The 72,089-nt window shown below is 36.5% G+C and overlaps 1 protein-coding gene and 1 long non-coding RNA gene across 3 annotated transcripts; both read right to left on the bottom strand.

The window, feature by feature from the left end:
* Positions 1-13,896: 13,896 nt before the first annotated feature.
* LOC125094379 (cytochrome b-c1 complex subunit 10) lies at positions 13,897-14,372 on the bottom strand. The gene is made up of 2 exons (XM_047719967.1): positions 14,110-14,372; positions 13,897-14,060 (listed from the first exon to the last, which is right to left on the bottom strand). The coding sequence occupies exon 1, from the start codon at positions 14,302-14,304 to the stop codon at positions 14,134-14,136; it is 171 nt and encodes a 56-aa protein (XP_047575923.1). The 5' UTR covers positions 14,305-14,372; the 3' UTR covers positions 13,897-14,060; positions 14,110-14,133.
* A 12,140-nt stretch (positions 14,373-26,512) lies between these two features.
* LOC125094378 (uncharacterized) lies at positions 26,513-36,147 on the bottom strand. Of its 2 annotated transcripts, none has more exons than XR_007125490.1 (4): positions 36,067-36,147; positions 30,649-31,000; positions 27,754-27,849; positions 26,513-27,286 (listed from the first exon to the last, which is right to left on the bottom strand). It is a non-coding gene; the product is annotated as an uncharacterized LOC125094378 (long non-coding RNA). The 2 variants fall into 2 exon arrangements; XR_007125491.1 differs by having other exon boundaries at positions 30,779-31,000.
* Positions 36,148-72,089: the final 35,942 nt, after the last annotated feature.

The raw sequence follows: 72,089 nt of genomic DNA, 5'->3' as shown, positions 1-72,089 counted from the left end.
TCTCTCTCTTTCTCCCTCTTTTTTTCCTTTTTCTTTCTTTTTAGTGTTGACTTCCAATTGCTCAGAAATGTTCCAGGGTGCACTTTGCCTGGATTGTGGTTGATATATTCAACTACACATCCCCTCAACCACCTCTCCCCAAAATGACTAGGAAGAGGAACACCCAACAGAGGAAAAATTCAGAGACTGTGGCCTCTCCATCAGAACTATTGGATATAGACATAAACAGTATGTTGGAAAGGAAATTCAGGGTAACAATTATCCAGGCAATGGCTAGGTTGGAAAAAACCATTAGTGACAATATGGAATCTCTAAGGCAGAAGTGAAAGCCACCCAGGAAGAGGTTAAAAATGCTATCAATGAGATCCAATCTAATCTAAATACTCTAAAAGCTAAGGTAACCAAGGCAGAAGATAGAATTAATGATCTAGAGGACAAACTGATAGAGAAAAAGGATCAGGAGGAGGCCTAGAATAAGAGCTTAGAAACTATGAAGACAGAATTAGGGAAATAAATGATGCCATGAACCATTCCAACATCAGAATTATTGGGATTCTTGAAGGAGAGGAGAAAGAAAGAAGACTAGATGATATAGCTGAACAAATTCTCAATGAAAATTTTCCCACTTTGGAGAATGGAACCAGCATTTGTGTCCTAGAGGCAGAAAGATCACCCGCCAAGATCAACGAATCTAGAAAGACTTCAAGACAATTGATTGTGAGACTTATGAATCATAATTTTAGACAAGAGCTTCTGAGGGAAGCTGGGGGAAAAGATGCCTTATGTACAGAGGAAGGCCCATCAGAATAATGTCAGACCTGTCCACAGAAACCTGGCAAGGCAAAAGGGATGGCAAGACATAATCCAGGGCACTAAATGAGAAGAACAAACACCCAAGAATACTTTATCCAGGAAGGCTGACATTCAAAATGGATGGAAAGATAAAGAGCTTCCAAGACCAGAAAGGTTTAAAAGAGTATGTGACCACCGAGCCAGCATTACAGGAAATATTAAAGGGGGGGAGGTTCTATAAAAGAAGAAAGAACCCAAGAGTGACATAGAACAGAAATTTACAGGGCAATCTAAAGAAACAAGGACTCCACAGGCAACATGATATCAATAAATATGTATCTTTCAATAATTACTCTCAATGTGAACAGCCTAAATGCTCCTATAAAAATGACACAGGGTTGCAGATTGGATAAAATGATAGGACCCATCCATATGCTGTCTACAAGAGACCCATTTGAAACCCAGAGATACATCCAGACTGAAAGTGAATGGATGGGAAAGAATCTTTCATGCCAATGGGCCTCAAAAGAAAGCTGGGGTAGGAAATCTCATATCAGATAAATTAGGTTTTAAACTAAAGACTGTAGTCAGAGATAAAGAAGGGCACTACACCATTCTTAAAGGGTCTATCCACCAAGAAGATCTAGCAATTATAAACATTTATGCCCCCAATACAGGAGTAGCTAACTACATAAGACAACTGTTAAACAAGATAAAGAGTCATATTGATATGATAATAGTAGGGGATCTTAACACACCACTCTCAGTAATAGACAGATCCTCCAAACAGAAAATCAATAAAGAAACAAGAGCATTGAATGACACATTGGACCAGATGGACCTCATAGATGTATACAGAACATTCCATCCTAAAACAACAGAATACTCATTCTTCTTGAGCACACATGGAACTTTCTCCAGAATAGACCACATACTGGGTCATAAATCAGGGTTCAACTGATACCAAAAGATTGAGATTATTCCCTGCATATTCTCAGACCACAATGCTTTGAAACTGGAACTCAACCACCAAAAAAAAAAAAAAAAAAAAAAAAAAAAAAAAAAAAAAAAAAAAAAAGTTTGGAAGGAATTCAAACACTTGGAAGTTAAAGACCACCCTGTTTAAGAATGTTTGGATCAACCAGGACATCAAAGAAGAACTTAAACAATTCATGGAAATCAATGAGAATAAAGACACTTCAGTCCAAAACCTATGGGATACAGCAAAGGTGGTCCTAAAAGGGAAATGGATAGCCATCCAAGCCTCCCTCAAAAAAAATGGAAAAATCCAGAATACATCAACTCTCCTTACACCTTAAAGAACTGGAGAATCAACAACAAATTAAGTCAACCCCACACACATAAGGGAAATAATCAAGATTAGAGCAGGGATCAATGAGATAGAAACTAGTGATATAGTAGAACACATCAATGAAACTAGATGGTGGTTCTTTGAAATAATCAATAAGATTGATAAACCACTGGCCAAACTAATCCAAAAAAAGAGAGAGAGGACCCAAATTAATAAAATTATGAATGAAAAGGGAGAGATCATGACTAATACCAAGGAAATAGAAACAATCATCAGAAATTGTTATCAACGGTTATACACCAATAAGCTAAGCAACCTAGATGAAATGGATGCATTCCTGGAAACTTCCAAAAACTGAATCAGGAAGAAATTGACAAGCTGAATAGACCAATGTCTAGTAATGAGATTGAAGCAGTGATCAAAAACCTCCCAAAAAACAAGAGTCCAGGACCTGATAGATTCCCTAGGGAATTCTACCAAACATTCAAAGAAGAAATAATACCTATTCTCCTGAAGCTGTTTCAAAAGATAGAAACAGAAGGAAAACTTCCAGATTTTTTTTTTTTTTAATGAAGCCAGCATTACCCTGACCCCAAACCAGGCAAAGACACCATCAGAAAGGAGAATTTCAGACCAATATCCTTGATGAATATGGATGCCAAGATTCTCAACAAGATCCTAGCTAATAGGATCCAACAGTACATTAAAAAGATTATCCACCATGACCAGGTGGGATTTATACATGGGATACAAGGGCGGTTCAACATTCACAAATCAGTTAATAGATAGAATGATGGAACAAATCAATAAGAGAAAAGAGAAGAACCACATGGTCCTTTCAATTGATGTAGAAAAAGCATTTGACAATATACAGCATCTGCTCCTGACTCCAAAGAATAGGTATAGAGGGAACATTCCTCAACTTCATAAAACATATCCATGAAAAACCCACAGCAAATATCATCCTCAGTGGGGAAAAACTGACATCCTTCCCTTTGAGATCAGGAACACAACAAGGATATCCACTCTCACCACTGTTGTTCAACTTAGTCCTAGAAGTCCTAGCAACAGCAGTCAGACAACAAAAAGAAATAAAAGGTATTCAAACTGGCAAAGAAGTCAAACTCTCTCTCTTTGCAGATGACATGATAGTTTATATGGAAAACCCAAAAGACTCCATCCCCAAAACTACTAGGACTCATATAGCAATTCACTAATATGGCAGGATAGAAAATCAATGTACAGAAATCCGTTGCTTTCTTATACACTAACAATGAAAATATAGACAAGGAAATTAGAGAATCGATTCCATGTACTATAGCACCAAGAACCATAAAATACTTGGGAATAAATTTCACCAAAGAGGTAAAGGAACTACAGAACACTTATGAAAGAAACTGAAGAAGACACAAAAAGATGGAAGACCATTCCATGCTCATGGATCGGGAGAATAAACATTGTTAAAATGTCTATACAGCCTAGAGCAGTCTACAGTTTAATACCATCCTGATCAAAATTCCACTGACATTTTTCAAAGAGCTGAAACAAACTAAAATTTGAGACCCCGAATTACTAAGGAAATGTTGAAAAAGAAAAACAAAACTGGGGGCATCACATTGCCTGATTTCAAGCTTTACTACAAAGCAGTGATCACCAAGACAGCATGGTAACGGCACAACAACAGACACATAGACCACTGGAACAGAGTAGAGAGCCCAAATATGGACCCTCAACTCTATGGTCAAATAATCTTCAAAAAAGCAGGAAAAAATATACAGTGGAAAAAGACAGTCTCTTCAATAAATAGTGTTGGGAAAAGTGGACAGCTATGTGTAGAAGAATGAAACTCAACCATTCTCTTACACCACACACAAAGATAAACTCGAAATGGATAAAAGACCTCCATGTGAGGCAGGAATCCATCAGAATCATAGAGGAGAACATAAGCAGTAACAACCTCTTCGACATCAGCCACAGCAACTTCTTTCAAGATATGTATCCAAAGACAAAGGAAACATTAGCAAAAATGAACTTTTGGAACTTCATCAAGATAAAAATCTTCTGCACAGCAAAGGAAACAATCAACAAAACAAAGGGGCAACCCAGGGAATGGGAGAAGATATTCACAAATGACACTACAGAAAAAGGGCTGATATCCCAGATCTATAAAGAATTCCTAAAACTTAACACACACAAAACAGATAATCATGTCAAAAAATGAGCAGTAGTCATGAACAGACACTTCTCCAAAGAAGACATACAAATGGCTAACAGACACATGAAAAAATGTTTATCATCATTAGCCATCAGGGATATTCAAATCAAAACCACACTGAGATACCACCTTACAACAGTTAGAATGACCAAAATTAACAATACAGTGAACAACAAGTGTTGGAGAGGATGTGAAGAAAGGGGAACCCTCTTACACTGTTGGTGGGAATGCAAGGTGGTGCAACCACTTAGGAAAACAGAGTGGAGATTCCTTAAGAAATTAAAAATAGAGCTACCCTCTGACCCTGCAATTGCACTACTGGGTATTTACCCCAAAGATACTGATGTAGTGAAAAGAGGGGCCATATGTACCCCAATGTTCATAGTAGCAATTGCCATAGTTGCCAAACGGTGGATAGAACCAAGATGCCCTTCAATAGACAAAGGGATAAAGAAGATATGGTTCATATATACAGTGGAGTATTACGCCTCCATCAAAAAGGATGAACACCCAACTTTTTTATCAATATGGATGGGGCTGTAGGAGATTATGCTGAGTGAAATAAAATTCAAGCAGAGAAGGTTAATTATCATATGGTTTCACTTACTTGTGGAGCATAAGGAATAGCACGGAGGACATTGGGAGATGGGGAGGAGAAGTGAGTTGGGGGAAATCGGAGGAGGAGAAAAACCATGAGAGACTGTGGACTCTGAGAAATAATCTGAGAGTTTTGGAGGGGAGGGGGGTGGGGGGTTGGGTGAGCCTGGTGGTGGGTATTAAGGAGGGCATGTATTGCATGGAGCACTGGGTGAGATGCATAAACAGTGAATTTTGGAACACACACACACACACACAAATAAAATTAAATTTTTAAAAAAGTGACCGCCTATGTAAAAAAAAAAAAAAAGAAAGAAATAGGAAAAAAAAGAAATGATTTGTATTTTATAAAAAATATGTTTACTTAAAAAAGATAACAAAAGACTATATACACTATTCAATCAATTTGTCCTATTAATTATTTTTAAATGAGGTATAATATGTATAAAATGAAATTCATCCTTTTTTGTTGTTGTATAGTAGCAAGAACAGTGAAGGATTTGAGTTCTGAAATTTTATCTTACCTACAAGCTGGTAAATTACCCAGCCATAGTTTCATGGGTGCTGACCCAAGAGACTCTTGGATCAGAAACAAAGAACTATTATTTACAAACAGTAATATTTCCTTCACAAATTCTGTTTGAGCCACAATCTCCACAGCACAATGGAAAGAGGGTTAGATGACATGCATATGTAGGGAGGTGCATTACAGGGAAGAAACCAGCTTAGGGAACCTGCATATTTTATAATTTCAGTAAGCCTTTTTCCCAGAGAGCAACTTTATTTTTGTTATACTGAACTATAAATAAACCTGGCCTCTATTCTGTAGGAAGATATTATCGCTATCTTCTAAGACAATTCATTCTATAAGTATTCTTGAAAAATTGTCAGATAAAGACAGCCAATATTTCTGCTTAAAAAGATGTTCAGAGACATGAGAGACCCATCAGAATTGTCTCTAAACAATATCTACTCCTTGTCACTACACTGTCTTGGCTTCCAGTGAATTTTCCCATGGGTATACCATTTTGTTGGCTACTCTGATGAATCTGAACAATAGAAACTGGGACCAAATCTGTTCAGTTTATCCAGTCAGTACTTAATTAAGGCTATAATCAACATGATTCTAACCAGTGTGATGAGGCTAGCTTGCCATATTGACCTTAAACATGTACTCTAGAGTCCTGAATCCAAAGTGGTAAACAAACCCATAAACCAAATTATCCATGTCTACCTTAGAAAACTAAGTGGCTTTCTCCTAAGGTTTATGAATTGAACTTTCCTCTTGACAGAAGGTATTACTCTAAGTGCAGCAGGATGTATTAACAATTGCACAGCCACTGCCTTCATTCATTGGGAGGAAGTTAGAGAAAAGCTATCATTCATAACAACCCTGGCCAGTGAGCTGAGGATGACCTGAATACCTCGAAGGGCAAGGTCGTGTCACTGATCACTATGACTAAAGTAAACTACAAATTTCATATGATCTTTTCTAATTAAACGACTCCCTTCTTTGAGATAATTGTCTGTAAAAAACAAAATTAATGAGCCATTTAGCTCTCTGGGAAGTTTTCTCAAACATACTTTTCTCTGGCTCTTGTAACAAATTACCACAAATGTGGTCACTTAAAACAACAGAAATTTATTATTTTACCTTTCTGGTGTCCAAAATCAATGTGTGGGCAGGGTAGCACCTCTGCAGCCTCTAGGGAAGGATCTGTTCCTGCCTCTTCCACCTTTGATGGCTCTGGGCTTCCCTTCTCTTGTGCTGAATCATTCCAGTCTCAGCATCTGTGATCATATTGCCGTATCCTCCTCTGTCTGTTAAATCTCCTTCTGCTTCTCTCTTACACAAACATTTGTCATTGGATTTAAGGCCTACCTTGATAATCCAGGATAATCTCCTCATCTCAAAATTCTGAACTAAATTGCATCTGCAAAGATCCTCTGTCCAAATAAGATAATATTCATAGATTGTGAGGATTAGAATGTGAATATGTATTTCAGAGGCCACCATTCAGCTATGTACAACAAGTAACTAAGTGTAGCTTCAACCTTGAGGTATCTCTACAATCATCTGAGCACGACATGATCTACTGTGGTGTTTTGTTAAATAACTCAAGGTCATTCCTAACTAAACATCACCAAGATGCAGTCACTATCTTTCTGGGATGAAGGCAAGTTAATTTCTGGTTTCCTAAAAAGTCCAGTTCTGGGGATGTATGTGATGGCGCTGGTGGGAGAGTGTTGACGGTTGTCAGCGATCTGTGTATCTGACCTACATAGCTCAGGGAGCACAAGTTGATGGCACTTCCAACATGGCCTCTGGCTGGCTGGGAAGCCTTAGAGTTACCAAGTGCATGTTTTTGGAAAAACTGTCTATAGACAGCCAATAAAACCTGTCTTTATCTGTTCACTGACTGGATGATGTTTGTCCATCAACAGATGAGAATAGCTAGAGGAGTGGGGTAAGGCTGACATCCAGAGGTTCTGGCAAGATATTTTGCCAGAGAGTTGAAGGAAATTGGATTATCTTTTGCTATTTCCAGTAGGTTTTTAAGCAAAATTAGGTGGATTATCTAGTAAATAGTGGCCAGAAGCATCTAGGGCAGGGAATGGCAGAATGTATACTCCAATTCCAAGCATCTGTAACAGTTTGGGAGAGCCAAACCAGGGTGTCCTCTTTGCTGAGAAAGCCTCCAGCGATGTTCCTGAAAGAAAGTGTTATTAACGTTTCTATTTTTTTCTTTTTTTATCCTGGTGCCATGATATTTTGCTCTTCACAAAATTGACATGTGCTATTCCAGTAGCTATAACTTCTAACCATCTCCTACTCACAATCCACATCTTTTATCCAAAGGATCTGGGCAAGAGGAACAAGGACATTTTTATAAAACTTATAGGAATTAATACTTATATTCCCCACTTTGGCACACATGGACCACTCTAGAGAAATTCAGTGAACAGTGTACTTAGTCAAATGTTCATTATCTTTATGATCTAGAACTACATTAGTCCAACAAAAGTACAAGTGGCTGAATTAAAATTAAGCCTAAGCCCCTTAAACTGCATGGCATACAAACCAAGACAGTCTTTTTTTGCCATTAGGGGAAATAAATTAAAAAAAAAAAAGAGTCTTGAATTTTCAAATAGGTCAATATAATCTCCTACACCTTTCATATGGATTATCACTCAGAATACAAAAAAGAAGAGAAGATCCTTTTCTTGGCATACACATAGTCAGTGACCAAACTGCTTTACTAAGGTGTGTGGTCCAGAAAGAGGTGAGGGAAATAAGATCAAAAATACTTTTTAAATACTCTATTTATTTATTGATATATTTATTTGAGAAAGGGAGAGTGAGAGAGAGCATGAATGGAAAGGAGGGTCAGAGGGAGAAGAAGAGGGGGAAGCAGACTCCCTGCTGAGCAGGTAGCCCAATGGGGGCTTGATCCCAGGACCCTGAGATCATGACCTGAGGTGAGGGCAGACACTTGACCAATTGAGCCACCCAATAGCCCCAAAGTCAGAGATATTTTGAGTTGATGTTTGATGAGGTTCTTCTAACAATCATTAATACCAGATCACTGTCATTGGTAGGAAGCTTTGGTTCATTAAATTCTCAATTTTTAACCCATTGATGAGTGTCTTTTGTGGAAATAAGCACGCTATTGTCATACTGTGAAGGGTCCTGAAGTTCAAAAATATAACAAAGGTTAATTATAAGGTTCAAAATAGTGGTTATAGGAAGGATAATAATGCCCATTCACCCACCTCCCAATGCCCAAACTCTAATCCTAATAACCTATGAGTATGTTACCTTTTATATGACAAAAGGGACTCTGGGTGGCTCAGTGGGCTAAGCCTCTGCCTTCGGCTTGGGCCATGATCTCAGGGTCCTGGGATCGGGCCCCCCATGGGGCTCTCTGCTCAGCAGGGGGCCGGCTTCCTCCTCTCTCTCTCTCTGCCTGCTTCTCTGTCTACTTGTGATCTCTGTCTGTCAAATAAATAAAATCTTAAAAAAAAAAAAAGGGACTCTGAAGATAATATTAAGTTGAGGCTGTTGAAATGGGCCATTACTTGGATTACCTGAGCAGGCCTAATATCATGTATTCTTATAAGAGTGAGGAGTGGGAGATACTATAGCAGATGAGGAAAAGACAGTGTGACAATGGAAGAGGAGACTGTCGTGATGCAGCCAAGAGTCAATGAATCAAAGATTGCGAACAGCTTGTAGAAGCTGGAAGACACAGGGAAAGATTCTTTCTTGACACTTGCACAAGTAACCAGCCATGCTGACCCCTTGATTTTAGCTTTTAAGACTTTTTGTCAGATTTGTTTTCCTCCAGAACTCAAAGAGAATAAATTTGTGTCATTTCAAGCCATTAAGTTTGTGATGATTTTTTTTTTTTTTTATAGCAGCAATAGAAAACTAATGCAGTGGGGCTTGAGTGAGCTGATCAGTCTGGAATATCACCTTAGCCTGAAAATATGCCAGCAGCAGGGAAATAGTATTAATAGCTCTAAAAGTTGATGATAGTGATCAATGGTTCAATATAATCAATTTCCTAGGAGAAATTTAGAGGCTGCACCCTATGAAATATGTTATTTTTTTACAATGAAACAAATGAGTTCATTTCAGAAAGAAGTCACAGTCTGGCATGCAGTGGCATCAAAAAAATTTCTTTCTGTAGGCAGTTTGTGATGTTGGATGTGTTGCAATGTCTGGTCCAATGACGGATTTAGGAGGCAAGGATGAAAATCCGGAGAGTGGAGACTTAAACTGTGGCTTGATTTCAATCAGGTTGATCAAAAAAATAAGCCCTTCTATGGCATCTACATGAGTCACCCAGGCAGTTCAACTGGTAGCTATGATTGATTTCCCCAATTTATGGTCTTGAGGAGGATGTCAGTCTATGGTCATCAAGTGGCACCGTGTGGCAGACAAAATAGCGACAGCATTGGAAACAGTGAAGCATCAGTAAAAAAAATAACAAAGTTCATCATTTAGTGTATTGACCAAAGCTGTGAGAACATCTTTGAGTTCCATTCATGAAACAGAGTTATCATGTTTATTCTGATGATGCATAGCTATCAGTGAAGCTGAATTTCTACAGCAACCCAGCGGATATCATTGGGTTTCAGTTTAGGTAAATAGTCAGTGGAAAGGCCCAGGCATTTAGGGAAAACTCTGTGAATCAAGACCCTATTAAAAAGTAGATTCACCCAGGCAGCAGAGGATTAACTGTTTTGTGCAAGCCGAAAATATAACCATGCCTACGTTCTGCCATTATTGATTATGAGGTTTTCATTTGACAAATGAGGCTTTTTCCTACCCTATTACTAATTGAGACCAAACTGACCCCCCTCCAATGGGCTCTATTAGGCTACCATGTCATAAGACTCATGTGGATCCATTGTTCAGTTTCTGTCAGGACCCAGTAGCAAAATAATAGCAGCTTTTTAAAATAGATATTCCTGGTGACTGTGTCAAGGAGGCAACTAGTCCAAAACCGAAGAAGCACTTCCAGGTAGAGCCTCCATTTCCTGAGAGTCCATTTGGTAAAAACCAGTACTAACTGTTTTTACTCACAATACTTACATTCCCAAATACATATATATTTTTTCCTTATATTAACAATCCATTATCCTAGTTTCTGAACATCTGCCAGATGTCCTACAGTTTAGTCATTTTTGACACTAACTACCCAGGGTTACCATCTGATCCCACAAGTTAAGGGTTTAGTCCTCAAGACTACTCCCACTTCACATGCCAGATGTAGGTTCCAGAATACTAAGACTATTGACCAACCAGCTAAACACAGGGAGTTCACATAGTCCCCTCCTCGTATTTAATACTTGGTTAAAATGGCTCACAGAACTTAGGAAAGCACTTTACTTACATTTACTGGCTTAATATAGAGGATACAGATGAACAAACAGACAGGTGAAGAGGTACATAGGGTGAGGTCTGGAAGGGTCCTTAGAGCAGTTCTGTCCCAAGGAGTTAGGTGTGCCACTCTCCTGGCATGTAGATGCATTCACCAACACAGTTCTTCCAACCTTATTGCTTAGACAATAATATGGATGTCTTATTATATAGGCATGATTGATTATTAACTTAATCTTTACCCCCTTTCTCCTCTTCAGAGGTTGGGGACAGTAAGGCTAAAAGTTCTAATCAAGAATCATTTGGCAGCTAGCTCCCATCCTGAAGCTCTCTAGGGTCCTATCAGGCGTCACCTCATTACAATAAGATAGTCTCCTACTATGCAGGAAATTCCAAGGGGTTTAGGAGCTCTGTTTCAGAAATAAAAGGCACACACCCCTCACTCAGGAAATTAAAAGGACTTTAGGAGCTTTTTGTCAGGATCCAGAGGCAAAGATAAAATACATATTTCATATTATGCAATCATTGCTCACAGGATTTGCAGTTCAAAGTATCCTTTTGGGCTGTGGAGCCACCAAAGGTAGCAGCATGTCTTACATTGTAGTTCTTCCCAACTGGGCGCACACCTTCTGGAATGTACAGGATAGGGAAATCCACACTTATAATTCAACAGTTCCTACTATACATCCATGTATAAAGGTAGCAATAGTAGTACATTAAATCGTCCTAACAGCGTTCAATTAACTTTCTTTTCCCCATTGTGACTTCTCCTCATGGTAGGCAGAATGATGGCTTCCCAAAGAGGCCAGTGTCCTAAACCCTGAAATCTGTGAATGTTATGTTACATGGCAGGGGGAAGTTAAGGTAGCAGATGAAATTAGGGTTGTTGGGGCTGGGTGGCTCAGTGGGTTAAGCCGCTGCCTTCGGCTCAGGTCATGATCTCAGGGTCCTGGGATCGAGCCCCGCATCGGGCTCTCTGCTCAGCAGGGAGCCTGCTTCCTCCTCTCTCTGCCTGCCTCTCTGCCTGCTTATGATCTCTGTCTGTCAAATAAATAAATAAATAAAATCTTAAAAAAAAAAAAAAGAAAGAAATTAGGGTTGTTAATAAATCAGCTGATCTTAAAAAAGGAAGCATATTTGGCTGGGCCCAATGTAATCATAAAAGTTGCTAAATGGGGAAGAAGGAGACAGAAGAATTAGTGTCAGATGATGTGGTATGAGAAAGACTCAGATACTGCTGGCTTTGAAAATTGAAGAGGACTAAAAGCTAAGAGATGCAGGCACCATGTAAAATCTGAAAAAGGCAAGAAGTGAATTCTTGCCTAGAGCCTTTGGAAAGGGATTTTTCCTTGCTTTGCCAACACCTTGATTTTCACTCAGAGCATATCAGAGTTCTGACTTCCAGGACTGTAAGATGGTAACTTTGTGTTTTTAAGGCATTGCACTTGTGGTAATTTGTTACAGCAACAAGAGAAAACTAATCTATTGCCTAAATCCTATCAGTTTAAGTTAAGAGCCCTTTCTCCCGCATGGGACCAGAAAGTGTGTTGACTTGAAGGACTCTCTCTAAAAAATCATAAAAGTTTGAGCCCTGTCTTCATTTTAGGAAATGTTCTCTCAAAAAATGCATTAGTTCTTTTGTCAAATATCATTTTTCAACATCTGTGAGCCAGGAACTGTGGTGAGAAGTGGGAATATTAAAAAAAAAAAAAAAATCGCCCTTAAGTAAGTTGGAGTTTGCCAAAACATAGTTTTATATAAATTTTGATAATATATGCTATTTTTTTTATCAATCTGGTCTTTCTGATTTCCCACTAGCCCACTTTTATCTATACAGCAGTTTTAGAATTGTGTTTACTTCCTATTGCAGATTAATTAATCTCTGAATTAAAATGTTATTATGCATTAATTACAGTAGAATTCTAAGTTTAAATTAAAGCAATAGATTCTATCTTAAGATAATAATTTATCTTTTATATTAATAGATTGCTCCAACTTTTTTAAGCCATTTTATGACCCCTTTTGGTCATCCTAACAAAATTAAATAGAAGAGGCATTAAAGAGTCCTAATGCGATCCCTAAAAATAAGACCACTTGGTTCATGTTCTACAGTAATTGAACAGAATAAGATAAAAATCTAAGACTTGTGTCCATGCACCAGTTTTCATGACTCTGTGAACACATTCTTTATATTAGTCTTTCTTTGCAAAATTGTTCATATAATTCACCTGAAGATCTTGAAAAAAATGCAGATTCTTACGTAGTAGACCTGGATTGGAACCTGTGGTACTGAATCTCTAATTAGCTCCTTGGTGCTATTGGCGCCACTCATCTCTTGACCACACTTTGCGAGGTGAGCTGCCATATCAAAGTCTATTTCCTATACGTGGTTTTCAGCTGAAGTTACACTTTGTTAAAATTTATCATCATTGTGGAATTCTCTAGGGAAATGAAGTGTCTCAGTTTGTTTTACCTTTTCCTCGGTGATGTACATTTTTCACACCTTACAAGGTCAGAAATGAAGCGAGAGTTCCTAATACAGATCTTTCGTAATCAGAACCATATTTTTATTTTTTTATTTATTTATTTTTTAAGATTTTATTTATTTATCTGACAGAGAGAGATCACAAGTAGGCAGAGAGGCAGGCAGAGAGAGAGAGAGAGGGAAGCAGGCTCCCTGCTGAGCAGAGAGCCCGATGCGGGCCTCGATCCCAGGACCCTGAGATCATGACCTGAGCCGAAGGCAGCGGCTTAACCCACTGAGCCACCCAGGCGCCCCAGAACCATATTTTTAGTTGGCAGTGAATTTTACCTCCAAAATTTTTATAATCAGGTAAAATTACTAATAATACATTTATTGAAAAGGATGAAACTAGAAAATATTTTATCTTCTCAACACTTACTCTGCCTTCTTGCTTACCCAATATCATCTTCCCACTTTAAAATCTAGATTATGTACTATTTACATTTTAAAATACAGTCTAGGTATTGACTGTCCATGAGGCTATAGACCTCTTTTCAGCTTAGAGAGGTCACCACAGTAGGTTTTTGTTTGTTTGTTTGTTTAGATTCTGTATTTTTTTTTTTTTCCAGGTTTCAGAGCAAGTTTAATGCTGTGTGCATTCAAACAAGGAAACTACCGTCAGAAACAGCCCTCAGTCACGCTGTCACTTTCCTCAAGGCCCGTGCTGAGGGCGTGGGCTGGTCCGGACACTGCAGGGGCTCCCAGGGAAGGAGACAGCAGCAGCAGATGGCTGGAGGGGGGACAAGGCAGGGTGAGCACCACTCCTGGCTCCTGTTCTCCGGAGGAGTCCGAGGGGGGTCGGTTTAATCATCCTTCTTAAACTTGCCGTTGATGTAGGGCACCCAGTCCAGAATCAGCCGCCAGTCCGTGGCCCACACCAGCCCCACGGTGCCCACGGCGCCCCACATGCCTGCCGTGGGCATCCAGTATTTGGCCAGCTCGCGGTAGCGCGGGCCCAGGAACCTGCTCAGCATTGCCGCACCGTCCGCAGCTCAGGGTGACCCCGACTGTCGCCCCGCTGCATTACGCAGGCGCGGCGGCCGCAGCGCGCAGGCTCCTGGGGAGGCTCCGCCCGTGGCGAGCAGCCCACTGGGCGACAGGCGTCTGCGGTTGCTGCGCGCGCCTAGATTCTGTATTAATGGAACCATAAGATCTTTTTGATCTGGTTAGAAATAAAATAAGTTGAACAAATGTAAATTAATGTTTATATTTCTAGGGAAATTTTTTGATAGTATTGAATATTAAATTTATGTGCCTTTTGTCATAGACTAAATTGTGCCCCCCCCCCAATTCATGTGTTGAATAACTAACCACAAGTGTTACTATATTTGGAGATAGGACTTTGAAGAAGGTAATTAACATTAAAAAAGTTATAAGGGTGGGACTTTAATCTGATAGGACTGATGTCCTTATAAGAAAATGAAGAAATATACAAGAAACTTCTCTGTCTTTCTGTGCACACAAAAGAAAGGCTACATGAGAACCCAAAGAGAAGTTGCTGTCTGCAAACCGAAGAGAGAGATATCACCAGAAACCAGCTGTACTGGCACCCCATCCTCAGACTTCCAGCATCTGGAACTGTGAGAAAATAAATTTCTGTTCTTTAAACCACCAAGTTTGTGGCATTTTGCTATGGCAGCCCAAGGAAACTAATACTTTTTTCAATTAAAGTATAATTATGTTCACATTTAGAAGCAGGCTTTTCACTGGAGCCAGAATTCCTGAGTTCGAGTTTTGCTTTTATCTTTATTAGCTGTTGGATCTTGAACAAGTGACTTAGAGCTTCCATGTCCCCATTTTCTTATCTGTGAAATGGGCATAATTATAGTTCCTACCCTTTAAAGTTTTGGTGAAGATTAAATGACATGTGGTAGCTAAAGACCTTGGAGTAGTCCTAGGAATAAAATCATGAGTCATGATGAAGGTGGTGGTCCTGGTGGTTATACACACTGACTGGAGAATCACAAGCTCTAAAAAGTAATTTTAGGCAGTTGAATAGCTAATATAAAACAGTTAAGCTGGTAGATATTTGTGTTCGTGGCAAGGTTGCTGACAGAGTCTGCTTTATCTCCAAATCCTCAGTAGCATCTAAATCTTTCTAGTGAAAACCAAGTATTGATATCCTTAACATATAGTTCACGCCTAGCTCACATCTGCTAGTGAAACAGGAGTTCCATATTTTGAGAGGATATTAGCAGCTACAGAAGCACAACACTAAATGAGCACAGTTCAGTTTCGTAGAATAATTTCACATAATTACTGAATTTAAAGACTCAGCCTGCAAACTTTTTGATATATTTTCCCCTGAACTTACAGTGCTTTGAGACCCACCATCCCACTTTTGGCATGTGTTAAGGTACTGGTGACCTTATAGCCGTGCCAGCATTGCTCTTGGCTCTTACACTTCTGCAGCATTCCAAGTTTACAAACTGCAAAAGACAAACAACAAAAATGACATTTCACCAATCTGACCCGTTTCTTCAAAATAGACCAAGAGAGTCAACTGCAGGTTTATCAGAAGAAATAATTCCCTGAACTCTGTCCCTCTCGAGACATGGACTGGCATTTCTTTGCAGGTGGAAAAGATCGGAGTCAGACAATGGTATTATTTAACTGACAAGAAAAACAAATCTTTCTAGGTGCCTAGCAGGTTACTCCTAAACTCTTCCCCACACCAACACACATCCATACTATACACACAAAGGAAAATTGTAAGTCATATGTTTTCAAGCGATAAAAGAATCAGAAAAAAAAAAAAAAGAAAAGGAAACCTTTTATAAATATATGGGGCACATCATTTTGGTTCATAATACAAGGCTTTATATGCTATATGAGTAAAATAAACAAAAAAAACCCAGACAGACAATGGGCCAAAAATTTTATCATTAGGAAAGAACAGATTATAATTACTTGATTTTCAAGAATTTGGAAACACACATACACAAATCTAAGATAATGTCATTAGTGACATTAGTGACAGTGTCGCTGACAAACAGAAAGTGTTCTTTTTATAAGGCTCTACATAAATTAGAAAAAAATAGTATATTAGGGACCACATGAGAATCGATCCTCTGACAGTTTCTTATTTTCCTCCCAATAAAAGATATATTTACCAAAAGTAAATTGAAACCTTATTGACTTTTTGAAATGCAATACATTTCAAGGTTGACATTTAAACATAGACCCATGGTTTAATAATGTTCTTAAACCAAAATGTAGTTCATTCACAGACACAAAATGCTATAGTCCTGGGATAAAGAAGCCTTCTATGAGTTGATGAACTTATTGTAAGAAAGTTTTAATAGAGGATTAGAAGGAAAGGTACTGTAGACATTCATGTTATCATTATTTTGATTATTTTATATTATTTTTATCTTTCTAGCAGTAAATGTCACAGGTTATTGATTTCATTCAGAACACTAAGAAGTCATCTCAAGTATTCTAATACCAAAAAAATCTCATATGAAATATTTAAATACTTAAGTACTGAATGTTGACAAAAGTAAATAATGTTCTTTTCAGGTTCGGTCTGCTCAGCGGTCTGTGGCCAAGGCTCATAGCAGAGGAAAGTTTCAAGTCCTGAATGAACCATGAAATTTTACAAAAGTACATTATTTTACTCAAAATAACAATTGCTTTTGCTTCCTCGCTTAGTTGATTTCCCAATGGAAAACACAAATGAGACAGTTTAAAAAACAAAAAGACATAGATAATGTTCTATTTATTAACTTGAATAGTGTTTCCCTTATAGGTAGATGTATATGTAGCACATACGTATATAGCACATAGCAATGTGCCTTGTGACATTTTTATTCCAGCAGGGAGAAACAGAAAGACAGTGGCTTAGTGATGAGTGTACTGTATGTAGCCAAAATGCCTGGGATTTAAAATCAGACTTCTTTAGAAATCAGTGCATGGCCACTTAGAAGCTGGGTGATCTTATTTAATCCCTTAAAATCACAAGGTTTATCTTTAGAGTTAGGATAAGCTCACTGTTTTAAGGGAATTATGGAAGGATACTAGGAAAGATACCTTTTAATTTGCCAAGTTTTCTGTTAATAAATCAGTTTCTTTTATCAGTTGAGACTCTGAAACACTAGAAAGCTAAGAGGCAGATCAGAAGTAATTTTTTTTTTTAAACGAAGGTAGTTTTTTCTCCAAACAAAGCTAGTATGGGATGATAAATACAACCACGGAGGCTTGTTTTCTTTTCTTCTGATGATGAAGTCTATTCCCTTAACAGTTTTGGTTACTGATCCTCGATTCCAGACCCTGTGTTTGAGGAGGGTAGACAAAGAGATTGTGTTTCTATGGACACAATCTGGACACACTGCTTCTCTCCTTTGAGATAACCTCCCTCTCTCCTTTATGCCTAGATGATTGACTGTGATGACATCTAATTACAACTTTTTCATTCTCATTTGCATCACTAAGGGGCTGGCTTCTCTATTCACCATCAGAGATATCACAACGTGGCAAGCATGAAAGAATTTCTCATGACATAATGTGGGAAACAAAGACAAAGGAACATTGTGTCCTTTCATTCCATTTCCCTGTTATAACTGACTTAAATTGCCTCATGGGAATGGAATGGCTTAAGCCTGGTTCTATCAGACTTTCTTTGTGACAATTTACCAATTTCAAGTATTCATAGATGACAAAGCATCATCACATGGAAAATAACATGAAAAAAACATGGAAAATATGAAATCCCCTAGACCACTAGAGATAGGTTTGTTCAAAGATTCCTGGCCATGTCTGTATCTGTATATGCATCTATATCCATCTATATCATCTGTATATATCTATATTAATATTTATCTATCATGACCTCTATCATATGCATATCCACACACACACACACACACACACACACACACACACACATATATATACACATTCATATATGCACACACACATAGATAAATAGATGATAGCAAGAGAGATTGAGATTCCAGGTTTGGAGTGTAAATTAATGAAAAAGTAGGTGTATTAATGTTCTCCAGAAAAATAGAACTATTAGGAAGTGTATGTATGGCAAAAGATATTTATTATAAAGAATGGACTCATGTGACTATGGACACTGGCTAGTTGAAAATCTTCATTGTAGATTGGCAGACTGGAGACCCAGGACAGCTGATCATGTAGATCAAGTACAAAAACAGACTGCTGGAGAATTCCCTCTTGCTCAGGGAATGCGCCTTTTAGATAACCAAAACAAAAGAAAGCCTACAATTCAAAGTGCAATGCTAAGTTTAGCATACATTTCCCATCATCTTCATCATCTTTGTCTGTATCATCAGGATTTATGAATACATATGTAGATTATTCTATTTTATTCTTTTAAAATTTTCAGTGAACTAGTTATCCTCTCTTGAATATTGCAAATAAAAGCAAACAACAATACTAAAACATGAAGGAAGCTTAAATGCATATTGCTAAGTGAAAGAAGCCAATCTGGGAAAAGAAAGCCAATCTGAAAGACTACATGCTTTATGATTCCAACTATATGGGTGGTTGGAAAAAGTAAAACTGTGGAGACAGCAAAATGATCAGTGATGGCCCGGTTTGGGGCAGAGACCTAGAAGGGTTGAAGAGGTAAAACAGAAGGCTTTTAGGGCTGTGACAGTACTCTCTGTGATACTAAAATGATGCATATGAGCCATTGAATATTTATCCAGAGCCATAGAATGTACAACACTGAGAGCGAACCCTAGTATAAACTATGCACTTTTGGTGATTATGATGTGTCAATATAGGTTCATGAATTATAGCGCATGTAGCATGATATTGGAAGATAATTGATAATGGAGGATATGCATGTGAGGGGGCACTAAATATATGGGAAATCTCCATACCTTCTTCTTAGTTTTGCTAGGAATCTAAAATTTTTCTAAAATATGAAAGTCTTGAAAGAAATGCTGTACTTCTTTTAAAGCCACAATCACTCTCAAAATCTCCTAAGTAACTTTTTGTTTTTTCATGTCATATATCTGGTATTACTTCTTTTTTGTTTGTTTGTTTTGAGATTGTTATTTATTTATTCAACATACAGAGACACAGTGAGAGAGGGAACACAAATAGGGGGAGTGGGAGAGAGAGAAACAGGCTTCCCGCTGAGCAGAGAGGCCTATGTAGGGCTCCATCTCAGGACCCTGGGGTCATGACCTGAGAGAAAGCAGAGGCTTAACAACTGAGCTACCCAGTGCCCTCTGGTATTACTTCCAAGCACACTCAAATGTCCTTTATTAAAATTTTTCAAGTCAGGGCGCCTGGGTGGCTCAGTGGGTTAAGCCGCTGCCTTCGGCTCAGGTCATGATCTCAGGGTCCTGGGATCGAGTTCCGCATCGGGCTCTCTGCTCAGCAGGGAGCCTGCTTCCCTCTCTCTCTCTCTCTCTCTGCCTGCCTCTCCGTCTACTTGTGATCTCTCTCTGTCAAATAAATAAATAAAATCTTTAAAAAAAAAAATTTTTCAAGTCAAAACAAAACTTGGAACCCACCAACTCACATGATATTCAGTAAATGGAATTTAAAAAAAAGCAGTCATGCACTGATTAGATTTACTATTTAAAATTAAATTATTAAAAAAATACTATAGGCCACTCCATGATAATAGGCATTGTATGTTTTCTAAAGTCAGTATGTGGTTCTTGACTTTATGCTATTTATAGAGTATAGTTCTTTTTAATAGTTGCCACTATCGGGAACATACCAGGAAAGATGTCAAATCAGAAGGGACAACATTATTTGCTACCTTTGAAAACTATGCAAAGGAACTGTCACTGTACTTTTTCATTATAAAATTTAGGAGCTAATTCGGTATTTGGTAAGTACTCAGTAACTGCAGAATTAATTTCCTATAGCACTTTTGAGTCTTTTCTGGTTGGCAGGGTTTATAGTGAGGAGGATAAAAATACAGCACTGATTTTTTCATCCTGTTATATTAGAAAAGGTTGAAGTACTTTGCCTTTGTTATATCTCTCTTGTAAAAATGTGTTACACCCTGGATACTGTGAGAGAATAACTTCACGGATGGCAACAAGAGCGTGGGTAGGAAAAGATTATGTTCAAGGTATTGAACATAAGTGATTGGTGGGCAACACATACATTTTTATAGTGAAATATAGTTCTGTGATAGAAAATTCAATGACTCATACGCTGTATTTATTATTGATTTACAGTTGGTTTAAAAGTTAAACATTGGGTGCCTGGGTGGCTCAGTCAGTTAAGCACCTGCCTTCAGCTCAAGTCATGATCCCAAGGCCCTGGGATGGAGTCTCACATTGGGGTCTCTTCTTAGCAGGGAGTCTGCTTCTCCCTCTGACCTTACCCCCTCTTATGCTCTCTCTCTCTCTGAAATAAAATATTTAAAAAATAAATAAATAAAAAATAAATAAAAGTTAAACATCAAATCAAACATTTTGAGGTGTTTTCTCTCAGAAGAATTTTTTGCTATTGCTTTCCTCCAAATTCCCAGAAATCGAAGTCTTTATAAATAGTCCAATTAACTAATTAGTCCAATTAACTAACTAAAATGGCATTCTATCTAAGAAACTAAAGAAAATGGTTGTTAAAAAAACCTTTGTAAACATTTTGTTCAAAGCCTTCCTTCACTTAACCAGTGTTGCACAGACTTCAACACATTGAAGGTTTGTCTTAATTTTACTAAGTTCCTAAAAGTCACGCAATGTGAATGCTACAAATATTCTATATATAAGAACATAGACTAGTCAACAACATTTTAAAAAATATCTTCTATAATTTTTTTTAAATTATTAAGGTAAAGGATTGAGAAAAGAATTCAAGAGAGTTGGTTTCATATTTTTTGATTATAATCTATGAAGAAAATAAAATTTAGGATTTAAAACTCTATTTTGGGGGCATATGTCACAAAAGAAGTTCTCAGCAAATTTACCAAGTCACCGCAACCTCACACTATCATTTCTTATGAATCATATTTTTTGCAAGTAGCATTCATACCATATGCACATGGATTTTCTATATGCAATCCAAATTATTGAATCGCAAGCCAACGTGTGATCATTCCAAACCATAATTTCATACATAAACAGGTTTGCCACAATCCAGAAGTTAATCACACTCAAATGAATACAGTAGCTAACCAACATATTTGTGATAAAACTCCAATCTGTTAGACACACAAAATTATCTGGAATTGGGTTTTGTTGTTGTTAAAACCATATGGTATTTTTTTTTTTTTTCCAAAGGCACATTTGGAAGACCTCTTGCTGTGGTTTTCTTTTGACAATTTTGATTTAAAATTTTTTTCTTTCCAAATATTCATTTGATTGTCCATTCCAAATAAGTCTACCAAAGAGCTCTTGATCAAAATGAATTAAGTTGTTGTCAGATGTTGTTAGTTGACATGCGTAATAACTGTGTTTATGCATATGATATTTGCTAGGTACCATCTATATGTAGAGCATTTGACCAATCATATGTAGATTTAAGAAATGGTTACCTCCAAGAATTCTGTTTAGGAGCTTCCACCAAGATAGACAGATGAGACAGTGATGATTAAGTTAAGTGGAAAGACTACAAATCCACATGTAATTAAGCAATCAGATTCATAATAAAGAAAATAAAGTCAATAGTATTATTATCGTGACTAATAAATTTTGATAAAGAATGCTTGACAAGATGGGGACTGAGTGTGTCTTTTAAAAAATATATTGTTTTAATATAGGTAAAGGGAGGAATGTTAGCAAATTCAATGGATCCCAAATCTGGATAACATATTCTTTTTTGTTAGGAATAGTGAGGAGTAAGAGAGGATGAGAATAATGGTAGGGCTGGAGGAATAGGTTTGGCTTGAGAAAAGCAGGAATTATGCTTTTTCTGCTTAGAATCAGGTGAGATTTTGGAAAACTTTATGAAGGGATTGAAAGTGTCAGGCATTATAGAATAGATGAAATGGAAACAGCAGAAGTTTAAAAATAGAAAATCTTTTTGTTTGCTTGAAAAATTCATCTTGTAGCGGTGTATACACGCATTGGGCAACAATGGGACATGATTATGACACGGTTAAGACAATAAAAGCCTTAAAAGAGAAGAAAACTGGTAGTTTACAAAGAAATATTTGAGGCATAAGGTGCTAAGTATATGAAGTTATTTGTTAAAATAAACAAAAACAAATAGACATAAAAATAAAAATACCTGTGGTGATGTATTGGATACAGTACTTGAATGAAAGTGTGGATAACATATTATCGAGCTGAATGATTAGCAGAATGGCTTGAAAGTAGTGGACTTCAGTTATTTAGTAGAGAAAACGTGTTATGGATGGAGTAAGATGGGGTGAATGCAGAGAGAAAGCTACTTCAGTTGAGGGGATGAGGGATTATTTACCTGATAACTGAATGGAGAGAAAAGCTGTCATGTTAATGAGGCATAATGAGTATTCACTAGTGACAAACATAAACAACCCTGTGCATGACCTCTACTTCCTTTTGACTTGAGTGGACCTACTCTATTAATTCCTTTGAAATACGTAAGATGATTTTTATATATTTATTTACTTATTAAATTATTCCCCCTAAAAGATTTAATGTGGATTGCTTCATCAAATGTACAAATGTATAAAACAAAGTAGATACAAATAAAAAAATGGTTAGCAAATCAAATAATACCGGGAATGGGGCTAATTTGTAAATTTGTACATCATTGTCTCCTAATTATGTGCGGCTGGTTAGCCAATGTGATTATACTCTTCTAGCAAATTCCCAAAAGGAAGAAACAATCTCATAATTCTTTTACTTCTTTCAGTTAGATTTTTTGAGATTAACTCCATCTACAACTTCGGTCTGCTTTTGTACACTTTAAATAGTATTTTGACAATTTTTATCCAATGTGTATAATTAATATTTTTTTAAAAGATTTTATTTATTTATTTGACAGAGAGAGAGAAAGAGTTAGCACAAGCAGGGGCAACTGCAGGCAGAGAGAGAGGCAGAAGCAGGCTCCCACGAAGCAGGGAGCCCAATGAGGGGCTCAATCCCAAAACCCTGAGATCATGACCTGAGATGAAGGCAGACACTTAGTGGACTGAACCACCCAGGTGCCCCCTCCAATATGTATAATTGATATCTGAAAGCATTTAATGTGACCATATCACTCCTCTACCATGGCTAGAAGTCTCTCAGTGTTATCTTTCCCATCATCACCATTACAAGTAGAGCTGTGCTTTCTTTTTTCTTTTTTTTTTTTTTTTTTGACAGATAGAAATCACAAGTAGGCAGAGAGGCAGGCAGAGAGAGGAGGAAGCAGACTCCCCGCGGAGCAGAGAGCCTGATGCGGGGCTCGATCCCAGGACCCTGAGATCATGACCTGAGCCAAAGGCAGAGGCTTTAACCCGCTGAGCCACCCAGGCGTCCCTGTGCTTTCTATTAAATCAGTGTTTTGTTTGTTTATTGTTGCTTTTGTTTTCTGAAAATATATTTTTACAACCATGCATAATTTGGTACCAACTGTTGCTTTGATGTTAATGATATCCAAGTATCTTTCTTTAATTATGACAGCATTTCGTGCATTTTTGTTATTTATGATATATAGTGTCATCTTATTGCCTGTTAGTTTTTTCATGATACATTAGTGAAATATTTCAGGAAATGGGTTCGTGAAAACTGGCAACTTTTCAGTCTTTATTATTCTACTATTTCTATTCAGATTTGTCCACTTTTTAAAGAATCACTTAATGAACGTATAACTTGGAATATTTTCCTCCTTTGCTTTTGCTCTGTTTTCTAATGTCTTTCCAAATTATTTATTCACAGAATTAAGTTGCATTTTTGTTTCAAAGAATGTTTTCAAGAAATGAACTATCTAAAGTGACGCTCCCATCACTTTATTTTCTTCAAAATATTTCAAGTGAACAGATGATGATTTTCAGAGAATTTCAAAATAAATTAATATTTATTTCCAAATTGCAATGTTTTCAAAATAATATCACTGATACAAATTTTTCTGCTTATTTTTTGACTAATTTTAAAATAGAAACCTTGTATTTCAGCCAATTCTTTCCTACCAAAATTATCTCTTTGGGAAGTACGCAGTTCTTCATGAGTCACAAAAAGTTAAATCTGTCATATATCCAAGTATCAAAATTATGAGGTAAATTGAATTTTAGTATTTGAAGGTTGGTATGATGTGGCATTTTCTATATGTGATTTTAAAGTATGTGCAGATTTATAGTATAGTAAAAGTTCATAATAAAAATTCAACTATTTTTGACAAACAGTAAGATACTTTGGTTTAAATATTTCTATTGAGGGGCGCCTGGGTGGCTCAGTGGGTTAAGCCGCTGCCTTCGGCTCAGGTCATGATCCCAGGTCCTGGGTTCGAGCCCCACATCGGGCTTTCCGCTCAGCGGGGAGCCTGCTTCCTCCTCTCTCTCTGCTTGCCTCTCTGCCTACTTGTGATTTCTCACTGTCAAATAAATAAATAAAATCTTTAAAAAATATATATTTCTATTGATTCACGTCCATGAGGAAAATGAAAACCATACATATATTTCAACAGAAGATATTTAATATATGGGTTAAATCTTCTGCCTCGACTCAGGTCATGGTCAGGGTCCTGGGATGACCCCTGCATTGGGCTCTCTGCTCAGCGGGGAGCCTGCTTCCCCCTCTTTCTCTGCCTGACCCTCTGCCTACTTGTGATCTCTATCTGTCAAATAAATACATAAAATCTTTAAAAAAAAGAAGGTATTTAATATAGAGAGTTTGTTAAAAATCTGATGGAAGCCTACATGAGCAGAAAAACAAAACAGAAATAACCCAGAAATAATACCTACTGAAAAACAGGTCTGGGAGAACAACAAAAACAACAAAAAGAATTTACAACACCACTACCAATAAAAAGAATTTATATTGTCAGATCCTAGAATCCCTGAGAAAGGGAACCACTGACCTGGAACTTAGATCCTGGAGAAGGAAATGTAATTTGTCTATGGCTGGTCCCACTAAGGAAGAATGATGAGACTCATTCTAAGTGTCAAAAGAAGCTTGGGGAGAACTGCCTACATGGGTTGGAGAAAACAGCTACTATTAAGCAATGATATCTAGGACATCAAACAGAGAAGGACGTCCTTCTTCCCTCCTCCTGCATCCCAGTCTCCTTCTATGCCTTCTATTTGGAGCTCAGAGAACATTAATAAATAATCAATACACTGTTTCGGTTACTCAGCATTGGAATATATCATTCTACAACTGTGTTGAACTGACATGACAAGTATAAACAATATGCCTCTGCTAACAAAATAACAATCTTCATATAAATTAAGTCTCTCTCACCTTCTCCACAAGAAGGTAGATGCAGGGACGCCTGGGTGGCTCAGTTGGTTGGACGACTGCTTTTGGCTCAGGTCATGATCCCGGGGTCCCAGGATCGAGTCCCACATCAGGCTTCTAGCTCCATGGGGAGTCTGCTTCTCCCTCTGACCTTCTCCTCGCTCGTGCTCTCTCTCACTGTCTCTCTCTCAAATAAATAAATAAAATCTTAAAAAAAAAAAAAAGAAGGTAGATGCAAATTCCCTGTAGTTATGGTATCCCTATCTTAGCCTCTGTCACAGTATGCATGTTTTCTCTCTTCTTGTTTAGTTACAATCGCACCTAAATATTGTGCACCCATAAAGGCAGTATTTTTTTAAAAGATTTTATTAATTAATTTATCTAACAGAGAGGGAAAGAGCACAAGTAGGAGGAGCAATAGGAAGAGGGAGAGGGAGAAACAGGCTCCTTGGTGAGCAGGGAGCCTGATGCGGGGTTCGATCCCTGGATCCTGGGATTATGACCCGAGATAAAGGCAGACACTTAACCGACTGAGCCACCCAATCACTACCCCCTTTTTAAAAAAATATTTTCCCAAAGGCAGCATTGTAAAATTAAGCAACAATCTTTTCATAAACTAGTAAGGGAAATGGTAGAAGGAAAGAAAAAGTATTATCATTAAGAAACAAAAGATCAATAATTGGCCCAACATTATTTTTAGATAAATACAATTTGAAATATAGCCATAAAAGATCATGAGTGAAACACTGAATGAATGATTAAAGGTAAGAAAGTTGTAGTTCCAAAGTAAGAACTTGTGTCTTATTTTTGAGAATATTTTCTAATTAGTTTTTAATTTGATGAAAACTTTGCACTATTGTAAAGTAACACATTTTCCTATCTGAAATCCATGCTGTTATTGTTTTATTATTTCTTATTAGCCTGTATTTACCATTGCAGAAAGTTGGAGGAGATACATGTAATCTCCCACCCATCCATAAACATGCTATGTTTTTGATGAATAACACCACGTTTTTCTATCTCAGTATTAAACTCTTGGAAGTAGCCACAAAGATGTTCTTTTTTACATCTGCCACTTAATTTACCATAAAAATGTTTCCCTGTTTCCTGTTATTTTTATTTAATATTCTATATAAACTAGCAATGACTGCTATATGTCATAGCCTCCAATAATACATTTAGGAAATTTTCATATATACTCAGCAACATGAATATAATAATGATATAACAGAATACTAAAGATCAAAATATGTAGACTAAAATCACAATAATGTCTCTGTTTTAATTGTATGGACTTCTACGTAATATAATGATATGAGAAGTTACTTACTTAAGCTACTAATGGTGACTTATGCTGCATAGTCATACAAATTTATCTTACTGGTATGGTCCTTTCAGTTTTCTTCCCTCAACAGATAAATAGAAAAAAAAAATTCACACTTTTGAACTCAGTTTAATTTCAAACCACACAACCATGAACTCTTCAATCCCAGGAAGTGATGATCACAGAGGGAGCTCATCCTTTCATCACAGAGTTGAAGAATTATTTTGCTTTGTGCAGTTCTACTGGATACATTGTGACAGATCTTCAATTTCCATTTATTTTCTAATCAGAAAGAGTCATTTCCTTGGCACTGGCATTGGTCTGAGTAGTTCCAGAGGAAAAAACAGAATCAGCAGGGGCAAAGTGTATGATATTTGAAATTTCATTCTTTATTTTATTGAAAAATTAAAATTAAAGTTTATTTATTTATCTATTAGCAGATTCAAAGCCATCTATATATACATATAAAAGTTCAGTGGCTACTATAAGGATGTTTGTGGGCTTTGAAGCTTTTTAGTTGCTGCTAGCTATATTCATGAGCAAGACTGTCAGTGTGCTGTTATACACTGAGTGAGAAAGGAAAGGAGAATAAATAAAAATTCTAAGTAGAAATAAAAAAGTGGATAGAAAGTAAAAAAAATATATATATAAGAAGTAAAGAAAAACTTTTATCTAGTGAAAAGTAACTTATTTTAAATTCAGGATGTCAGGAAGAGTTCATGTTTGAGATTATTCCACGTCTCAGAATATTTTATCTTTTTTTTTTCCCCATATTGTGAGACTTTCACCTGGAAGAATATTGGCATTGGTAACCACTCTTATTCATGTTTATCTTCCCCCTTTCATCTTTCCTTGTGATGACAATAACACTGGTTGTGTTGTTACTAAGTATATGCAAAGCAAATTTATAGGATTATTTCACATAAGTGTCACAATACTAAGAGATAATTACTATTATAAAATTCATTTTTTTATTAATTTATTTACTTGAGAGAGAGGGAGAGCAGGGAAGGGGCAGAGGGAGAGAGAGAGAGAGAATCCTCAAGTAGACTCCCCACTGAGTGGGCAGCCTGATGCAGGGCTCGAACTCAGGACACTGAGACCATGACCTGAGCTGAAACCAAGAGTTGGTCACTCAACTGACTGAGCCACCGAGTTGTCCGATAAATTTCATTTTAGATATCTGAGGATTAATGATGTGAACTAACTAATCCAACATTAGATATGTCTTTAGTCCCAAATGTGCCTGTGAGTCAGAAAAATATGTTCCCTCTAAGCTGCCACAGCCCTTTCCGTAAGCTGTGGGTTAATAAGTAGAGCTTGGGCTCGCTGTTACTTGATTCCTTGACTGGAGACACTGGTACAGGGGATACACTGAACAACTCTGTATGGCAGGTATCCCAGCCAACAACTTGTTATTGGGAGAACTGAAATTCAATGACTCCAAAGCTTGTGTTTGTTACTACTCCATTCTTCAGATTGTTAACCAACTCTAGCCCATACTTCAAATCTCAGATGAGTTGTCTCCCTTCCTCCAGTATCTTTTCCCAAGTGAGCCCTTCTGAATTGGATATCTCTCCCATGAGCTTCCAACATCCTTTATAGATATTTCTGACATAAATTGTCAGGGTGACTATGACTATGAACACATATATTCTTCTCAGTTTCTGTGAACATTTCTATTGTCTCAAAACCCAGCACAGAGACGGTCACATTTTAAACTTTTTATACATATGGGGTGCCTGGGTGGCTCAGTGGGTTAAAGCCTCTGCCTTCGGCTCAGGTCATGATCCCAGATTCCTGGGATCAAGCCCCACATCAGGCTTTCTGCTCCGCGGGGAGCCTGCTTCCTCCTCTCTCTCTGCCTGCCTCTCTGCCTACTTGTTTTCTCTGTCAAATAAATAAATAAAATCTTTAAAAAAATAAACTTTTGATAAATATATGTTGCGTGAAAGGAGTTGCAACACTCCCTTGGAAATCTGCAAATGTATGTCAGGAGCTCCCAGAGCCAGGATATGAATCTGAGTCTGAACGTGTCAAATAACATTAAAAAATAGAGCCATACAAAAGGACAATTCCTTGTACCAGTCTATCCCAATTGAATGTATGATGGAGAACTGACAAAAGCTTGACAAGCCTGTGAAGCAGAATCAGAGGCCTTAAGTTCCCTCTTCTCTCTCACTGTCCCCTCTTTAAATCTTTCTTATGCTCCATTTCAACTTGTTTGTGTTTTACATTTCACTGAAACCAGGGGATATATTTTTATATAAATGAGGCTCAAGTACATATTGACTTTAATATATAAAAACTTTAGACTGTAAACAACCCAAAATACCCTCAAGCCTGCACCTATTTTGCTCTTTCCTATGACATTTAAAAGAAAGATAAGAAAATGGAGAGTCATTTTTTTGAAGTCACTGCTCAGTTGACATTTCTAAATAGCACAGGATTATAACAATATTAGATATAACTTGACTAATCATCTTACATTTGACCTCAGTTTGTGAGCATATTACTAATCACTTATGATCAAATACTACCACTTTATCAGTTTTAAAATACCACTCAATAATAACATTTCCATGAGAAATTAAATGTTCTATACCCATGTTTACTTATGCTTACTTATGCTATGTAAATATATATATGTATATATACATACATTTTGGGGCCCATTATTTCAGAAGTCAAGCTATTATACTTTAAGTGGCTAACATAAATGGAAATATGGGTAAGGATATGTTTTGTTTGGAGCATTTCAATATGTTTGATTCTCATTCTGTGTGTGTATTAACCAAAAGGTTAAAAAAAATCCACCAAAATTTCCGTATCTCATGGGTATTCTACCCTTGAAAATATTTGGTGGATGTGCTTCCCACATAATTAGAAAGGGATCTCAAGTCTTGGTGGAATTACACATAGAGTGGGGGCTTTAACCAACACAGAGAAATGTGTGCTATATCCTAATTTTTTTTTTAAAGATTTTATTTATTTGACAGAGAGAGAGAGGGAGCTCACAAGTAGGCAGAGAGGCAGGCAGAGAAGAGAGGGGGAAGCAGGCTCCCCGATGAGCAGAGAGCCCAATGCGGGGCTCGATCCCAGGACCCTGAGATCACGACCCGAGCCAAAGGCAGAGGCTCAGCTCACTTAGCCACCCAGGAGCCCCTATATCCTAATTTTTAAGTCTTTACCTTTTAACTGACTTCTTCCCAGCAACGTACAGGTAAATGGTATATATATATATTTTTGCAATGAGTAAACTCTTTGTGCACCTCTACAACTGCAAAAAAATATGAATAACAATTACCCAATAATTAGCAAAAATCAAACTAATAGCATAAAAACTGATAGCACAGTACACAAATTTATATAACTCTTACACTGGCATTATGCTTACCACACACTAAGCATTATTTAGATGCCTTTTACACTTTAATTCTCATATCAACCCTATAAAGTAAATTCAATTATTACCCCTATTTTGCACATGAGAAGACTGAGCCACAAAGAGGTATGACTTGCCTAAGGTCACACAATAAGCAGTTGTCTGGATTCACACCCAGGCAGTCTGGCTGCAGAATCTGTGGCCTTGTATTCTCTTCTACCTGTCTGGCTTTGTACCAAAACAAGGTAATACAAATAGAAGAGGAATATTTAGAAGTACCCAGGAGGATGTTACATACCCATCTGAACAATTTCATCAGCGCAGGAACAAAATGGTAAGGATTGCTGAATATATGTAGCCAATTTCTTGTGGCTGAAGCCAGTTCAAGCGTGTGATGTCCATGCAGTGGGCTGCGGTTGCAGACTAACCTGGAAGGTGCAGTGAACTGGTTGGCCAGGTTTGCCAGGTGTTCTGTTTACGTGGCATAAGGAGCTGCTCTCATGAGGAGAGGGAGCGCCTGCCTTTAGTGGAGTAGTTTCCAGCACAGAACTGGAGCCAGCATGCATGGGTTTGAAGCCTGACTCTTCCTTTTTTTGGTTGTTTTTTGTGTGACCTTGAGCAAGTAATGGAATCTTTCTCAGTGTCCTCATCTGTGAAAAGAGGTTAGAAAAGTACTCGGTTTTTAGAATTGTAATAATCAAATGGGTGAATGCTAATCAAGTATTTAGAACCACGCTTGGCTCAAATCAAGTGCTTTATAAACATTTTTAAGTAAAGATGAATCTAGTGGGATCAACCTTGACTCATAGAAGAGTATCGTGCTTGGAAGAAGAAATGATTGTAGTGCCATGTGGTTTGCTGTTGGTGTTAATGTAGAGCATGAAATCAGCCCTAATACCTGGCTTGCTATAATGTAACACAGGCTCCTGGGGGTGAGGGAAGGTTTGGGGAAGGGTATAGGCCTTTGGATGCCTGACCATTCTGCAGTGCGAATGTCCTGGAAGCTTTCTCAGCCCAGGCAGCCACCTGTGATCTAAGAGGTGCATGCTTTGTCTATAGGCTGTGTTTAGGTGACCTCCTAGAGCAAAGGGTCTTTGTCTCTGCACGTTGACCTCCTGGTGTTCTCCTTTCTTGCATGGCAAAGTCTGGAGCAATCTTTACCTGTCAGCACAGGCTTTGTGGGCCATTTAATTCTCATATCAATCCTATAAAGTTGATCACTCAAATCCTTCTCCACCTGCTTCATGAACTCCTATGCCGTTACTGGAGAAAATGTTATGTGCCATTTAAACCCACCAAAACACTGGTAGAATTGGGGTGAGGGGTGAAGGTAACTTTATAAAGTATAAAAGGAAAGATAGATGGGTGCCTGGGTGGCTCAGTGGGTTAAAGCCTCTGCCTTCAGCTCAGGTCATGATTTTAGGGTCCTGGGATCGAGCCCCGAATCGGGCTCTCTGCTCAGTGGGGAGCCTGCTTCCTCCTCTCTCTCTGCCTGCCTCTCTGCCTACTTGTGATCTTTCTCTGTGTGTCAAATAAATAAATAAAATCTTAAAAAAAAAAAAAAGGAAAAATAGATAATCATGGCTTCTGGCCTCAACATACCATGTGTGTCTCTTGCATGCTGAGGCGTAGACTACTGGGGAAGGGCATGGGTGGAACTGAGGAAAGTGTTGGTGCCCTGAGAGCCAGGGCTGTGTAATAGAGCTGTGGCAGCCCCATCACCCCGCCAGCAACAGCGCATGTTTAAAACAAGGCTCTCCTCCGACCATGGGGGCGGTCAGCATCTCAGTGGAAGCAGTAGGATTGCAGCCTGAGGACCACTTGGGAGAGGTTGGGATCCTCATGCTTTTTGTAAGAGATCTAGTGGAGAAACCCCAACATTCTTCAGCACCAATTCTATTGTATACACTCAGGAAGGTGCTAAGTAAATATTGATTAAAAGCAGGGTTCCTCCCTTATGTAGCTTTCAGCCGCATGGGTATGTGGGTATCGGGTTATGCAGTATTTTCATCTAAGATAATCGTCACCACACTCCTTCCCATGAGGTGTGTGTAAGCAGCAATCATATCCTTGTTTAAGTTTCTTATTAAAAACTAATTTCAAACTTAATTTGAGGGTTGTCACCCAAGTACTGGATGATGATATATCGAAGACCTAGTTTTGTAATTTGCTTTTTCTGATTTTCTAGAATTTAGTTCAGTGTATTCCCTGAACTTTAAGCAGGAAAACATTTGAAGAGAGTTGTGTAGGGGAAAGGGAGGGGAGAAAATTTCTAAGCTCAAAGAGATGAAAAAAGGAAGTGAAAAAGAGATAATAAAATGGATGAATGTGAGCTTTATTCCAAAGATTTTAGAAGGTGAAAACAAATGGTTCATGAAAACTCAGCTCCAGAAAATAATCACTGGGTGTTATTTGAAAAGTATACCCTTTGGTCCCCGGATCTTTGGAGTAAAAGCTACTACGCTGTGATAAATATTCTTTATGTGTCCTTATTTATGGGTAAGTGTTCATTATGTGTGTGCTCTCTTAACACTTTTTCTCATATATTAAGTTTGATGGTTTGATGACACTCATAGTCTCAACTAAAATGATAGTGGATCTTTTCTAGGTTTGGAAGAATTCCTCGTCTTCCTATTTCTCGGTATTTTAAGGACCTGTGTGGCTGATGTATTAGTATTCATTCATCATTTTGAATACATTTCCCTTGATATTTTTTTCCTGATGACCAAAGAATTTGAAAAGCAAAGAACATTTGATGAAAAAAATGAAACAAAACAGAAACATCATCCATGATTCCACCATTCCCAGGCAAAAGATATTTTCTATTTTGATATTTTCCTCCTGTTTATTGGTTTTTGGATGACAAACAATAGTACAGGTCTCTCATTTAAAAACAAATAAAATATGATGAAGACAATTGGAATTCAGGTACTAGGATTCGAGGCCAAAAGGCTGGCAGTGATAGCTGCAAATCTGAATCCTGGGTCATAAATGTAACAGAGAAATACATTAAGCAAACTGAAAACATTGAGCAATCAGAGGGCTGCCAGGTCAGGATGGTTGGGGGCTGGTGGTTTGAAAGCTACTCCTCCTGCTAGTTTATCATCTACACTTCAGTGATCTTTATGGAAATGACCAATAATCCAGCCTGGTACAAATAAGTCCACTGAGGTAGTTCTTAATACCCATTCTTATCAAATTGAATCACCATGGAACTAATCTTCTGCAAATTATTTCAGAGAGTTGACATTTTATGTGCACATTAAAGCTTCCTGGAAAGGGCCCATCAATCTGGATAGGGGCACAACTGATTGCTGTCAGGTTTCAACTTGGTATTTATTAAGCAAAGTCTGTGTATATCCTTTAGCACGGAGCGAAACGTGGCCATCCTTAACTGACTGAAGGTAGAAGCAGTAGGAGAAAAGAGAGCAGCTGGGAAAGGAGAGAAAATACAATTGTGTTTCAAAGAACAAATAAGTATATTTAATAATAGTTTCCCAGCATTTTAACTTCAGATACGTGTGTCAACATGGTTTAAAGGATCCATCTGTCAGTAGTGACTGATTTGCTTTGTAACTACTTACTTCAATTAATTACAACTTCTAAAAGCCAGTGGAAGAAATGATTACTGTGTGAACACTAGTACAGAAGCAGAAGTTCTCTAGGTATGTCTGAACATGTAATGAACAATAAATTTATCTAACACCTTTTTTTTTAAGATTTTATTTATTCATTTTACAGACAGAGATCACAAGTAGGCAGAGAGGCAGGCAGAGAGAGAGAGGAGGAAGCAGGCTCCCTGCTGAGCAGAGAGCCCGACGTGGGGCTCGATCCCAGGACCCCGGGACCATGACCCGAGCCGAAGGCAGAGGCTTTAACCCACTGAGCCACCCAGGCGCCCCTATCTAACACCTTTTTTGAGATTTAAATAAAAAACACATTTTTGATGATGTACCATGTCAGAGGTATTATCTTAGGCACTGTGATGAAACAAGAAGATGTATAAGACACAGGAAATTCATTCAGTACTGGAAATTCACAGAAGATAATAAGGTAAAAGGCAGAGTTTATGGGATGGCATACTGGGTGTCAAAACAGAGGTAGAGACACTTTTTAGCATATTATTATTATATACAATAAGATCAACTTATGTCTTATATAGTTTATTTACTTATAGCTTTATAAATTAAAGATACTATCCCATGCATTTCCTTTCTCTTTCCCTTTCTGAATCTTCAAAACAATTCTGAGATATAAGTGAGTTACTACTATTACAACTGTTATTCAGGAAGATACTGAGGTTCACAAAAATGCATACCTCTAGTTTTGTGAAACGTAGCTTTGACTCATTGCATTATAACTTCTGGGCCAAAATTCTTACCACCATCCTATGTTGTTGCCCACGTAATATCATGTGCCTGGAATACTGGAGAATTATCAATTTTAAATAGTAAATGTATTCAAAGAACTCTTTACTAGCTGATGAGATGAAATTTTTTTTCTCATTTTACATCACATTTCATATTATATAGTAAATGTAGTAATTTCCTGAACCTAATGTTTATATCAATATATCCAAACTAACACTGCGTACATGTAGTATTCATCCGTACTTCTCTCCCATTTCAGGATTACTAAGCTAACTATGATCTCCATATCATTAAATTCTAAAGATATTTTCATTCACACTTCAGACAACACTGACTACATTCACCAATTCCCTTCCTTTCTGCAATACTCTCTTTTCCTGGATTTTCCTACCTCTTAGATCACATGGGTCTCACTTGTCTTTTCTTCTCAAATGCCTGGGTTCCTCAAGTGAGTTCTATACAGTTCCCCCCTATACTTCCTCTCCTGGGAAACTCATCATTACTCACAGCTTTAAGTATCAACTATGTACAGATAACTTTCAAATTTAAATCTCCATCAAGGCTCACCTCTCTACACCATACGTATATATTTGTTTAATTCTCTGATAGTTCCTCTTGGACATTTGAGGGATGCTTCAACTCAATACTTCTAAAATTAAATTCATCAACTTCCCCCTTTTCTTCCCAATCATGCTGGCCCAGAGTTCTATATTTCAGACAATAGCAAAACCATTTAACTAACTGTAAAAATGAGAAGCCTAGAAGTCATCCCTCACCATTCTCCTATGCCCCTCATTCAATCCATCACTAAATCTCTCTCTCTCCTTCTCTCTTTTTTTTTTGTTTTTACTAAATATGCTTTAAATCTTTTACTATCTCTCTACATCTATCATAACCACATAGTTCGTACCTGAACTGCTGCAAAGATTTTCTAACTTCCAAAATTTTGACTTGTCCCACCATCTTCCCCTACTATGTCCTCTAGAATGAACTAGAGGTATCTTTTTTAGAATTAAATTACAATTATATGATTATTGGTGAAACTTGCCTTCCTGATTAAAACCTTCAATGACTTTCTTAGGACAGAAAACAAAAATCCTTAATATTACCATGCAAGCCATGTCATGGTCGGTCTCTCACTTACCTTTCTGTCCTCCTTTCCATCACTGTCTTCAGCTCCCATTTCAGTCACAGTGGACTTCCTTCTTTTTCTCCTATGCACCATGATACTTCCTACTACAGAGCAGAGCAGAGCAGAGCAGAGCAGAGGCATTCTCCTCCCTCATCAATTGCTCCTCGTTTTCTTTGTCTGATTCTTCCTAGTCATCCTTGCGATCTCAACTTACTTGTCAGTTCTTTAAGGAAGACATCACCAAATTCTGTAGCCTTATGGTTTTGTAAAGCCTTGTACCTTTCAATTGCAGTGTACTTTCTTTATCAGCATCTTGCTCACATTTTATCAGTAATGCCTAGTATAGTTCTTAGACAATAATAGGTATCCGGTAGTGCTGTTGTTGTTGTTGTTGTTGTTTTTGAATGAATGAATGTATGGATAATACATGCATTCACATATGACCAAATCTAGTGTCCTAACCAATGTATCTATAGTCTCCATTCTATAAAATTAATTTATATGTTTGTGCCATATATGTTTTATATTTATATGTTTGATTTAGGCTCTGATTTGGTAGAGTTTAGGCCTAAAGTTATTATTATTATTATTTTTTGTATTGTATTTACTATCCCCTGGTAAGCCTTTTTTCTAGGTTCTGATATTTTTGCCTTTGACTGGAAATCATTAGTATCAACTGATGGTGGAAAAAATGTACATTTTTCTTGTGTAAGATTAGTTTCACTGAAACTCAACAATTTTGGTTTTTCATTTAACCAGGTTATTTAGAAAATGGAAATGATTAGGAAAGAAGTTTCATAAAGGAAAAATAAAACAAAAAACAAACCTGACTTTTTCCCTGATATAATATGGTACACAACCATAATATTGTCATATTAATATTAATTGCCATATGAATTTTTTATAACTGTGTAGGGACAAAATTAAGACCATCATGATATTTAACATAAATAATTATTTCAGAGTCTTTGATTAACTCTGTTTCTAAGAAAGCAATTTCGAATAAAAGGGTGAATGACAGCAGTCGAGCACATATGATAAAAACAGATAGATACAAACAGATAAAGATACAGATGTATAGTCTAAAAGATATTTGAGAAAATAGAAAGCATATTACATTTCAGAAATTTGTTGTATCCAAATATTTAACCACTCTATTACCTTATCTTTAAATCCAAAAGTTATGTGCTTGCTTAAAAAAAAAATGAATAACTGATTTTAGGAGTAGTAGATCCATTATTTGTACTTGGTGATTTTTTTTTTTTAATAGTCAAATACACATCTTTACAACTGCATTCATTGTTTCATATGTTTTGTCACTGTTTTGCATTTGGAAATATTTTATATATTCTTGTTTTACTTATGATACTGATTTCAAGTATCCAAAAATGCCCCACACGTGATCATTTTGACAGAAAATAAATACTTGCCTTTTCTTTTATTAAAAAAATAGCCAAGAACCTATAAAGGATTTAACAGAAGTTGCATCTAACTAAACAAATGCCTTATAACCAGGCAAATAAGCTTTGTTTGAGAAACTGCCTTTCCTGAATTCACAAATATACTCCATTTTAAGCCATTTTACCTGTCCAAATATTTCATTAAATCTCCAAACATGTCTCAAACTTTTTATGGAATTCCCCCATGCTACCTTCAAAATGGATTTAGCTATTCTGGCAAAGTAATTCCCAAACAAATGGATGTTTTTGCTTGCATTTGTTTCAAGGACAGCTGAAAAAGGATGGCCTCCATAAAGCCATCTGGGAAGAGTACAAGTAAGAATATTTGACTTTACAGAAAACACCTTAGCTTAATACCTTTTCCGGAGAATCCTTATGCCAAGCTCATTAACAAAGACGACATTGCCAAGGTATTTTGGAACTTTGGTAGTTTAGACAATTTACAATCTCCAGCCCAATTTCTTTATTATATATTTTTTTAAAAATGTATCACTGAAAAAATATATTTAACTTTCTCTAATTTATTAGGATAATTAAGAAGAAACAATACAACAGTAAAAGCTGAAAAAAAGTTTATCTTTTTTGCATTAATAACTACTATACACAAATAAAAGCTTGCAGTAAAATGATTGAGTGTAACACAAGTAATGAGCACATTAAGTCTAAATTTTAGTCTTGGATGCTGTTATTCTAATTTCATTAGAGTCAATTTTAATCTAAGCCCCATGCATCTTAAAAGGAATTTGGTTGAGACATTATGTTCTGCTTGTTTAGATTTTAATAAAGGAAAATATTTTTCTAATTATAAATTATTTCAGCACATTTCTAAACAATTAATGTTTAACATGATTGTGGCTCCCATGAATTACTATATTCATTGATAATAAAAAGAATATAAACTTGACTGTTGGCATTATTTTCATATACTCCTGAGAACATGAGCTAACAGGAAAAAGGACCAATGCTATGGGTGTATGAAGCAACTATTTAAATCAATAAGAAATATGTTATCAATCTTACTCCTTAGAAGTTGTCCACACATCCTTTACATGGAATGTAATATCCCTATTTCTGCTTCCAGCCTATAAGTATGATAGACCAGTGAAAAACTTGCTTTCTAATCATACTTATACAGAAAATTAAAAAAACATACGTGAAATATTTATTTATTTTTTGTATTGCCAAAAAAAAAGTTTTTAGGTTTTAAATTTCATTCAAGTTAGTTAACATGCAGTGCTATATTAGTATCAGGTATACAATATAATAATTTAACATTTTCATATATCCCATGTTCATCACAACAAATGTACTCCTTAATCCCCATCACCTGGTTAACCCATCCCCCACCATTGTTCCCTCTAGTAACCCTCAGTTTGGTCTCTGTGGTTAAGAATCTGTTTCTTGGTTTGTTTCTCTCTCTTTTTTCCCATATGCTCATTTGTTTTGTTTCTTAAATTCCACGTATGAGTGAAATCATATGGTATTTCTCTTCCTCTGACTGACTCACTTCACTCAGCGTAAGGTTCTAGTTCCAGCCACACTTTTTTTTTTTTTTTTAATTTATTTGACAGAAACAGCGAGAGAAGAAACACAAGAAGTAGGAGTGGGAGAGGGGGAAGCAGGCTTCCCGCTGAGCAGGGAGCCAGATGCGGGGGTTGATCATAGGACCCTGGTATCATGACTTGAGCCAAACACAGATGCTTAATGACTGAGCCATCCAGGCACCCCGATCCATATCTTTATAAATGGCAAGATTTCATTCTTTTTATGGCTGAATAATGTTCCATTATATAAAAATAAATACACACGCATATGTATGTGTATGTCTGTGTGTGTGTGTGTGTGTGTGTATCTCCCACACCTTTATCCATTCATCAGTTGATGGACATTTGGGCTGTTTTGATAGCTTAGCTATTGTACATAATGCTGCTATCAACATTCCCTTAGAAATAGTATTTTTGTTTTTGTGTAAATAACTAGTAGCTCAATTTCTGGATTAAAGAATAGTTCTATTTTTAATTTTTTGAGGAACCTGCATACTATTCTCCAGATCAGCTGCACCAGTTTGCATTCCTACCAATAGTGCAAGAGGGTTCCCCTTTCTCCACATCCTTACCAAAACCTGTTATTTCTTGTGTGTTGATTTTAGTGGTTCTGATGGGTGTGAGGTGATATCTCATTGTGTTTTTTATTTGTATTTCCCTGATGCTGAGTGATGTTGAACATCTTTCATGTGTCTGTTGGCCATCTGTATGTCTTCTTTTGAAACATGTCTTTTCATGTCCTCTGCCCATTTTTGATTGGATTATTAGGTTTTTGGAATGTTGAGTGTAGAAGTTCCTAATGTGTATAAGTGTGTAAGTTCCTAATGTATTTTGAATAATAACGCTTTATCAGATATGTCATTTGCATATCTTCTCCCATTCCACAGGTTGCCAATCAGTTTTGCTGATTGTTTCCTTTGCTATGCAGAAGATTTTTATTTTGATGAAGTCCCAATAGTTTATTTTTACTCTTCACTTAAACTATTCCAAAAAGTAGAAGAAGGAAAACTTCCAAGTTCACTTTATGAAGTAACCTTACCTTGATACCAAAATCAGATATAGAATCCGCTAGAAAAGAGAATTACAGACCAATATCCCCAGTGAACATGGATGCGAAAATTCTCAATGAAATACCAGCAAACCAAATCCAACAATACATTAAAAGAACCATTCGCCAGGATCAAGTGGGATTTATTCGTGGTTTGCAAGTGTCGTTCAACATTCACAAATCAGCTAACATGATACATTACATATGTAATCTGAATTCTAGAAAACACTGATGAAAGAAATTGAAAAGGACACAAAGAAAAGGAAAGACATTCCATGCTCATGGATTGGAAGAGCAAATATTGTTAAAATGTTTATATTACCTAAATCAATGTAATCCCTATTAAAGCAATCCCTATTAAATACCAACAATATTTTTCACAGATCTAGAACAAACAATCCTAAAATTTGTATGGAAGAACAAAAGACCATGAATAGCTGAAGCAACCTTGAGACAGAAAAACAAAGCTGGGGGAACCACAGTTCTGGACTTCAAGTTATATTACAAAGCTCTGGTGTTTCAAACAGTATGGTACTAGTACAAAAATAGACATAAAGCAATGGGACAGAGAGAAGACCCCAAAATGAATCAATTGATGGTCAATTAATCTTCAATAAAGCAGGAATGAATATCCAATGGGAAAAGCATAGTCTCCTCAACAAATGGTTTTGGGAAAACTTGACAGGAACATACAAAAGAATGAAACTGGACATCTTTATTATACCATACAAAAAAATAAATTCAGAATGGATTGAAAGACCTAAATGTGAGAACTGACACCATAAAAATCCTAAAGGAGAACATAAGCAGTAACTTCTTTGACATTAGCCATTGCGACTTCTTTCTAGATATGTCTCCTAAGGCAATGGAAACACACGTGTGATTTTAAATATTAAATGATATTTTGTCTGTATTGTTGATGTTTCTATCTTGTATTTGACCTTTGTTTGAAATTGAAATTTGCTAATGAATTTTCTTATGTGTGTACTTGCATTTGCCTCTGTGTATATACACTGTTTACTTTAGTTTTCAGTTGACCCTTATTTTAGTGCATATGTATTAATATAATTTTAGATTTATTTTATATTTACACAATTTTAATATTTTATAAAATAATGAAACATGTAGAATTATATAATATAATATATTTTTTATTAATCAAAGCTGTTTACTAGCCAAAACACAGTTATTTATTTATTATAAAAAGATTTTATTTCTTTGAGAGAAAGAGAGAGAGCAAGCATGAGCAGGAGGGGCAGGGAAGGGGCAGAGGGAGAGGGAGAAAAGCAGGCTCCCCATTGAGTGTGGAGCCCTACACAGGGCTTGATCCCAGGACTCAGAGATCATGACCTGAGCAAAAGGCAGATGCTTAACCAACCAAGCCATACAGGCACCCCCCAAACATTGTTATTTATGTGCATGATTTCATTTAACCCAATAAACTAATTCACAGGGTAAAATTTTACAATCAAAAGTGGAAGTTCTGAGAGGTTTTTTGTTTGTTTGTTTGTTTGTTTTTTCCATTTTCTTTCCCCTACATCTAAACAATAAGTGTTGAAGATGGAATTCAAGCACAAGGCATTATACCTAAGTAAATTAATTAAACTTCATGAAAAAATTCCATTTCCTATTATACCTTAAAATAGCTAAGAATGCAATAGTAAGAGAGTATCAAGTTGACTGGGAATCTTCACCAGTGTATGACATGGAAAAAGATTTATTTCAAAACAAAACAAAACAAACAAAAGATTTATTTCAATATTTTCTTGATTTCTACCTCCTCTAAGAGAGGTGTTACACACACACAGAGATATACAGTTTTCATATTCAAATTAGATTTGGAAAATCCCAATACATCTTTAAGATTCACAATGCAAATAAGCATTTTAAAAGATTGTTAGGAGATAATTCTCCATAGGATATTGAATTTCTGAATGTTTTGTGGAGGGAGGCACAGAACGTCTCTTAATCTGACTATCTTTTCAAGTATATTTGTATAGGGAGCAGCCTTGGAAGATGGGAGCAGAGGAAAAGAATGCTTACTGCCTAATATAACAAATCCAAGTCTTCTAAATTTAGGCTTCCTTTGTTGTAATGCAGCCTACTGCATGTGCTGGGTTCCTCTGGGCCAGTTCGCATTGCCTCCATGGGACACGAGCACCAGGGGACCTGAAGCAAATATGCTGATGTTCATGCTGCCTGCTGGGCCATGAGTAACAAGACTCATTTGTCTCTGACCCAGGAGTCTGATGACTTCAGCGAGTGCCTATGAAATTAGCAGGCTAACTTGTAAGTAAGATAAAAGCCCAGACCCTCACAATCTTGAAAATGCTCTGACACGTTCTTCAATGATAATGATTTACATTATTTAAATAAGCATTCCCAAATATCTTTAACCGTGAAATATTTTTTTAAAAGATTTATTTATTTTAGGGAGAGCACATGAGCAGGGGAGGGGCAGAGAGAAAGGGAGACTAGCTGACTCCCTGATGAACAGGGAGCCTGAGCAGCAGAGGGCTCTATCCCAGGACCCAAGTTCATGACCTGAGCCAAAACCAGGAGTTGGTCGCTTAACAGACTGAACCACCCAGGTGTGCTGCAACCATGAAAATATTTTTAACCTGTACCCGTAAAAATATTTTTAACCTGTACTTTAATTCATATTCCACAAACTCACTGTACAATGAACACTGAGACTGTCTTTCTGACACAGTTAAATTGTATACTTTTTGACAGTGATTTTTCAAAATGCCATTGGTTTGATGAAGTTCTCGTATAAATGTACTAAGATTTCTGTTGTTTTCACTAAATTCAGGTTTTCTGTTATTATGTGGTATAAGAATCTTCCAGTATATGTCTCATCTATAGTTGATAGTTTCAGTTTAGCTAACCGTTTATCATAAAAATATATATATAGGGCACCTGGGTGGCTCAGTGGCTTAAGCCTCTGCCTTCGGTTCGGGTCATGATCCCAGGGTCCTGGGATTGAGCCCCACATGAGGCTCTCTGCTCAGCCGGGAGCCTGCTTTCCCCCTTCTCTCTGCCTGTCTCTCTGCCTACTTGTGATCTCTGTCTGTCAAATAAATAAATAAAATCTTATATGTGTATATATATACACATATATATACACACACATATATATGAATATACATACATATATATATATATTCCCATTTCCCCATTTCTGATTACTGGCAGTGTTGTCATGGAAATATAGGCTGAGAGATATATTTAGAAGGTGAAATAATAGGTAAGAAAAACATGTAGTTACCTTGAAGGAAGCAGAGGAATGACTCAAATGAAAGTGCTACTTGATGGTACTTCATACACTAAATTCAGGTTTGGAATTTTTACAAGAAATGTGTTTCACTGAAAAATAGAATGACTTTGGGGTACCTGGGTGGCTCAGTGGATTAAGCCTCTGCCTTTGGCTCAGGTCATGATCTCAGGGTCCTGGGATTGAGCCCCACATCTGGCTCTCTGCTCAGCAGGGAGCCTGCTTCCTCCTCTCTCTCTGCCTACTTTTAATCTCTGTCAAATAAATAAATAAAATCTTTAAAAAAAAAAGAAAAATGCAATGACTTTTCCTTGTGAGATAATATATATTATTATGATTTTTCTTAGAGATCCTATTCAATTTATAAATGCCAATAATATCCAGAGTTTATAAGTTATATGTACAACAGAAAGACATGACCAAAAATCAATAATAAAGTGTTTTGCCACCAACCTCTGTTCATTACATTTTCTTAATTATTACTGTGAGACTATTCCTATCACATGAGGTAAATACTTTTGTCAGGTAAAATAAAACAAAATCAAAGAAGTTGGCAGGAACTCTTTTTAAATTAGGGGCTTCTCGGAAAATGTGACAGTTTCTCTGGTGGTAAAGCTATGACAACGATGTGAAAAGATGTAATCATTTTGGTTTTGAAATTGCCTGTCACTCACTACTCTGATGCCTTATTAGCAAAACTTTGATTCTTCTCTTACTTTTAATGTCCTAAGATATGATAGTCTTCTTTTCTAACATTTTAAAACCACAAATTAAAAGGAAATACATTGACAATTTGTATTAAAAAACGTTTTTTCCAAAAAGTTTTTCCTTTAAAATGGTGTTAGTTCTCAGTGAACATGAACACTGTCCTTGTTCCCCAAGCCCACTCTATTCCACAATTTTCTGGAGTTCAGTAATGCTTCCCAGTCCACCTAATTCCCACAACCAACTGGGAATTGAATGCTCTGCATTTAGAAGGGGAGTCAACTAACAGATTTCAAGTTTAACTGCACTCTTCATTTAATGGGCTTTTGTGAATGGACTTTTCTTCAAATATTTTTCTAAATATGTTTGTGATTATATGCATAATATATATGCACATAAATTTACAAAGTAAAGAAATTAGGGAGTGTCTGGGTGGTTCCATTGGTTAAGCTTGTGCCTCTGCTCAGGTCATGATCTCAGGCTCCTGGGATGCAGCCTCTTTCTTGTCCCTCTGGGCTCAGTAGGGAGTCTGCTTCTCCTTCCCTTCTCCCTCTGCTCTTCCCTCCTGCTTGTGCACTCCCTTTCTCTCAAATAAATAAGTAAAATCTTTAAAAAATAAAGAAATTAATGAATAAATAGTGACCGTTAATATTTAGTATAAATACATAAGCAAATAACTAGGAAAATTATGGAAATGTTAGTTTTGTTTTAATGTTTGAGAAATTCATTTGTTTGAGAAATTCATTTCTCAAAATTTTAATATCTGATGTATATGAGCCCTTTATGGGTTGGACATTCCTTTACCTGTAAGCTTTTTGTGGAGGCTTTGTGCTATCCATACTCAGCATTTTCTGTAGAATTTAGCTCCTGGAAATTTTCTCAATTAGCATATGGACAGACATGAAGAGTAACTTGAGGCAGGTCATTTTAGACATCCTCACGTTTTACTTATGAAATGTCTATTCAACAAACCCCTTTGTTTACTTACAGAGAAATGAAAATGACTTTTTTCTTTTTTTTTTATGGTTAAATTTTGTAAAGTTTCAACTGTCACAATCTTTGACTTCCTTCATTTTTGCTCATCGGAGAATCTTGCAGACATTTAACTGATAGAAGTCATTCCACAACTTACATATAGAATTATTTGGTATTTTTTTCACCATCCTCCAGCAAGGACTGAATATTATAAAGATATTTGTATTTTCTTACTGCTGAGTTAAAAAAAAAAAACAAAAACAACCATTATTAATGTTTGCATGATTTTGAATGAGATTGGATATTGTTCATCTGTTATTGGCATTTATAGTTATTTTATTGTATTTGAATAGACTATTAATATCTTATACATATTTTAAGGAAAATTTGCATTTGTTGATATGTAAGAACTTACACAGCAATGCAGCTAAATCTATGCCTGTCATATTTATTGCAAAAATTGTTTTCAATTTGTGATTTGTCTTTTTTTGATAGTTTATAAATTTTTATGCACATATATCAGTGATTCTTTAAAACTTCTCTCACTAATTTACACTTACAAAATACTCTAAACTAAAAGCACCTAGATAAAAAGAGAAAATTTAAGATTGAATCGAGTTCATTCCTAGTCTTTCACTTCCATTTTTCAATTTCAACAAGGAGACCATTCTAAGGCGCTTCTTTTTTTTTTTTTTTCTGTGTGTTCCTATGGTGTATGTACATATATAGGTATAGATTTGTTTGCATGTATCTTTATTTTACATAAATGGAATTATTCTGTAAGCCTCAGTTTATTTCTCTTTCTAGTTACATAGCACTCTACATTTATTTTTACCATGATTAGGTTGATTTTGACTTCTTTACAGTCTTAATGCATGTAACATGTTTTATTCATCCGTTTTCTCAGACAAGGTCACCTGAATTACCTCCCAAACTCCAGTACCTCAAACAGTGTGTGTGAACAACCATTATATATGTCCCTAAAAATTTGTGTGGAAATTTCCCTGACATATATAACCACCAGAAGGAAATCAGAAACGATAGGTACATTTTTATCCAATTTGACTGCATATTGCTAGATTGCTCTCCAGAATGGATATATCAATGAGCACTTCCTTTAGTGAATAAAATTCTAAATGCTCTCCTACCACCTGCCTATACTTGAATTTCTGTTCATACTTTTGCCCGTTTGGTCACTGGCAGTTCTCCAGATCCATTTTGTTGTTGTGTAAACTTTTAAGAGTTTCTTAACTTCTTTGTTAGTTATAAATATTGCAAACATTGTTTCTAATTTTTCTTTTTTTATTTGTATTTTGCAATATTTACTAAAGATCAAGATTCTTAATTTTGCTATTGCTTTATTCATCAGTTTTTGCTTTTGATTTTGATTTGGCGTTTAGTACAGTCTTTTCATTACCTAGTTTACTAAGAATATTTCTTAAAAAAGGTAAGGAACTTTAACAGAGCTTTTCTGTTTTTTTTTTTTTTTTTTTCTTCCATACTTACTGATGTAATAATAACATTTTTCTTTTTGGCCTATTGATTTAGTAGTAAATTTAATAAGTTACTTTGATCCACGTACAACATATTCAATGATCTTTGTATTTCTGAGATAAGGTATTTGATTATGAAATATCACTGGTTTGACTTATAAGCTAATATTTGATTTATCTCTGAGTGATATAAATTTACAATTTTCTTGAATTTTCCTTATCCAGATTTCAAATACAATAGTATAACTTTATGAAATGAACTGGAATTTTTATTCTAATTCTGGTAATGATTTTGTGTTTTTTTTGTTTTGTTTTGTTTTGTTTTTTTGGTTAAAAATTGCTTAAAACCCTTTATTGAACTTAATTATGGTAATTTCACATGCAAATATTTAATTGTCCTGGAATTTATTTTGTAATATATTGAGATAAACTTGTGTTCAGATAGCCAAATTTTATACTAATACTTTTGAGGGAATGTGTGACTTTCTGTTCATGAGTAACTTCTCTTTAATCATTTACTGAGATTTTAAATATGCTAGAAATGAATTCAGGTGTGTTTAGATAGTTTCATTAAACTTTCTATTGATTCTTGAACCAGTGTTGCAATTATTTTCAAAAATATTGTATGTATACTTTAAACTTTCTTGCATATCTAAAATATTTTCAATTGTTTTCAAATTATAAAACAAAAGCTTTGATAAACATGTTTTCCACTCAGTTGTTATTTCAAAATTATTTAAAAATTATTCCACTAGCACGAGACATAGAATGCAAATTTTGAAACCTGTTTTTATTAAACTTAAGAGAGATTAAGTAATGCTCTGTAAAAAAGAATCCTTTCAGCTATCCTAATTAAACTTCCAGAAGCATTTTAGTTTTTTAAGTTGACAATATTATCCTTCTTAGAAAATTTTCTTTTCTTGGATCGTGTGACACTATTATCTCCTGATTTTTCTCTTGTTTCACAGATAACCTCCCAACTTTTTCTAGGTCTCTTTCTTCGCTCGTCCTTTTTTATCTACATCTAAAGCTCTATTGTTCCTCTATAGAGTTCAGTCCTTGGCCCTTCTTCGTACACTACACGGTCTCCTTCAGTCATCATATCTAATCATATTCCATCAACAAAATATGACTATTATATTAAAATGTGTATCACCAGTTCAGAACACTCTTCTAACTTCCAAGTATCTGACTTGACATATCCTTGAGATGTTTCATATGAAATTCAAAGTCTTGTCCAAAACAGATATTGTAATCTCCTACCAGCTACAGAATAACACCAATACAAATATCCTCCTCCTTTTCCAGTAAGGAGGGAGGGGGGATCCCTATGTAAGCCCAGTATCAAAACCATCTACTAATTCATAGCAGAATGTTATCAATGTCTTCAATGATCCTTCTCTTTTCCTCAAGTACCAACACTCAATATCCTTTGCATTCCAAGTATTGTTAATCTTGAAACACATTTAATATGACCTTATTTTTTCATAGCTACTCTAATACCTCAGAATCTTCACCATCTTTATGCCTGGACAACTGTGATAACTCTTCTAAGAGTTTTTCCCATATATATGCTGGTTTCACTATTCTTCACACCACTAAGAAAATATATTGAGAATGTAAATACTATTATTTTACTCCAATGCTTGAAACTCTGTTCTATAGTTTTTGTGTGTATGCAAATGAGTGTTTTATTATATGTCTATTTGAAAATGTTCATCATAACTTATTATTTGCCAACAGGGGTTATACTAACTTCCCTTGTTTTTTACACAATATTTTTCAAATATTCTAATTTTTAAAAATTTAATAGATAGGGAATAGGATACAGTATCCACTTAGATTCTTCAAATCTAGTAATCATACATTCTGTGTGGTTCTGGTGATGTAAAAGTATTATCTGAACCCTTTCCTGCCTAACCCTCTGAAATTCTTTACTAATAAGAGTTCTTGAGGAGTGCCTGGGTGGCCTCCTGCCTCTGCCTTCGGCTCAGGTCATGATCTCAGGGTCCTGGGATCGAGCCCAGCATCGGCATTGGGCTCTCTGCTCAGCGGAGAGCCTGCTTCCCCTTCTCTCTCTGCCTGTCTCTCTGCCTACCTGTGATATATCTCTCTCTGTCAAATAAATAAATAAAATCTTAAAAAAAAAAAGAGTTCTTGAACAAAAACATAAATAAAACTACAGCATACCTTAAAATTTCTATAAGTGTTCTGTTTATTAATTTCCTCTCAAGTACTTTACTTCTGAGGTTTGAATCTCAAACCATTATCCTCCTTAGTTTATGCTGCAAGAAAGGTTGGTATAGTTGTTTGTACATGTATGTCTGTATGTGTGTATTGTGTTGTTGATTACCATATTTTTTGTCTCATCAGCAGGTGGCATTCATATAAAAAAGGTAGGCTGAGCAGTTTCTGGTGTTCTGGTGGTCTCACACACACACACACACACACACACACACACACACACACACACAGTGACCCAAAAGAAAAAAATATCTCAATGGCATCAAAGGTTAATAGAAAAATAATTATAAATATCCAATAAAATATGAAAAAATATCCTCACACTTATCTTTAGATAAACATTTAAAAATGTTTAGCAATTTTTTACCTAATACCTAATAGCTTGGAAAATATTTCAAAAGTTTAATCTATGCTCTTTTGGCAAAAATATATGAAAAATATTTTTGTGGTGACTCTCATGAACTTGTAAATTCTTGTCAGCTAAGAGGAAAATATGTTACTATTTATCAAAATGTTAAATGTACTTTTACTTTAACCCAGACATTTCACTTCTATTATTTATACTTAAGAGATACTAACCCAAGGGTACACACATACATGTACACGATATTTAGGTAATGTCTTTTAAAAGTTGAAATAATCATATATTGAAAGCTGCAGTGAAGTACCAAAATAGAAATTATCAATATTTAAAATCCAACACCCTGAGCATATGAATTACGTATAAACTGTCCATTAGAAATTGTCATATAAGACTCTGTAAAGCTATTATTCCTGAAGACCAATGAAGAGAAATTATACATTTTTTCCAGAGTCTGGCCTTCCTCATCATAGCAGCTGTCAGATATCAGACTTGTTATGAGACAGGTATTTGTGTTAAAATTCCAAGAACTGTCAGAGACAGTGGTCATCATGTGACCTTATTCCATTATCCTTTTAATCAAGGTGTCATGGGGCCTGCAGCACTTCTGTTGAGAATACTATCGAGAGACAATAATATTACTTAGATTCTGTAAATTCATGAAAGTAGTGTTATTATCTGATAAAAAAATCAATCTTAAGGAATTTCAATGTGACTTCTAGCTATAATACAGATAAAAGTATCAAAATCACTAGGGTGAACTTAAATAGAAATGATCCGCAGAAGTTCCTCACAGGATTTTTGAGGATGTCGGGAGTGAGAGGGGACAGACTTTGGGAATTTAATGAATCTCCTGTATTTCTTTAGATTGTCCCTGTCAGTGGGACTCTGGCCTGGATTTATATTCTGCACAGAGTGGAAGGAGTCACAAATTTTGCTCATATCCTGAAAGGCAGGCTAGTGTTTGGTTGTACATACACCTAAACACAAAGACCCTGCTAGCTTTCATTTCAACACTGGTTGAGGTGGAACTCTTTTATCCACTTTGCATATTTTTTGAAATTGTCAAATTTTTGGCTTATTGTCATTTAGCCTAAGGACAGAATAGGTGCTTAAGCTTCTTATCACTATTTTCTTGAAGAGCTATTTTCATTCAAGAAAGTAGAAGCGTGTGTGCGTGTGTGTGTGTGTGTGTGTGTGTGAAAGAGAGAGAGATTGGGAGCACAGCAAGGGCAAGATATTAACCTTACAGAACTTGGTATGCACTAAGCCTGTATACATCCCATACATGTGGTGCTTTTTTCAATATTTTTCAGTGTTTTTTCCAAATAAATATGTTTGAATAAATGAAGGATAAATCTGAATTGTTTTCCACATTGATTTTTCATGTTAATATCATCTCCAATGATGTAAGAATCTTTCCTCTTTCTTACATGTATGCATACATACATAAATATGTTATCACTCAGGTGTTATACATACATATATTTATATATAGGTACACATATCTGTGTATATAAATATATATAGGTATATGTCTCTCCTTACATGTAATGTAATATCCATAATGGTAATTCCATACAGCAATAGTAATAGCCATATATGGGGGGCGATGAGAGGGAGAAAGATGGAGAGAGAAGTCATATTTTAATGTATTTATCTATTTATTTATTTATTTATTTAATCACTTACTCAATAAACATTTAATACTGAACTAGGTTATGAGAGTAATACAAAAGTCAATACATTTGATCTCTGACTTAAGATACTCTTCATTCATAAACTCATTTACTTGACCTGTTCATTCGGTATTTATACTCATTTATGATCCCTGAGATTCAGTTCTTTCTACTCTTAGTATTTTATTCTTTCAAGCTACGGTTTTAAGTGAAAACAATACTTGTTTTTACTGTGTTTGGATACCAACTCATTTCTGAAAATGAGGTTCTGTCCTATTCCAGAGAACACTAGACTTTTTAAAGATTTTTAAACATCTTTCCTATATATACATTTTGTAATACTTTTTTAATGATTTATTTGTTTATTTATTTATCTGAGATAGAGAGAATGAGTATGAGTGAGGGGAGGAGCAGAGGGAGGGAAACTTCAAGCAACCTTCCCACTGAGCATGAAACCCAATACCTGGCTGGATCTCATGGGGCTCCATCTCACAACCCATGAGATCATGACCTGAGCCAAAATCAAGAGTTGGATGCTTAACTGACTGAGCCACCCAGGGACCCTGCAGTACTTTTTATTGTGTAACCATTCAGACATTCTATAGATCTATGGAACTATTTGGAAAACACATTAACCGACTTAGAAGGAAATAAATGTATAGAAAGCAATGCAATCCCTAAGAAAATGAGACATGTGTTTTGCTTCAGAAAGACTTGTGTACTAAGAACTTGGCTGAAATAAAATCATACTTCCTGAAAAGCAAATGTATTAATGAATCAATTATTTCTCAAGGAGAAGAGTCAATTAAAGGGGGAAAATGACTATGTACCTTTTATTCTGAGTAAAAAAAAGAAAAAAAGTGCACTTTAGGATTCTAGAGAAAATAGTAATTTAGCTAAATCTTTAAGTAGTTAGAAAAAAAAGAATCCAAAGAACAACCATTTATCAATATTTTTGATCATTGTTTGGTCCATTAGAATACAATAGTTTAAAATAGCACAAAATAGAGAAGGTACAAATATTCACAAATTTGGTAAAATATCATATATTATGGAAGAAAGCAGTTACTTAGAGATACAAGATGACTTAAATAAGTTAAATTAAATGATAGATTTTAAACAGCCCTACTAACTCAATAAATGTAGTAAAACAAATTAATCATATTTCTATATACCATATTAAGAAGGGAAATACTGCAATCTAGAAGGATACTGTAAGGACCTATTTAGCAAGAGGCTTTCATTAAAGTTAAACTGTCCCTGCTCCCCTTCCCCCAGGGGATTCACTTAAAAACAAGACCCGGAAACCAGCTCCAGGTAACAAAGCCCAGATACAAGGGTGGGTCGGGCCAGGTGGAGACATCTGATCAGTGGGGGGGATGCATACTGTCTCCCTGGCTACCAGGAGTATGGGCCCCACCCTTTGGGAGCCTTTTGGGCGCCAATCCCAACAAGGTGATAGGCTGGGTCAAATGTCTACTAGGGTAAATTTTAATTCAGTTGTTCACCTAGCATCACTGTGGAGTTTCCTGTGTGTGTTACAATCTCATTGGTCACCTGTGCGTGGCCAGGCCTGACCGCATGGCCTTTGGCCTTAAAAGCTAGTCTGTGAAACAGAGAAGGGTCGCCCTCTCTTGTAAGAGGTGCTTCCCCGAACGTTTGGTTAGATTCTTGATGCTTGGCGCGAAATAAAGCTTTGCTTGACCTTCGCTTTATATCAGTCTCACTCCTTTAATCACGGACCCATTATTGGGGCATAACAGATACAAATATGTAAAGCCATGTGCAGTTATTGCCATGAATTGAGCCTCATCTATTATGCAGTAAATATGCTTTTGGATTGGAAAGAGGAAAAAAGGGAAGTACTATTACTATCAAGTTTTGGAATAACATGATAAAACTGTGGGTCTTAAAAAATCATCAAAATAACTTACACCAAAATGATTTTTATCATGGCTTGAAAATAAGACAAAATTTAGATACCTGTTATTGATGCATGAAACAAGTGTGTCATATGATATAAGCTATAGCAAACTGGAAAGCCCACAGGAGAAATAGATCACTCTTTTGTCTTTCAAGATAAGAAAAGTGTAGTCTGCTGTGAATAGTGGATGCTGAATCAAAAATCAGGAAAGAGAACTTTTTCATTTCATCTCTTGATACATTTTAGACTGTCCCTGATATTCATACAAGCCTTTGTATACACAAAGAAGAACTCAATGTCTTTATTCAGTCGACTGAATGACAAACAGCTAAATGGAAAATCTCTCTGGACCCTGGGAATTACTAATAGCAACTTGTTGGTGTAAGAAAGAAAGCAGAAAGATGATTGATATTTTAAAGCAAAGTTCCTCAAACTGTATTCCATGAAACAATAAAGTTCTATAAGATTAATAAATGTCACATGATAGAGAAGTATTCCATTAAGAGAAAGTCCTGCTTTATATTTGCCTTGTTGGAGTTTTCAAGAGTGTAGTAGCATTTTAAAGACTGGATTATTTTGCTATGAAGGGCTCTATTAAACTTTATCTAATTTAGCATATCCCCAACTTATTTTCCACAATTCCTTCTGTAAAATATCCATGAAACTTCCTTTTGGAAATACTGCCCAAGACTTGGAGAAGAATCTGTTCCATTTTCTGGCTTCCATAAAGGATCCACAGAAGACTCTACTACATTGTCTACCTAGTATTTTAGCTGGATTTACTTTTGACACATTTTAATTATATTTTGGTTGCCATTATTTTTGTAAACCTTTCAAGGTTGTCACATTTGACATCCGCCCATTGTTCCCCTGTCCTGGGCTCAGATTGATCTCCCCAGTATCCTATAGTCCTTGGAACGTCCTCCCAGTCTGGCCTGTACTGGCTTTTGCTACCTATAATCAGAAAGTAGGGACAAAAAGATGTCATAATGACAGAAGAAGAAAAAAAAAAAAAAAAACTCACGTCAGACTATGATCAATAGTTGTTTTCAAATAGATAAAACTACAAAAATGTGACTGAATTAATTCTGATATACCATTAAAAGAGAAAAACAACAAAAAAGAAAGAGCTCAAAAAGAAGGAAAAATAAAGATACCTCAGAAATTGGTACAGTCTATGGATGACTGTTAAGTAAATGAAGATTAAAAACAGCTGATTTTAGAGCATTTTAGTCATAAAGATGTATGAAGCTTATCAATCATTTTGTCATAAGTGGAATTTAGCATTCAAAAATGTAAAAATCAAAACCTACTTTATATCATGTACCCAAATAAATTACTGGTGTTTACTGATTTAAACACAGAAAGGAAAGCCATTAACAATAAATATTTTAAAAATCAGATTAACCAATAATCAGTCATTAAAAATTTTGCTTAGGCTCCTAACTTTCCACAAAAGAATGTCTATTTTATTTTAGGTTTATATACTATTTACATAGCATATGTTTACAACTTCAACTTGTAATTTAAAATATTAGCGATTGAGGTTCTTCTAAAGAGAATAAAGTATTTCCTCTCAAGTTCCTATCAAAAACCCATCTAAGAAAGGAATTTAGGGAACATTTCTGAAAGATGTGCAGTCCTTATGTTCTTTGCACTAACCCTGAATAAAACCTGATAATTACAAAACCCGAATTTTCAGGTAAAATATTTTAGCTTTACAGAAATCCCTTCAGTGTATTGCAAGTTTATATCGTGTCCTTGACTTTTATTAAAGAGTAGTACAAGAAGAACCATACAAAGCAGAATACTGTGAGAGGAATCATAGGAAGTGCTTGACTTTTTTTGCTAGAGAAATATTGTTGATTATGTTTTGTGCTGTAGTAATATTACTCAAGAAATTAAAGAATTAAAAGTTTTATTTTAGACTTTGGTGCTTGGAAGTTTTACCTTTTTCAAAGAGCTGTGGTTTCTTTCTCCTTTCTGAAAATGCCACTATGGAACTGACTCTATTTTAAACTCCCCCCGCCACCACCACTTCTTTGGCTTCAGAATTGGAAGCAGGAATTTTAAATATTTGGATTTTTAGTATAGACAAACTAATTTGGTTGTGTTCTCCTCCCCAGTTTTCATTACTATTTATATAGTCTTTTATCCTGATTTTTTTTTTAAGATGTTGCTTATTTATTTGACAAAGACAGAGAGAGAGTGTATGTGTGCACAAGCACTGGGAGTGGCAAGATTCCTGCTGAGCAAGGAGCCCGAAGTGGGATTTGATTCGAGGACCCTGAGATCATGACCTGAGCCAAAGGCAGCCGCTTAACTCACGGAGCCACCCAGGCGTCCCATTCTGATTATTTTTTATTTCTCTTCTGTGCAGCAATTATCCTGGTCTCTTTCAAAACAAAAACAAAAACAAAACCCAGAATAGCATTACAGATTTCTCATAAAGTACAAAGTTTGAGAATCCCAAAGGATAATATTTTATTTACTGTTTGATGAGAAATAACCTCTAACCTGAATCAGATCTGCAAAGATAAAGGTTATTGCTCTTTAGTTTTAGCTCTTTCTGATCTCCCAGGAATCTCTCAAATTTTGTTATAATTGCTTGATCTTGCAAAGGTATATTTCATGTCTATCTTTTCCCTGGCTCTAATTCCCAGCTTCTATTTTCTTTTCCTTTTTTTTTTTTTTTTTAAACTTTCCTAGCTATTGTAAATTTCGTTAAATCCAGTTCTGTATTTATAGTGCTTTGGGGCCTGTTGGGTTTTTTTCCTTTTATAGCTCCAGAGGGAATATTTTATATTTTCCCCTTAGAAACCATATAGACTCTTATGGGTCTGAGGCCTGTGGAATAAAATAATACTTTCTAGATCCTGAATGATATTTCTTTATGAGTCAAACAGGTAAAGGTTTCCAGCTGGTGGTTTCAATGTTCTACTTCAGTTAGACTAACAGTCAGTACTTAAGAGTCCTCAGTTGAGTCTCTGTAAATCTGTACTAATTGAGGAGTTTTACCTTTAGTCTTCTGTTTGAAATACACTTCTCAGGGCTCTTTTCATCTTGCTTCCTTCCTGTCATTGAGGTATGGATTCAAATATAATTCCCTCTGACTGAGCTTCTCCCCTCCTCTCCCTTAGATGAGTTCTCTGAATGAGGTGCTCCCAGTGAAGACTACTGTGTTTCCTATTTCATCATCGTCTTTTTTTTTTTTTTTAAGATTTTATTTATTTAGTTGTCAGAGAGAGTGAGCACAGGCAGACAGAGAGGCAGGCAGAGGCAGAGGGAGAAGCAGGCTTCCTGCTGAGCAAGGAGCCTGATGTGGGACTGGATCCCACGACGCTGGGATCATGACCTGAACCGAAGGCAGCTGCTTAACCAACTGAGCCACCCAGGTGTCCCTCATTGTCATTTTTAATATGTTCCTTACACATTATTTATTTGAATTATTTACTTTCTGTTTCTGATCCTTGAATACAAGCTCCATGAGGTCGGGAATTCTATTGTTCACTGATCCTTAGCACCTAGAATAGTGCCTGGCATGTACACAATTGGAGTTAAAGTTTTCTCATTTTTAATATTGTAAGAATGTGAATTTTTTATAAAGTATGAATTGAGTATAACGGGTGTGTTTTCTCATATAAGAAAAGCCCATTGGTTTCCCTGATTTAAAAACTTATAGATAAAAGCTTAATTCCTTCTGAGAATTGTCACTCAATGGGAGATTATTATCCAGTTTCCTTATTCCTCTCTACATTTCTTCAGACATAATTGTAGGAGCAGTACATTTTGTGAGGAAAAAAAAAAAAAAAGTAGTGTCCTTAACAAAAATATGCTTAAAATCATTAAGGGACATGCAAAACTCTGTTATTGTCCCATAAATGTACTACTATTTAATTTTCTAAAATATTTAAAAAACAAAATAAAACTGATAAGTTCCCAAAGCTGAATCACAACTGTCTCTGTGGTTAACCTAGACCACTATGGATTAGGTAATAGTGGCAGATGTCATTGTAGTATCATCTAAATTTGATCCTTGGTTAAAACGTTCATTCTGTGGTTCGCCTAATGCCTCGGCAGAGGGACAGAAAACTGATGGCTAGAATTGATGATAAGGATAAAGAACCAAAATAACACAGAAAGACTCTAGGGAGGGACAAAAGGCAAGCTGGCCCCGATCCAGTAACGTGGCCTTATGAATGTGTACAGTTTGCTTACCAGATGGTCTCTTTAGTAATAGAAAGAATCAAACCTTCAGTAAAAAAAAAAAGGGGGGGGGATGAAAAAGCGTTATTATCTTTATATGTAAATCATATACTACCGCTTCCTGACCATGCATGGGAAAAGAATGAGACACAAACAAATCAGCTGCAAAGAGAAAGGGAGCAGGGGACAGCAGTAGAAAAGACTGTTGCCCTTAACAACTAACTCCTCAGCCCCATATTTATTAGATATTAGACTGTAATCAACAAAGGAGCCAAAGAAGGCTACACATTAATCATATGCTTTGTACATAAACAAGAAGGAAGGCAAAGTATATCTGGTCAAGCAGTATAAAGTTTATAGCTGAGCAGCACATTCAAAGGGATCATCTAATTAGCTACAGGTGCTCTCAGGGAAAAGGGAGATAAAGGAAAAATGACGCAGGCAGCGTTCCGCCCTGAGCGGGCTGGGCATCCCCAGCTGCTGGGCTTCAAGGATGTACATCGTCCTCTCCCCCAGTGGCCTGTTGCCAGTACGTGTTTTTCTTAAGGCTATATCTAAGCATGCTTGATGGTTAGTATAATTTCTTATAAGTCATATTTTAAGTAGTCCATTGTTCTGAAGGAGAGTTACAATATACTAATAAAGCAATTTCATCATTTCTTGAGACCATTAATATATCTATAAATAGTACCTTTAAGGGAAGCTTTCTGTTTCCAGCAAAAATTTCATGTGGTAATGGAATAATGGAGTTGGGATTATTTTCTCCCTTTAGATATCAGTTTTCCACAACTTGCCCCGTGTTTGATGAGGAGGGATGCTGATGATGACAAATTTCTTCAGTGGTGTGCAGGGTACAAATTTGTAAATGCCTAAGCTTACCAAAAGTGTTTTTTACCAACCTGCTCACTACCTTTTGAAAGTCATTGAGGCAATAGATCAGGCTTTTGAAGGATACTATGAGAGCAGGAAGAGAAGGTCAGAACTCTGTCAGTAATGTTGTTCAGTCAAAGTTGACTAAACAGAAATCACCTAAAGTTACGAGGCAGTGGTTTTTAACTAAATTTCTAAGAATTTCTGTTTTGTTAGCATTTCTAACTCAGGACGTCACGTCTAGAGCAGCAGAAACAGAAGATGAAAAGCAATTACTCTCTGGCATTTGGCACTAATTAATATCGTCTTCTTTTTCTTCTTCTTTTTTTAAGGGGATTTCCAACACTTTAATGAAGGCTTGCTTTTCACTGTTGAGGTCATTGCCCTGCTAGCCTGGGCAGCTGGGGAATACAAAGTTACAGGAAGAACACACAGTAGTCCGATCAACTCTTATTCCCTTTTCAATTTGCAATAACAAGGGAGACGCTATGGTTTTGGTCCCAAGGTGCTGCTTGCCTGTTCCCTTACCTGTACCTAGTACCCACTCCCTGGCAATCTGCTTTGTGCGTGGAATTTGGCAAAGAGGGACAAGTTCACTGAGGTTTCTTTTGTGGCCAAATATACAGAAGATCTTTATAAATGCCCTCTAAGGATTTGGAAGTTTTGTTTCCGATTTCATTGTGAAGGATTTGATTACATACATATCGAGTTACCTATACATATGAATATAGATATATGTGTTTACATAAAGTTTACTTATTATATGTAGCTACCGATGTGGCTATTTATATCTTATATTTTACTTTTATCGGTGCACTTGTTCTGTCTTCCACAGAGAATTGTCTACTACTGATCTGTTTCTATACTCACCTTCTTGTATTTGTGATTGGGAAGGAGAAAGGGAGTTGTGATTTTAGGTAGGCTTCATCCAGAAAAAGCTTCACTGAAAAGATGTCTTTTGAATAAAGGCCTGAAGAAAGGCAAGGAGGAAGTCACATGGAATCTGTGGTAAGAACATTCTAGGGAGACAACGCTTCAAGTGCAAAATTCCTGAGGTGATTCAGAAACGTGAAACAGAGTGGGGGCAGGGGGAGTTGAGGACCGGAAGGGTTAAGGGTACATATCAAAGAGCGCCTGCCCTTCCTTCCTTCCTTCCTTCCTTCCTTCCTTCCTTCCTTCTTTCCTTCCTTCCCTCCTTCCTTCCTTCCTTCTTTTCTTCCTTTCATTCTTAGAGAGAGGATCTTAAGCAGGCCCCACACCTGGCACAGAGGTTGACACAGGGCTGGATCTCAAGACTGTGAGATCATGACCTGAGCCGAGATCAGGAGTTGGATGCTTAACCGATGGAGCTATCCAGGTGCCCCCAAGCAGCCTCATTTAGAATGAGTTATAAGTAGGGAAATGCAGCATGAGTTCCTGAGAGCCTACTAACATGCCATGAAACTCAGCTCTCCGTGGCAGTGTTTATCAAAGTTGAGTGCATATAGTCGTCACTCAATAAACACTTGCTTGAACAGGAATGAATGAATGTGCTTGTATGGAAGGGCATAGAAACCGTGTGAACCACTGTCTTCTGTAACCACAGCTATACTTACCAATGTGGACTGTAATCTATTTCTAATTCCCCTTCTCAGAGATTTTCTTAGTATACTCTACTAGCTGCCTGGGGCTGCTGCAACAAAGTACCATAAACTGTGTGGCCCACCAATGGAAATGTATTACCTCACAGTTCTAGTGGGTAGAAGACCAAACTCAAGGTGTTAGCAGGATTGATTCCTTTTGAGGGCTGTGAGAGAGAATCTGTTCCATGCTTCTCTCCTAGCTTCTGGTACCCTCAGGTGTTCTTTGGCTTGTACATGTGCTCTCCCTCTGTCTTCATGTCCTCTCCCCTCCATGCACATCTACCTCTGTGTCCAAGTTTTCCCACTTTATAAGAATGTAGTCATATTGGATTAGTGCCCACCCTAATGACCTTATCTTAATGTGACCATCTGCAGAGACTTCTTTTCCAAATAAAATCACATTTACGGTCCTGGGGGTTAGGACTTCAACACCTTTTAGGAGGATCCAATTCAACACATTCCAATCAAGATATTACTTGCATCTCTGCATTAGAAGTGTTCTGGACAAGGTCACTGATGGCTTCACATAGATAAATCTAGTGGTCCCTTCTCAGTTCTTTTCTTAATTGACCTGCTACTAACATTTGATAAAGTTGATCACACCCTAGACCTTGAAACACTTTCTTCACTTGGCTTCCATGTTAACATACTCTCCTGGTTTTCTTACAATATCACTGCTCACCCAAGACATTTACTCATGTCTCCCCTTTTCTCCTATATTTTAATGGTGGAAAAATCTAAGGTTCAATCCTTGGTCCTCTTCTCTAACTGCACACACTGCCTTAGCAAAATCATTTAAGCCTCTCACCTTAAACACCATCAATATACAAACTACCTCCACATTTATAATTTCAATTCAGCCTCCTCTTTCATATACCCACGTGTATCTGCAAGTGCCTACATATCACCTTTACTCGATGTCTAATAAAAATTTCAAACTCAATGTGGCAAAATGTAATTGCTGAACTTTCTCTGCGCCCTTGCTAATCTCATTGCCTTTTTCATCTCAGTTAATGACAACTCTGTCCTTCCACTTTTTAGTTAAAAACATGTGAAATCTTCTTTGATACCTTCTTTCTTTCACACTCCAAGGACAATCTGATGCTGTATCCTGTTGGCTGTACCTTCAAAATATCAAGAGAATCTGACCATTCTTTCCAACCCACTGCTACTTCCCTGTAGGAAGTTGCCATCATCTCTTGCTGGGATTACTGTAATCATCCCCTAACTCCCCACAGGGATACAATCCTTGTATTCTATCTTCTCTTGTCAACACCAATGCCACAGCAAACCTTTTAAAAGATAAGTCAGACCACATGTCTCCACTGTTCAAAACCCTGTGAGACATCTTCATTTCATTCAAAAAAAAAAAAAAAAAAAAGCCAAAATACAGTGCATTTAAATGCATTTAAGGTCTAATGTGATCTGCACTTTCCTCTTTCCATGACCTTGCTCCCTAATTCTGTCTCCTTGCTTATTCTTTGTAGCTACTTCATCCTCTTCAGTGTACTTAACACAGGCTGAGAATGTTCCTCCCTTGGGACACTTACACTGACTTTTTACTCTGCTTGTAATGTTTTCTCCCCCCATGTCTGCAAGAATCACTTCCTCACTGATTGAAGTCATTACTGAAATATTATTTTCTCAATAAGTATAATTCTGATCTTATTTAAACCTACACTTTTGCTTCCTTACTTTGCTCTAGTTTCCTCCTTTGTCCACTGTCTTTCTTACCTAGTGCCATAATCACATTATTTTCTCATGTGTATGTTTTGTTCGTCCATCTCTTCTCTGAAGGAGAACACCTTTCTATTTGCTGATATGTCCCAATTAATTTGAACAGTGCTAGTGCCAGTCACATGGAAGGGACTTAATGCATTGATTTCACAATACTGTGTTCATTGATCTATAGAAAGAGGTGACTGCATATCGTAGTGACAAATTCTGAAGCCAAGAAAATTCTGATTTTAAAAACAAATAAAAATTTGGAATATGTTTATCTCTCATAATGTTTTCCACTTCAGATCAATTAGATAGATCAATCTGCTAGAGAATGATATGAAGAAACTGCTTCAAAAATATTGAAGAGACTAGTATTTTCCAATGAGTTGCCATATTTTTCCAGATCAATAATTTGATTCCTGCTAACTGCTTCACATTATATATATAGATTTAATTTTAAAGACATAAACAAAAGATTTTTTTTTTTTTTTTGTCTGATCCCTAGTAAGAAAAAAGGGAAATTTTCTGGTACTGTTTTCCTTTCTCTGAAAAAAAAAAAAAAAAATCCTATCTGTGATTTATGTTTGTTGAATATATATGTATATATATAAAAAAACAGTCAAACACTTCCTTTTACTCATTACCACTGTTCATTTTGCACATATGGATAAGATAGAAAAACAAACAAACAAACCCTTCATCTCAGAGCATCTGTGACACTGCAGAGATCAAGTGCCAAAGAAGTCAGGGATAACAGTGAAGGCAAGAGAAGTGGTGAAAGTCAGACTTTAACTGAAATGTTAGAAGAAGAGAAAATTGGGACAATAAGATTTGCAAATTATGAAGTCCCAGAAGAAGTTAGAACACTCTAAAGAAAGAGAATAAACTACTGCAAGCCAGAATCTCATTCTCTTAACTCAAGGGAAATACAGTGTAAGTAGGTCTGATGAGTAGGTATTCCCTTGGAGTTACAAGGGGAGGAGAATCTGGCCTTATGTCTTTAATTCCTACAAAAATATTTTTTATAAGGGAGAAGAACTCTAAGAGGTGCTGATCCTGGGAGGGTTGGAAAATTGTACTGTGTTAAAATAGGTTATAGAAGGTGCTCTCTTCAAGTGTCCTGGCATCACAGGTAGGATGCTAACCTGAGGCAAAATGTATTTAGATAGGCTTTTGTGATGCTTCATTTCCTAAAAAGCCAACTTTATAGAAAATGAGAGCTTGGTGTGCTGAAAAATTCTTTGAAAAATCCTTTGAGGCTAGAAATCATTATATGACATGTAGCAACCCTGGCTATCATAATAAAAAACAAAACCTATTGCCCACCACAGAGCAATCACTATTGCAGAGAACAAGTTTTGTGATCACCAAATCCCATTTGGTTTTTCTCCCCTTAGCACACAGGAGAGTACATTTCCCAGGCCCCTTTCCACTTAGGTGAAAAGAACTAGATCCATCCAAAGGAAAGAATTATTGTCTCCAAGCTAAGGAATGGAAGAGCCATTGCTTCTGCTCCATTGTCCACTTCTCTTCCTCTGTTGTGGTGACACAGGCTTTTTGCTGAGACATCAGAGTCGCCGAAAAGAAGCAGCTGGATTCCTCCAGTCCCTGCTTGAAGGGAGCTGCCTTGAACAGGCACCAAACCAGCACAACTTTGTGTGAGAGACAAATACACTGTTACGTGCTGAGTCGCTGAGAATCTGGCTAACGCTCTTAATAAATGATAGTCAGAAATGGTAAGCAAATCGGTGTTGGTAAAACTGCTTGTGTGCATGTGTAATTAAAACATGTCAGTATTTAATGTAATTGGGTCAAATGCAAAGTAATAAGAACACAATCTGTTAAAAATGTACACACTGCCCTTTCCGTAGAAACTTAGTTGAAGTGAATAGATTTAATTACAGAGATAATTTAGTGAAAGTATACGTTCCTCAGAAATACTGTCCAAAATGGAGTTACCATTGATTTTTCTAAATTGATTTCACTTACACAATGAAAGTATTTGAATAACATTAATAGGATATAATTTAAAAATAGTTAATTTTATGAAGATAAGTCAGCTATAGCCAAGTGTATATAAACTTATTATTGCCTTTGTGGGGAAAAAAAAAAAATTCCTCAGCCAATCAAAGTAATCAAGTTACTTTTAACCCTAAGGACATGGTCAATATGCATGATAATGGTGGTTAAATTTTCATTCTGCTGAACACAGTAAGAACTTGTGTAAATAACTAGTCAATTTAAAAAGCATTTCCTTAGATGCAAAGGTATTCTAAGGCTTGTACCCCTCCCCCAAGCTACTGTCTTTGAGGGACACAGATTCATGGTCTCTCAAGCCCTGTGGGATTCTCAAACGCTGTGCCAGTTGGTGGCATTATCCTTTAGGGAAACCACCACAACATCTCTTCCTACTGCTATCGAATCTGTTCTGTCAAATCGGTTGGTGAATCCAATGCTAGTCCCATGACACTGATTATTTGTACCCATATCTACTTTTTTAAGCTCTTCTTATGTTGCGTAGTCATAAAAAAATCCTTCCAGTCATCACATGTGCTTCTTCAAGAAAGCGAAGGATAAAGTTTATATCCTGTAAGTTGCTACTGTTAGTGGTAATCATTAATTTTTAACAGATGGCGTGAATCATTTCAAAAATCTCAGAGCAGTGACTTTCTTTGTATAGAAAACTTCAGTTTGGGAAGATCCACAGGCTTCATTTGCTAGAATTAGATTCATTTTTTAAAGGAGTGGGTTAAGATTTTCCTTTAAAAGTAAACGTAGTAAGTGACTCTTAATCTCACAAAACAAACTGAGGCTTGCTGCGGGGAGGGGGGGTGGGGTTATGGACATTGGGGAGGGTATGTGCTATGGTGAATGCTGTGAAGTGTGTAAACCTGGCGATTCACAGACCTGTACCCCTAGGGATAAAAATATATTATATGTTTATAAAAAAATAAAATAAAAATAAATATTAAAAAAAATAAAAATAAAAGTAAACGTAGTAATGATCAGTTCTTTGGTTTAACGTAGCCCTTCTCACAGGATTGTGCTGAGCACTTTGCATTACTAAAGAGTGACACAGCAAATCAAGTGAGAGATTTGTCATTACATTGTCAAAACACAAGAGGAATGGATAGCAGTGTCTCTTTTCCAAATTAAGTTACGCTTTTGTTTAGCAACAAATAATTAAAATTTACATAAGAAGATACATATAAAACAACTATTAGAAAATCAAGTAAATTAGAAAGAATAAAGAATAATTCATTTACTAGTGTTGTGGCATGCATAGGAGAGGGCTGAATGGAACATATTTAAAACCAAACCAAACAACTTAAATCTGAATTCTTCAAAATGTTTATCTCCCGCTTTAATCCTTCCCCTGAAATCAAACCTCTTATAATGAACTCTTGCTAAATGGTACTTGTCACTAAATGGTACCACCACATACTCAGACCACAAATTTAGCAATCTTCCCTTACTGATTTTGCTTCCTGCTCCATATCCAGTGCACCCATAAATCCTCTTAGTTCTACTACCAAATCATATTCTGAGTCTGGCCACCTGTCACCACTTTTATTGTTATCATCAGTGGTGGGTAGAGCAATGGGCCACCAAAGACGTCCATGTCCCAGTTTCTGGAACCCGCAAATATGTTAGGTTACATGGCAAAGAGGAATTAGGGTTGTGAATAGAATTAAGATTTCTAATTAGTAGATTGTTAATTAATAAAATTGCTAATCATTAGGGGAAGATAATCATCCTGGATTATCTGGATGATCCCAGTGTAATCACAAGGGTCCTCATAATTGAAAGAGGGAGGCAGAGAGGGACAATCAAAAATCAAGTCCGAGGGCGCCTGGGTGGCTCAGTGGGTTAAGCCTCTGCCTTCGGCTCAGGTCATGATCCCAGGGTCCTGGGATTGAGCCCCACATGGGGCTCTCTGCCCGGAAGGGAGCCTGCTTCCATTCCTCTCTCTCTCTCTCTCTCTCTGTCTGCCTCTCTGCCTGCTTGTGATCTCTGTCTGTCAAATAAATAAATAAAATCTTTTAAAAAATATATATATCAAGTCTGAGAATGACTTGAGCCAATGTTTTTTGTCTCAAGATTGAAAATAGGGCCATGAACCAAGAAACGAGCGTGGCCTCCAGGAACTGAAAAGACAGGAAAAGCCCCCAAAAGGAATACAACCAGCTGACACCTTGATTTTAGCCCAGTGATGCCTACTTTAGGATTTTGATCTCAAGAATTACATGATGATATATTTTCACTATTTTAAGCTTCTAAATTTGAGGAAATTTCTTACCGCAGCAATAGGACACTAATATATCATCCTGCATAAATGATTGTATTCACTACTGTGATAGATGAATAAGTAGTTTCCTTAATCCTGTTCTCATCTCTCCGAGTCTATTCTCTACAAACAAAATTGGATGATTACTTTAAAATGTAAATTCTATACATTATTCCCTTACATGAGTCCTTCAATTCATGTGGTTTGAAGTGGTGTTCAAGAGCCCACAACCAAGAAAGAACTCTGGAGAAGTTTTTGGTGCAAATGGTGTTTTAATTATAGCATGGGGACAGAACCCATGGGCAGAAAAACTCCATTATAAGTGTGAAGAATGGCTGATTATGTAAGATTTTCTATCTTAAGGAGAGGAGGTGCCATAAGTGTCCCAGTAAACTGGGGCTATAAGTTTCTGAAGGTCTGACTGTTGATAAGATTATTTTTGTTTGTTTGTTTGTTTTGTTTTGTTTTTTGTTAGGACAGTTCTAAACTGATACAGACTCATGCCCTGGGTGACTGTGATCTCTACCAGTTGACCTTTGTTTTTTCCCTTCCTTTCTTCTTGGGCAGCCAGGGGTGCCTGAGGAATGTGGCACATATCCTACCTGGAGGGGTGGGGTGGGGAGGGTGGTTGCAGGGTGTTAGCTTGGGCTTTTGCCTCAGCTTGCCTTTCACTCTCTCATCACAATGACTTTATATCACCATCAGAATATAAATAAATTTGAGGGGAGCCTGGGTGGCTCAGTGGGTTAAAGCCTCTGCCTTCGGTTCAGGTCATGATCCCAGGGTCCTGGGATCGGGCCCCACATTGGACTCTCTGCTCAGCAGGGAGCTTGCTTCCACCTCTCTCTCTCTCTGCCTGCCTCTCTGCCTACTTGTGATCTCTGCCTGTCAAATAAATAAATAAAATCTTTAAAAAAAAAAAATATATATATATATATATAAATAAATTTGAGAATCTCATCCTGACTCACAAAGCCCTACAATATCTGGTCTCAGTCAACCTCTCTGACTCATTGCCTATTTCTCTTTCTCTCTTCATTGTGTCCATTGTGGTCTTCTGCCAGAATCGAAAGCATTCCAAACTCATTTCTGATTCATAATCTTTGCTTTTGGGCATCCTTCTGCATAAACACTCTGGCCTCCAAAACTCTTTATGGTTGGATCCTTCTTAACTTTCCTTTTTCTGGTTACATATCCCTTTCTCAGTAAAGTTTAACCTAAACCCCCTTTTTTTCCCCAGTCATCTTGCTTTATTTTTTCAGAAAAAATTATTACTATATGAATCCCCTAGTTTATTTTGTGATTTTATGTTAGCTTGCCTATTTTCACACCCCACATACCCAAATAATGAAAACACCATGAGATGAAAAACTGTGCTTCATCAGTGTAACAATGGCACTTAGAATAGCATCTGACACTTTATAAATGCTGCATATATATTTGTTAAATCAATGAATGAAAATATTTAGTGAAGTCAAATAAGACTTTTAAATATCAAGGCCCTACACAATGAAACACTATTACATGTTTCTTCTGAGTTAAGTTCTGAGTTAAGTTCATTAATTCTCCTACGTCAAAGATGTATATTGTCACAATATATAGAAAGTGTGTATTTCATAATGTGATCATAAGTTACATAGTATGCTTTTCTATTCACAATGATGTTTAAGTTTCTCTGATCACAGAGTTTTCCAGAAAGAATTATTATCTTGTGAGTTCTAAACCTGTCTTTTGTAATGAATTAGAGTGATTATTCATTTCTTTTTATACATAATTAATTTCTTTCATTCTGCAATGACAGTTGTCCTTCTAGGGTATATGCCATTAGAGTCTAAAATTTGCATTCTGAACTAATAATGATGAGAATAATTCTAGCATAGGTCTCTATGTACAGTCTTCACAACCAAGTGCTAAATTTAATTCTTTCTAAATGATCTGCTAATCGTTTGACCTTGGACAAGTTACTTAATCCCTGTGCCTCAGTTTTTTTCATGTATAAAATTTTCTTAGTACTATTAGTAGCTATGTTATTGATTTGTGGTAGAAGTTAGTTGCAAGGTGTATTTTTTTCTGAGCTTTGTTGCTCCATTCCTAGAGTGGATGTAGCATAATTCTTAGGAGATTTAGGATTTTTGGAAAGGTTTTTGGCTTCAACTTAAAGTAACCAGCATTAGCCCCAACAAGAGAGTCAGCCTGTCCTTTGATGCTTTGAAACTAGCCATTGACTTCTTTCCTCTAGTTATGAAAGTCCTACATGGGACTTTCTTCCAATAGAAGGCTATTTTGTCTACACCAAAAATCTGTTATTTGCATAACCCCTTCAATTAATGATCTTAGCTACATCTTCTGAGCAATTTGCTGCAGCCTCTACATCAGCACTTGCTGTTTCACCTTGTACTTTTACGTTATGGAGGTGGATTCTTTCCTGAAAGCCCATGAAACAACTTCAGCTAGTTTCAGACTTTTCATTTGTAGCTTCCTCGCCTCTCTTAGCCTTCACAGAATTAAAGAGAACTAGGGTCTTTCTGTGAATTATGCTTAGGCTTAAGTGAATGTGTGGCTGGGTTGATCTTTGATCCAGAATACTCTAATTTTCTCCATATCAGCTGTTTTATTTTCTTATCATATGTGTGTTCACTATAGTAGCACTTTTAATTTTCTCCAAGAACTTTTCCTTTGCATTCACAATTTGGCCAAGTGTTTGGTTCTGGAGGCTTAGTTTTTTTGTTTTTGTTTCTGTTTTATTATTGTTGTTGTTGTTGTTTTTTAAGATTTTACTTATTTATTTGACAGAAAGAAACATGGCCAGAGAGGGAACACAAGCAGGGGGGAATGGGAGAGGGAGCAGCAGGCTTCCCACCTAGCAGGGAGCCCAATGCGGGGCTCAGTCCCAGGACCCGGGCATCATGACCTGAGCCAGAGGCAGATGTTTAATGACTTAGCTACCCAGGAACACTTAGAAGCCTAGATTTTGACCTAACTCCACTTTTGACATACCTTTCTCACAAAACTTAATCACTTCTAGCCTTTGATTTAAACTGAGAGTTGTGTAGGGCACCTGGGTGACTCAGTCAGTTAAGCAACCAGTTCTTGGTTTCTACTCAGATTGTGGTCTCAGATTCCTGAGATTGAGTCCCCAGGTCAGACTCCAGGCTCAGTGGGGACTCTGCAGGAGTTTCTTTCTCTCCCAGTCCTTCTGCTCCTCTCCCCACTGGTATTCTTTCTCCAAAATAAATAAATGAATCTTAACTAAATAAATGAATAAAGTGAGAGATGTGTAACTCTTCCTTTCATCTGAATGTTGGGAAGCCATTGTAGGATTATTAATTGGCCTAATTTTAATATTGTTAAGTCTGCAGGAATAGGGAGGCCTAAGCAGAGAGAGAGAGAGAGATGGTAACAGCCTGCCAGTGGAGCAGTCAGGAACACACACAACATTTATTGATTAACTTTGCTATATTACTGGGCACAGTTTGTGGTATTCCAAAAACATTTACACTTGTAACATTAAAGCTCACTGATCACAGATCATCTTAACAAATGTAATAATCATAAAAACTTTGAAATATGCAATAATTACCGAAATGCTACATATAAAGACAAAGAAGTGAGCAAATGTTTTTAAAAATGGTGCCACAAAACTTGCTTGATTCAGGGCTGTCAAAAATCTTCAATTAAAAAAAAAAAAAAAAAGAAACCACAGTACCTGTGAAGCTCAATAAAGTCAAACACAATAAAACGAGGTATGTCTGTATAGAAAAACCTAAAGACTCTATCAAAAACTTGTTATAACTAATAAGTGAATTCAATCATGTTTCAGGATACAAAACCAATATGGAAAAATTTATAACGTATCCATATATTCATAAGGAGCTATCAAAAAGAGAAATTAGGAAAACAATCCCATTTATAATTTAATTGAAAAGAATATCATATCTAGGAATAAACCTTAGCAAGAAAGTGAAAGACCTGTGTACTAAAACTATAAGATATTAAGGAAGGAAATTAAAGGAGACACAAAATAAATAGTAAGATATTCCATGTTTATGAATTGGAAGAATTAATATTCTTAAAATGTCCATACTACCAAAAGCAATCTATAGATTCAGTGTAACTCTTATTAAATTCAAATGGCATTTTTTTTCTCAGAAATAGAATGAAAAATCCTAAAATTTGATTAAAACCACAAATGATCCTGAATAGCTAAAGCAATCTTGAGAAAGAACAAACCTGGAGTCTTATGCTCCTTGATTTCAAACTGTATTCAGAAAGGATGACCACCCAACTTTTGCATCAACATGGATGGGACTGGAGGAGATTATGCTGAGTGAAATAAGTCAAACAGAAAATTAATTATCACATGGTTTCACTTACTTGTAGAACATAAGGAATAGCATAGAGGACATTAGGAGAAGGAAGGGAAAAATGAAGGGGGAGAAAATCGGAGTGGGAGATGAACCATGAGAGACTGTAGACTCAGAAACAAACTGAGGGTTTTAGAGGGGAAAAGGGTAGGTGGATGGGTTTGTTTAGTGATGGGTATTAAGGAGGACATGTATTGCATGGAGCACTGGGTGTTATACATTAAACAATGAATCTTGGAACACTACATCAAAAACTAATGATGTATGGTATGGTGACTAACATAACATAATTACCTAGAACAGTGCAGGTGCATGGAAATGTTCACTCAATGTTAGTCTTTATTAAAAAATAGTAATGAATAAATGAATAAAAAAAGAAAGCTATAATAAGGGGCATCTGGGTGTCTCAGTCTTTAAGTATTTGGTTTTGGCTCAGGTCATGATCCCTGGGTCCTGGGAGTGAGCCCAGCATTGGGATCCCAGCTCGGCAGGAAGCCTCCTTCTCCCTCTCCCACTTCCCCTGCTTGTGTTCCCTCTCTCACAGTCTCTCTCTCTGTCAATTAAATAAATAAATAAAATCTTTAAAAAAAAAAACAGGGGCGCCTGGGTGGCTCAGTGGGTTAAGCCACTGCCTTCGGCTCAGGTCATGATCCCAGGGTCCTGGGTTCAAGCCCCACATCGGGCTTTTTGCTCAGTGGGGAGCCTGCTTCCTCCTCTCTCTCTGCCTGCCTCTCTGCCTACTTGTGATTTCTCTCTGTCAAATAAATAAATAAAATCTTAAAAAAAAAAAACTATAGTAATTAAAACAGTAGGGTATTGGCATAAAAATAGACACTTAGATCAACAGAACAAAATAGAGAACCCAGAAATAAACCCACAAATATATGGTCAATTAATTTATGACAAAGAATCAAGAATATAAAAGAGGGGCAAGACATTCTCTTCAATAAGTTGTGTTGGGATAACTGGACAGCAATATGCAAAAGAATGAAACTGAACCACTATCTTACATCATACACAGAACTTAACTCAAAATGGATAAAGGCTTGGACATGAAATCTGAAACTATAAACTAGAGGAAAACATAGGCAGTAAGCTCCTTCTGCATAGCAAAGGAAACCATCAACAAAATGATAATCTACAGAAGGGAGAAAATATTTGCAAATCACATATCTGATAAGGGGTTAATATACAAAATAAATGAAGATATTGCAAAAATATAAGCAATCTGATTATAAATGGTCAGAAAATCTGAATAAACATTTTCCCAAAGAAGACATACATATGGCCAACAGGTACATAAAAAGATGGTCAACATGATTAGTTATCAGGGAAATACAAATAAAAATCATACTGAGATGTCATCTTGCACCTTTTAGAATGGTTATTATCAAAAAGATAAAAAGTAGGTGTTGGTGACAATGTGGAAAAAGGACTCTTATGAACTGTTGGTAGGAATGTAAATCAGTGCAGGTTCTACAGAAAACAGTATAGAAGGGCTCCTGGGTGTCTCAGCCCGTTGAGTGTTACACTCGTCATTTCAGCTCAGGTCATGATCTCGGGGTCATGAGATGGAACCCTGTGTTGGACGCCATGCTCAGAGGTAGTCTGCTTGAGATTCTCTTTCTCCCTCTCCCTCCACCCCTCCTCCCCTCATCTCTAAAATAATAAATAAATACATCTTAAAAAAAAAAAAAGGAAAGAAAACAGTCTAGAGATTCCTCAAAAAAAAAAAAAAAAAAAAATGGAACTACCATATGATCCAGCAATTCTAACCAGGTATTTATCCAAAGGAAATAAAAACATGAACTCAAAAAGATATATACATCTCCATGTTCACTGCAGTGCCATTTACAATAGATGAGATATGAAAAAATCTGAATGCCCATGAATGGATGAGTGGACAAGGAAAGTGTGATATCTATCTATTTATCATCTATCTATCTATCTATCTATTGTCTAGCTATCTATCTCTATATTCATATCTATTTATGTATGTATTATATATACCCCTATGTGTGTGTATGTGTGTATACACACACACACACACACTATATATATATAATATTTTTAAGCCATAAAAAAGTGCAAAACTTTACCATTTGCAGTAACATGGATGGATCTTGAGGGCAAGATTATATGGTAAGTGGAATAAGTCAGGGAAACACCAATTAATCTTACTTTTATGTAATATCAAAAAAAATCTGCCCATCTGGACAGTACATGTGACTGAGTACAATTAAGGTTTCTATATAAGCTTTTAAGAATCTGGAGTGTGGGTGTGGAGATCCACTCATCTTGTAGCCACTCAAGCAAGACAAGTCTCATATATAAGTTCCCTTGTGTATTAAACCTTCCATCTGTCAAACTGGAGTGGTTTCTTCACGCTCTCTGTGTATGGAGTATTTTCAGATTTCACTTAGAAGATTCCTGAGATTATGAACCAACCCAAATT

This window comes from Lutra lutra, chromosome 2 (genome assembly GCF_902655055.1).
Source record: "Lutra lutra chromosome 2, mLutLut1.2, whole genome shotgun sequence".
NCBI classification, from domain to species: domain Eukaryota; kingdom Metazoa; phylum Chordata; class Mammalia; order Carnivora; family Mustelidae; genus Lutra; species Lutra lutra.
The sequence above is the reverse complement of the archived record's forward strand: the minus strand, read 5'-3'. Positions and strand labels throughout refer to the sequence as shown.

Bases quoted from the DNA above. Each gene is read 5' to 3' on its own strand.
- LOC125094379 (XM_047719967.1), bottom strand. From the start codon at position 14,304: ATGCTGAGCAGGTTCCTGGGCCCGCGCTACCGCGAGCTGGCCAAATAC.